Here is a 72089-nt window from a genome sequence, read left to right as displayed (position 1 = left end):
GCGTGTGCTTCTTCCAGTCCAGCATTTCTCATGATGTACTCTGCATAGAAGTTAAATAAGCAGGGTGACAATATACAGCCTTGACGTACTCCTTTTCCTATTTGGAACCAGTCTGTTGTTCCATGTGCAGTTGTAACTGTTGCTTCCTGACCTGCATACAGATTTCTCAAGAGGCAGGTTAGGTGGTCTGGTATTCCCATCTCTTTCAGAATTTTCCACAGTTTATTGTGATCCACACAGTCAAAGGCTTTGGCATAGTCAATAAAGCAGAAATAGATGTTTTTACTTATGCTTAAATGACTACTAATTTAGCAAAATATTGATAATAGTTTTACCTGTTACACCAAACTCTTGAATATAATTAAGCTAATAATTATGAGTGATTCAGTTGATCACAAAGTCATCACTGATTAATATATATTAAATTTAAGAAAGAGTGATGTCAGCATGATAAAAAAAAAAAAGGGAAGTTCCAGCCTTTCTCACTGAAATACCTGTTTAACAATCATCCATGGATAAATATGACTTCATGAAATCTCCACGATTCAGATGAAGCTACAGGGTCCTGGAGCAGTATGAAAATAAGAAAAAGTACATTGAAAGCAGTAAGAAAAGCAGTATTGCTTTGCCCCTCCCTTAAAGCAGCACATCACAGCCCCATGGAGGAAAGAGAAAGTAAAATGAGCATCTGACTTTCCCAGACCTTCAAAGACCACTTCTGTCAAAGCCTCATGGAAGACACTGAGGGAACCAGCATGGCTGGATCACTTGGTGTTAGCTAAGAACAAAAGAAAGGGGCAGAAACTCTCAATGGCTAGAGTAAGGATCTCAACACCTGGCTCATCGCTCCCCAACTGCTGCAGGAAACAGGCTTATCCATTCCGGGAACCTGCTATTGGGTGTGCCCACATGTAGATCCTGGCAGCCAGCCCACTCATACACTACTCTATGGCCAGGTTGACTGATGAGGGGCTTTCCTTACTGAAGCCAGTCTACAAAGAAGAGGTGGATTTTTGTCTTCAAATGTGCAGAGACCAATGCATGGCCACAAGAATTGCAAAGAATTAAGGAAATATGACATGACCAAGGGGCTTCCCTGGTGGCTCATATGGTAAAGTATCTACCTGCAATGCAGGGGACCCAGGTTCAATCCCCTGGAGAAGGAAATGGGAATAAAATAAGGTTCCTAAACTGAACTTAAAGAAATAGAGACCTACAAAGTGCCTGACAAAGAATTCAAGTAGCCATCTTAAAGACGCTCAGTGAACTACAAAAGAACATGAACAACTAAAAAAATCAGGAAAATAATACAATATATAAATATATTACAGAACTACAGTAGTCAAAAGAGTATGGAACTGGCATAAAAACAAACATATAAACCATGGAACAGAATAGAGAGCCCAGAAATAAACCAAACAAATATGATAATCTGATCTTCAACAGGGATGCTAAGAACAGACAATGGGGAAAGATATTCCCTTCAATAAATGGTGTTGGAAAAACTGAATATCCATGTGCAAAATAATAAAATTGAACTAAAGGGCTAATATCTTAAATATATAATGAACTCCTATAACTCCATGCTGCTAAGTCGCTTCAGTCATATCCGACTCTGTGCGACCCCATAGACGGCAGCCCACCAGGCTCCCCCGTCCCCAGGATTCTCCAGGCAAGAACACTGGAATGGGTTATAACTTAATAGCAAAAACCAAATAACCCAGAATAGACAAAGGACTTAACCATTCCTCCAAAGAAGATATACAAGTGGCCAAGAGATTTGTGAAAATGTGTTCAGCATCACTAAACACCAGGGAAATGCAAATTTAAATCACAATGAGCTAATCTTAAGAAATAGTTTCTATCCTCCTGTTGGGCCCTAGTGAAAAAATGGAATGATTAACTACAGGCCCCTTAGTTACTATGTGACTTAAGCTACCCATCAAGAACTAGATATTACATGACCCATCAAGCTATAAAGGTGGATTGCATAGCAGCAAGCCATCATCACATAGAAGTAGGATATAAGTATTTGGTCCTGAACATGTCATGAAGGCTCATGCAAGTTATATGGAAAAGTGGCCTAAATGTCCATTATCCCCACTCCTGCTACACTGCCACACTGGAGTCTCTCTCCCAGCCTGCAAATATTACCTCATGGGTAGCTGCCTATGATCACTAGACCAAGGAAGAGAAGACTCTGGCCTGGTTACAGATCAGTTCAGTTCAGTTCAGTCACTTATTCATGTCTGACTCTTTGCGAGCAAATGGACTGCAGCATGCCAGGCTCCCCTGTCCATCACCAGTTCCCAGGGTTTACTCAAACTCATGTCCTTTGAGTCGGTGATGCCATCCAACCATCTCATCCTCTGTCATCCCCTTCGCCTCCCTTCTTCAATCTTTCCCAGCATTAGGGTCTTTTCAAATGAGTCAGTTATTCACATCAGATGGCTAAAGTATCGGGGTTTCAGCTTCAGCATCAGTCCTTCCAATTGTCCGCAAAGTAATGTCTCTGCTTTTTAATAAGTTGTCTACGTTGGTTATAGCTTTTCTTCCAAGGAGCAAGCATCCTTTAATTTCACAGCTGCAATCACCATCTGCAGCGATTTTGGAGCCCCAAAATATAGTCTGTCACTGTTTTCATTGTTTCCCCATCTATTTGCCACGAAGTGATGGGACCAGATGCCTTGACCATAGTTTTCTGAATGCTGAGTTTTAAGCCAACTTTTTCACTCTTCTCTTTCACTTTCATCAAGAGGCTCAGATGGTTCTACAAAAGAAGCACGCAGCACCAGAATGTGGATCACTATAGCACCCAGTGGGCAGAATTTCAAGCAGAGCACCTGGTTTTTCAATTTGCTTGGGAGAATAAATGACCAGATGTGCAATTATATACTGAATTCATGGCTTGCCTAGATGATCGGGGAACTAAATGGAATATGATTAGAAAATTGATGACAAGAATTTGGGAAAGCAGTATCAGTTCAGTTCATTTCAGTCTCTCAGTCGTGTCCAACTCTTTGTGACCTCATAAATCACAGCACACCAGACCTCCCTGTCCATCACCAACTCCCGGAGTTCATTCAAACACATGTCCATGGAGTTGGTGATGCCATCCAGCCATCTCATCCTCTGTCATCCCTTTTTCCTCCTGCCACCAATCCCTCCCAGCATCAGAGTCTTTTCCAATGAGTCAACTCTTCGTATGAGGTGGCCAAAGTATGGGAATTTCAGCTTTAGCATCATTCCTTCCAAAGAACACCCAGGGCTGATCTCCTTTAGAATGGCTGGTTGGATTTCTTGCAGTCCAAGGGACTCTCAGGAGTCTTCTCCAACACCACAGTTGAAAAACATCAATTCTTTGATGCTCAGCTTTCTTCACAGTCCAACTCTCACATCCATACATGACCACTGGAAGAACCATAGTCTTGACTAGATGGACCTCTGTTGGCAAAGTACTGTCTCTGCTTTTCAACATGCTGTCTAGGTTGGTCATAACTTTCCTTCCAAGGAGTAAGCATCTTTTTTAATTTCATGGCTGCAGTCACCATCTGCAATGATCTTGGAGTCCCAAAAAATAAAGTCTGACACTGTTTCCACTGTTTCCCCATCTATTTCCCATGAAGTGATGGGACCAGATGCCATGATCTTCGTTTTCTGAATGTTGAGCTTTAAGTCAACTTTTTCACTCTCTTCTTTCACTTTCATCAAGAGCCTTTTTAGTTCCTCTTCACTTTCTGCCGTAAGAGTGGTGTCATCTGCGTATATGAGTTTATTGATATTTCTCCCGGCAATCTTGATTCCAGCTTATGCTTCTTCCAGCCCAGCATTTCTCATGAGGTACTCTACATATAAGTTAAATAAGCAGGGTGCCAGTATACAGCCTTGACGTACTCCTTTTCCTATTTGGAACCAGTCCGTTGTTCCATGTCCAGTTCTTACTGTTGCATCCTGACCTGCATACAGGTTTCTCAAGAGGCAGGTCAGGTGGTCTGGTATTCCCATCTCTTTCAGAATTTTCCACAGTTTATTGTGATCCACACAGTCAAAGGCTTTGGTATAGTCAATAAAGCAGAAATAGATGTTTCTCCGGAGCTCTCTTGCTTTTTGATGATCCAGCAGGTGTTGGTAATTTGATGTCTGGTTCCTCTGCCTTTTCTAAAACCAGCTTGAACATCTGGAAGTTTACGGTTCACCTATTGTTGAAGCCTGGCTTGGATAATTTTGAGCATTACTTTACTAGCGTGTTAAATGAGTGCAATTGTGCGGTAGTTTGAGCATTCTTTGGCATTGCCTTTTTCTTTGGGATTGGAATGAAAACTGACCTTTTCCAGTCCTGTGGCCACTGCTGAGTTTTCCAAATTTGCTGGCATATTGAGGGCAGCACTTTCACAGCATCATATTTCAGGATTTGAAATAGCTCAACTGGAATTCCATCACCTACACTAGCTTTGTTCATAGTGATGCTTTCTAAGGCCCACTTGACTTCACATTCCAGGATGTCTGGCTCTAGGTGAATGATCATACCATTGTAATTATCTTGATCATGAAGATCTTTTTTGTACATAAGTGGGTAAAAAAACATGAAGATATTTGTCTTCAATGTAAATACTCACCAAAAGGTAATCTTAGCAGATGATTTTAATTATCAAGTGATTTAATTATCAATCTGTTCTATGAATACCCATCAGCCTTCATCCCAAACCATCCCTGTCATTACCCAATGAGCTCGTTAACAAAATGACAATAGGAGCAGAGATGGAGGCTACACATGAGCTCAGCAATACAGACTTTCACTCACCACAAGCTATCTTGCTATGACTGCTTTCAAGTTCCCAATCAGACATCAATACCAAGTCACCAATATGGTACCATCCCATTGGTTGATTGACCAACTACTTAATTGCAGGTTCAATATATTGAACAACTTCCATCATGGAAGAGGCAGCATGATATTGTTATTGGAGTAGACATTTACTGTGGCTATGTATTTAATCCTTACATATAATGCTTCTGCCAAAATATCATCTGTGGACTTAGAGAATGCCTTATCCACCATCAAGTCATTACACAGAGCATAGTTTCTGACCAAGGAACTCACTTCACAACAAATGGAGTACAATGGGTATATGCCCATGGTCATTCAATATTTCCCACCATCCTAAAGTAGCTAATTTAATGGACTGGCAGAAGAGCATTTTGAAGATCAAGTGTCAGCTAGGTGACAGTGTCTTTCAGGGTTGGGAAAAGGTTCTTATCTGAATAAGTATCCAATATATGATGATCTTTCTACCAAATCCAGAATTCGCATGTCCAGGAATAAAGGTGTAAAACTGGAATGGCAGCACTCCCTACTACCCTAAATGACCTTCCAGTAAGAGTTTTGCTGGCTGTTACTGCAATCTTATGCTCTGTTCACTTAATGGTATTGGTTCCAAAAGGAGGAATCCTTCTATCTAGAGCCATAACAATGATTTGACTGAACTGAAAATTAAGGCTACCCAGATATGTTGGACTCCTGAGTTTCTGAATCAACAAAGTTTATTACTGTGTTAAATGGAGTGCCTGGTTGTGACTACAAATGGGAACTGAACTGCTACTTCACAAAGGAGGAAAGGAAGAGTATGTCTGCAATATTCAGTTCAGTTTCTCGGTCGTGTCCGACTCTTTGTGACCACATGAGTCGCAGCACACCACGCCTCCCTGTTCACCACCAACTCCCTGAGGTTACTCAAACTCAAGTCCATCTAGTCGGTGATGCCATCCAGCGATCTCATCCTCTGTCGTCCCCTTCTCCTCTAGCCCCCAATCCCTCCCAGCATCAGGGTCTTTTACAATGAATACCTGGGACTGATATCCTTTAGAAAGGACTGGTTGGATTTCCTTGCAGTCCAAGGGTCTCTCAAGAGTCTTCTCCAACAACACAGTTCAAAAGCATCAATTCTTTGGCACTCAGCTTCCTTCACAATCCAACTCTCACATCCATACATGACCACTGGAAAAACCATAGCGTTGACTAGATGGACCCTTGCTGGCAAAGTAATGTCACTGCTTTTCAATATGCTATCTAGATTGGTCATAACTTTCCTTCCAAGGAGTAAGCGTCTTTTAATTTCATGGCTGCAATCACCATCTGCAGTGATTTTGGAGCCCCCAGAAATAAAGTCAGCCAGTTTCTCCAACTATTTCCCATGAAGTGATGGGACCAGATGCCATGATCTTCGTTTTCTGAATGTTGAACTTTAAGCCAGCCTTTTCACTATCCCCTTTCACTTTCAACAAGAGGCTTTTTAGTTCCTCTTCACTTTCTGCCATAAGAGTGGTGTCATCTGAATATCTGAGTTTATTGATATTTCTCCCAGCAATCTTGATTCCAGCCTGTGCTTCTTCCAGCCCAGCGTTTCTCATGATGTACTCTGCATATAAGTTAAATAAGCAGGGTGCCAGTATACAACCTTGACGTACTCCTTTTCCTATTTGGAAGCAGTCTGTTGTTCTATGTCCAGTTCTAACTGTTGCCTCCTGACCTGCATAGAGGTTTCTCAAGAGGCAGGTCAGGTGGTCTGGTATTCCTATCTCTTTCAGAATTTTCCGCAGTTTATTGTGATCCATACAGTCAAAGGTTTTGGCATCGTCTGCAATATAGGTGATCCCAAATGCCCTTTGTTTAAGATCAATTTAAAACTATAATAAGCCAATCCAGACAGGATTACTAACATACTAATTAGTTAAGTATTGTTCGCTTTATATCATAGTATTTAATTTATAAGATATCAAGGAGAAAACTAAACATCACTATTACAGGGAAGAGATCAGTGTAGTTTGACAGTACATAGCATAGCCGTATCACATTAGGTAGCATTTTGGTCTTATTTTTTTTTACTTGGAAATTAATTATAGTTGAAGGAGATGCATATAGGTGCCAAGTTGACATGATAGACTTCTGATGGTTAATTTAAATGTCAGATTTACTAGGCCATGGGTTGCCCAGATATTTGCTTAAAACATTATTCTGAGTATTTCTGTGAAGGTGTTTCTAGATGAGATTAGCACTTGATTTAGTAGACTAAGGAAAGCAGGTTGCCCTCCCCAGTGTGAGTATGCCTCATCCAATTCATGGAAGGCTGAATGGTGCAATTATGCTAAGGGAGAATTCATTCTCTGCATGACTGCCTTCAAGCCAGGATATCAGTCTTCTTCTGCCCTCAGACTTGAACTTGGATTGGAATTTACACTGTTGGTTCTCCTGAGTCTCAGGCTTTCAGACTCAGACTAGAGCTGTATCATCATCTTGCCTGAGTCTGCACGTTGTCTTCTACAGATCTTGGAACTGCTCAGCCTCCACAACTGCATGAGCCAATGCCTTATTTTTTTTACATATATATCTCCTATTGTCTCTATTTCCCTGAAAAAAGTATTATAAAAACAGTAGATAGGGACGATGCCCAAATTTCTCTAACTATAGTATCAAGGAAACTTTTTCAAGTAGTTTATATACTGTAAACTATAAGCAGTTTTTATTTAATCTGAGGACTTTTTCAAGAGGTGTGAGCTGAGAAAGAGAAGTAGCTAAAGAAATCATGGAATAAATTAATTGTTATTATAGGAAAACATTAATACTGATGGAAGCCAGAGGATAATCAAATGTATAAGATACAAGAAAAGGATGGCATAATCAACAGATAGGCAAAAAGTAATAATATCCTGTTATTAGGACAGAAGTAGAGGGTAGGGGGAGCTTCCAGTATGATTAGGGTAACATTTCAATAATGTAAGGAGGCACTATTAATAATTATCCTGGGATGACCTGCATAAGAGATTGTTCTGGGAAAACTCTGACATTTCTAATAAAGAGAAAAAAAAAAAAAAAAAAAACAACCATGGGTGCAGAGTCATGTTGTTAATAAAGTGGCAGAAAGTTGAGAGAATTTACTTGACAGTTTCTATACACTCTGTGAAATATATAGTCATCTAGTGAGACTGAGAGCAAGTCCCTTGGTGAAAATAAAGGTGAGTAGCTAGGTTAGAGTTCAGAGAGTAGAAAGCATTGAATTGCCAGCTGTATGAAATGAGAGAAAGCTAACTAGAACAAGAACCGATTAACTGGTGGTATCATTGATGGTTAAGTTACTGAATCATGTCCAACTCTTGCGACTGCATGGACTATATAGCCTGCAGGGCTCCTCTGTCCATCGAATTTCCCAGGCAAAAATACTGGAGTGGGTTGCCATTGCCTTCTCCATTTGGTGGTATTGAGTACTCAGTTAAAATGGAGAGCATGTCTATAACAAACAGCAAGATCTGCATTTGTGGTTCTTACTCTGCAAGAGCTCAATGGTCTAGTGATGGCATTCAGAATCAGAATTTGCTAGATAAGTTTTACGTAAGGAAAATGGGACTAAAAACTAGAGCACTGTTTCCAAAGTAGGAGTTGATTTATTGTGGTGTCACAAGAAAATTTTAAAAGTTGTACTTCTTTATAAACTTTATTTTGTCCATTTTCCAAATATTTAAAAGTGATTTAGATAATTATTTAATATATTTAATAAGTTAAAACTAATATTATGTGCTTTTATATTATTGTATTTTATATATTTACATATAGAGAGAGATGAAGAGAATGAGCATTCAAAAAATAGCTTTCCAAAAGCAGCACAAAACAGGCAAAATATATTTGAACATATATTTATTTAAGTTTATGATATAGTCTTCGAGATGCTAAATCATGAAAACTGACTTCATTAAAGCCTCTAATCCCTGGTGTCCAACCTTTTTCTCACCTCCTTATGACTTATCTTAAATATATATAATAAGCATAGCTGAGTTAAATAATTAGAAATATAGGAGCTTTCATCATTGACAAGTGTTCCATCTCAACTCTGAAAGCTAAATGCTTCCAAATTTGATCAAGAGATGCAAAGAAGAGCTGTGGGAGCATTAATACAAATGAAATGAAGGTAATGATCCAGGGGAAAAGAAGGCTGAGAAATTGAGAGGATAGGGTTTTACACAAGTGTTTCATATAGATATGAAAATCACCCAGGATGGTAGTAAAAGTAAAGAATGATGATGTGATACCAAGTAGTTTGTAAACATTAGTCACAATGAGGGTTAAAGATTTTAAAAAATGATGTAAAACATGAAATCTGGGGGACATAAACTTGGGAAAAAAAGTCGAAAGAACTGGTGAGTGAGTTTTCCACAGAAAAGACACAAGTAGGATGAGGGTAAAGATTGATGGATTAGCCAGGATAGTGAGGTCAAAATAGCCAGGGTGTCAAAATAGCCACTCCGGTATTTTTGCCTGGGAAATGCGATGGACAGAGAAGCCCTGCAGGCTATAGTCCATGTAGTCGCAAAAGATTCAGCAACTAAACAATCAATGATAGCAAAAAAAAAAAGCTTTTTTTTTCACTTTATGAAAAGAGACAAGACAGTTATAGCCTGGGTGGATTTCACTTTTGAGGAATTTGGGGAATCTGATGGATCAGGAGACTCTTTTCTCCCTGGAAGGAGTCCTTTTCTGTCTAAATAGACTGTGTAGCTCTGGCTTTGAGGTTGCTATTCCACCGACTCTCAGGGAGTTGTGAGAGATCTGATCTGTATATAACAAGATTAACAGGCAAATGAATAGGCAAAGGGTCTGGAGTCCAGAGGCCACATTAATCACTGGGGACTGTTCCATCTCAGAACTCACTCACCTCAGAGTCCAGAGGACAGTCATGGGAGTACAGAGACAGGTGAAGAGGAGACAGTGGTTCCAGGGTAGGACATGAGAAGGAGGTCATGTGACTGAGATATTAGGGCAATCTGTAACATAGCAGGCAGATATGTCATTGTGTAGGTGACTAGATGATACAGCTGGGGCTCAGACTCATCAGTGCTGCTGCCTGCATATTTATCTAATTCTGGGAGTAAAAACTTTCAATTATTTGTACAACATTTATATACTATTGTTCCCACACCTAAGATGCTAAAGAATTACAAGACAGAATTCCAGGCTGCCCTGAATTACCTCACATTATGGAATTTTCTTCATTTTGAAGAATGATACAAAAGTGGATGCAAGTGATAATGGCCTGAAATTAGCATCTGATCCCATTTCTTCATGGCAAATAGATGAGGAAACAGTGGAAACAGTGACAGACTTTATTTTCTTGGGCTCCAAAATTACTGCAGATGGTGACTGCAGCCACGAAATTAGAAAATACTTACTCCTTGGAAGAAAAGTCATGACAAACATAGCGTATTCAAAACCAGAGACATTACTTTGCCAACAAAGGTCCATCTAGTCAAAGCTATGCCTTTTCCAGTAGTCATGTATGGATATGAGAGTTGGACTATAAAGAAAGCTGAGGGCTGAAAAACTGATGCTTTTGAACTGTGGTGTTGGAGAAGGCTCTTGAGAGTCCCTTGGACTACAAGGAGAACAAACCAGTCAATCCTAAAGGAAATCAGTCCTGAATATTCATTGGAAGGACTAATGTTGAAGCTAAAACTACAATACCTTGGCTACCTGATGTGAAGAACTAACCCATTTGAAAAGACCCTGATGCCGGGAAAGATTGAAGGCAGGAGGATAAGGAGACAAAAAAAGGATGAGATAGTTGGATGGCATCACTGACTCAATGGACATGAGTTTGAGTAAATTCTGGGATTTGGTGATGGACAGGGAGGCCTGGGATGCTGCAGTCCATGGGGTTGTAAAAAGTCGGACATGACTGAGCGACTGAACTGAACTGGAAAACTGTATCTTTAAACAATTTAGTTAACTTTCCAGTTTCTCCATCTATAAAATAATGTTATAAACATATATATATATGTATATATATATATATGCACGCACATATTGAAAGTGTTAGTCGCTCAGCCATGTCTGACTCTTTGTGACTTCATGGACTATAGTCCACCAGGATTCTCTAACCATGGAATTATATAGACAAGAATACTAGAGTAGATAGCCATTCCCTTCCCCAGGGGAATCTTTCCAATCCAGGGATCAAACCCAGGTCTCCTGAATTGCAGGCAGATTCTTTACAGTCTGAGCCACCAAGGAAGCCCATATACATGTATGTGTGCATGCATGCTAAGTTGCTTCAGTTGTGTTCAATTCTCTGTGACCTTATGGGCTGTAGCCTGCCAGGCTCCTCTGTCCATGAGATTCTCCAGGCAAGAATACTGGAGTGGGTTGCCATGCTTTCCTCCATGGGATCTTCCTGACCCAGGGATCAAACCTGAATCTCTTATGTCTCCTGCATTGGCAGGTGGGTTCTTTACCACTAGGGCCAACTGGGAAGCCATATATAGGCTTTCTGTGTGTGTGTGTGTGTGTGTGTGTGTGTGTGTGTGTGTGTGTGTTTAAACAACCACATTCCCAGGTGACACTAGTCGTAAAAGAATCTGCCTGCCAATGCAGGAGATGCAAGACAGATAGCTTTGATCCCTGAGTAGGGAAGGTCCTATGGAGTAGGAAATGGAACCTGATCCAATATTCTTGCCTGGGAAATCCCATGGACAGACTTGCCTGGCAGGCTACAGCCCATAGGGTCACAAAGAATTGGACACCACTGAGCAACTAAGCATACACTCACATATAATATACTAAAGTGAGTAGAATGTATTTTACATCTCTCTCTTTGAGAGAACTAGGTCACAGTTTAAATGATTTGCCTAATGCCACACAGTACTATACCAGGTTCTTGTTTGTAGAGGTAAATTTGGAGTGCAGGTCTCTGGCAGAGAGTTATATAATTCTACAAACTTGATTTGTGAATGCTAATTGTATTTACCCCTGTTTTACAAAATAGTAATTTCTGTATCGTGAAGAATTCAGGATAAAACTTAATCTGAGAGAAAATCTAGAAACAAAGCAGATTCTCAAGAAGTAATTATAATCAATCCTCATCTCAATATCCTAATGCTAATCCTGTCTTGATAAGTGACACTTTCTTATAAATTTACCATGAGACTCATTCTGTATACAAGGGATACATATAAATGGAAGAAAATGTCAATTTGATGTTAATTATTCTCATGTTTGAGATGTTGAAAGTATGGTAAAGCTCAGTTAGAAAAAAAATGGCCAAGCACAAAGGCCCAAGAGATGTACAAAACTAAACATACAAAACTAAAATTCTGGCATTTTACCAATCTTGGGCTTAACTGCAGGTAGAGGGGAGAAGAGTATTCATGACTGTTCTTCAAACCAGGTGAAAGAAAGAGTGGAGAGCAAGACGGATGAGTTCCAAAAGGATTCTGAATCGGCTCACCACTGTCCGACATAGAAGAGTGGGTGTACACACAGTAAGTTTTTACGCAAAGTGAGCTTGCCCATTTCCTAAATGATTCTGTTAAAGTGTTGCACTCAATGTGCCAGCAAATCTGGAAAACTCAGCAGTGGTCACAGGACTGGAAAAGGTCAATTTTCACTCCAATCCAAAGAAAAGAAATGCCAAAGAATGCTCAAGCTGTAGCAGCACACGCTAGCAAAGCAATGCTCAAAAGGCAGCAAGCCAGGATTCAACAGTTTGTGAACCACATAATTCCAGATGTTCAAGCTGGATTTAGAAAATGCAAAGGAACCAGAGATCAAATTGTCAATATCTGTTGAATCATCAAAAAAGCAAGAGAGTTCCAGAAAAACATCTACTTCTGCTTTATTGACTATGCCAAATCCTTTGACTGTGTGGATCACAACAAATTAGAAAATTCTTCCAGATATGGGTATACCAGGCCACCTGACCTGTTCCTGAGAAATGTGTACTCAGGTCAAGAAGCAACAGTTAGAACTAGACATGGAACAATAGACTGTTTCCAAATCGGGAAAGGAGTATGTCAAGGCTGTATATTGTCACCCTGCTTATTTAACTTACATGCAGAGTATCATGAGAAATGCTAGGCTGGATGAAGCACAAGCTGGAATCAAGATTGGTGAGAGCAATATCAGTAACCTCAGATATGCAGAGGACACCACCCTTATGGCAGAAAGCAAAGAACTAAAGAACCTTTGATGAAAGTGAAAGAGGAGAGTGAAAAAGCTGGCTTAAAATTCTACATTCAAAAAACTAAGATCATGGCATCCAGTCCCATCACTTCATGGCAAATAGATGGGGAAACAATGGAAACAGTGACAGACTTTAGTTTTTTGGGCTCCAAAATCACTGCAGATGGTGACTGAAGCCATGAAATTAAAAAATGTTTGCTCCTTGCAAGAAAAGTTATGACCAACCTAGACAGCATATTAAAAAACAGGCATTACTTTGCCAACAAAGGTATGTCTAGTCAAGGCTATGGTTTATCCAGTAGTCATGTATGGATGTGAGAGTTGGACTATAAAGAAAACTGATTGCCGAAGAATTTATACTTTTGAACTGTAGTGCTGGAGAAGACTCTTCAGAGTCCCTTGAACTGCAAGGAGATCAAACCAGTCCCACCTAAAGGAGATCAGTCCTGAATATTCATTGGAAGGACTGATGTTAAAGCTGAAACTCCGATACTTCGGCCACCTGATGCAAAGACCTGACTCATTTGAAAAGACCTTGAAGGCAAGATAGAAGGGGATGACAGAGGATGAGATAGTTGGATGGCATCACTGACTCCTTGGACATGGATTTGAGTAAGCTCCAGGAGTTGGTGATGGACAGGGAAGCCTGGCGTGCTGCAGCCCATGGGGTCACAAAGAGTCAGACATGACTGAGTGACTGAATTGAACTGAACTGAGCTTACCCGTTAGAGAAAGCGATCAATCAATTTTTTGTGTATATGAAACTTTATCTTATTAATTGCTCCTTTGTGTGCTTGGGGATAAAAAATAAAAGAGAAAAATGGGAGCAAGAGGAAGAGAGTGAGCAGAGATCTTTTTCATGTACAAACTAATAAAAGGCAATGCCAGTTTGTGGAGGGTGAGGGCAGAGATTAAGCTGAGCTTCAAATATTGAATTTTATATCTCTTTGACTAGTGCTACTGAGATGAGTCTCAGGATTTTGTATTTTTCTATTTGTTTTATGTTAGGGGCAGTAGTAGATGAATTCTAGCACTGGGGATAGAAGGAAGTCCCATGTGCACACTTTCGAGGTGACTAACACCCAGACAAGAAGCACCAGCAAAGTTTCATAGTGGAAGGGTTACTGGAGCAGAACATGGAAACATAATATGGTGTGTGTTGTTAACACATACGTGCTCATAATGCAGGACAACTTGTTCTGAGTGCTTTCCATACTTTAACTCATTTAATCTTTGTATTAACACTAAAGGTGCTATCATCATCTCCATTTGACAAGTGAAGAAACTGAGGCACAGCACCAGTAAGGAGCAGAATGAGTTCGAAATCAGCTGTCTGCTCTTAGAGTCCATGGTCTTCCCTAATACTATAGTGCCTTTTAAGAAGAGGTAATAGTGGTTTTCACAGAACATGCAATGGCATGAAAAGAGAATGAGGAACTCGAAAAGCTGAAAAAAATGAGCGTTGTCAAGGCACATGTACTTATGTGTGTACATATACGCATACATTTTTATGTATAAATATTATGTAACTCAAATTATGTAATTAAAAAGTCACGTTTTAATACATAACTAGAAACAAGGAATAGAAGAGAGTCCAGAAATAGATCCGCATATTTATGTGTAACCAATTTTCTACAAAAGTTCCAAGGCAACTCAGTGGGGAAATTTTGCCAAATTTTTTCTAGAACAACTTAATAAAGTATGGGGGGGGGAGATATCTCAAAAGTTTCCTCATACTACGCTCACAAAAATAATCTCAAGTTGGCCATGGACCTAAATATATAAGAAAAATGAGAAATATTCTAGAAGAAAATATGAATTGGTAACGATTTCTCAGAGAGACCAAAAAAACGCAAAATAAAAGGAAGATATTAAAGACTTCATTAAAATGAAAAGCTTTTGTTTATCAGTAGTCATCGTTTAAAAAATTTTTAAAAGCAAGAAACAGAGTAGGAGAAAAATGTGTTTGAGGAGCAGGGGCGTGGGTGGGTGTGTCTCCAAAAGCACGTGTATGCAGAACGTAAAAAGCAGACTCCTACATATCAATATCAAAATGGCAAACAACACAATAAAAATAGACGAAAGTACTGAGAAGTCTCTTCACAAAAACAGACATATGATCCTTAAGATCACAGTCATCAGCAAAATGAAAACAAATCACAACATAATACCATTACACACACACTAGAATCACTGAAACCTGTTTCAGCCTGACAGTATCAAGTACTGGTAATGGTATGGAGTAAATTGAAGTCTCACACACAGGTGAAAATGTAGCATTGATGCTATCACTTTGAAAAGCTTTTCATAGCTTCTTTTGAAAGTGAGCATATACTTGTTATATAAAGCACAATTCCACTTTAAGTATTTGCTCAAGAAATCTTGAGACTTACCTCTATAACTAATACACAAATATTATTCCTAATAGTCCCAAACTGGAAAGGACCTGAATGTATATCAACAGAAGGATCAATAAATGAATTATGTTATAAAACACTATTCAACAATTAAACAAACCAGAAAATGCCACAGAAAACAACTGGCACATATACAGAATGGATGAATGGGAAAAAAACGACATTAGAAAAGTCGCGCTGAGTTAAGAAATTCAGACCAAAAAAAAAAAAAAAGAGTCATATGATATGGTTTCATTTTTACTTACTTATGTAAGTAAGAAGAAAGAAATAAAACCTAATTTATGGTTATAAATATCATGACTTTGATTGCTTGGGTGGCAGTGTGGATTGATTAGAAGGAGGCATGAGGGATCTTTTTAGGGGGTGTTAGAAATATTTGAGATGTTCATTGAAATAATGGTTACACAGGGAGCATTCTGACCAAATCTTATACAACATACAATTTAGATCTGTGCATTCCCTATGAGAAGCAAGCATGAACAACAAGAAAGATCCAGGGCTTCACTTCAGCAGCCAGAGCCTCAGCCTCTGGTAAGAATGTTGAGATACAGTACAGTCCTGGTAATCACTCTCACTAGCAAAGGCAATGACTATTTCCTCCCAAACGAGACCATCTGAGATCTCAAATTTATTTTAAAAAATTTGTGTGTATGTGTGTTTGGTAACCTAACGTACTGGGTACAAGCTGCTATAATAAACTGAGGATGTTCAATGACTTAATAAATATATATTTATTGCCTTAAATGCGATAATCATTTCCATCCAAAGAGAGGCCAAGTAATTTCTTTATAAGTCAAAAATTCTGCCAAATAAGTTTGTCTCTTTTTCTTCTCTACCCATAACTGCAGTCTTTCTAAGAACTTAACTCAATGAGAAATCCAGGCAGTGGCTAGTTAACCAATAAGAGGTTACCTGAAAATGATTACCTTTCCTGATATGTTTCTTTTCACTGTGAGTCACACATACTGGGAAAATTGACGTGGATATAAATTGATTGAGAGGGCTATGATTTTTATAATACTTAACTAACTGTGGTATAGGAGTGAAATAAATATATGACTAAGATATTAAAACTTCTGGTTATATTGCAATAGGAACATAATCACAGCTAGATAACAAATATAGCTCACTTTATCCATGGCTGAATTCAGTTCCTTCTACTATGCCCTCCAGACAGAGGAAATGTGAAAGGCTTTGACTTTTTCTGTTCTCTCATTTTTTTTTTCAAGTTTTCAAAAAGCTCTTCTCTGCACTGTTGCTAAGAGGAAAAAGAAACTGTTGCCAAGTAACAAGAAAATACAGTGTCCAGCACATATGTGTGTCTCCTTAGTTGCATATCAAATGCAAAGCCTTCTGTTGCTCTCAAGGACATGCTGCAGGTGAGGTATCATTCAGAGCACTGCCACAGGAGGTCCAAGCCCATCTAACCTGAAGAACAGAGATATTCAGCTATCTGCATAGCTGAATACAGTCAGCTATTAGTATATGGTCCACTTTGAGGAACAAGTACCTTACTAACGCAATTGCACTTTTCATTTTCTTGAAGCTCTTTGCTTAACCATGAGCAAATAATTTGAAGGAAGATTATCTTGCTTGTTTCATTTCTTCTTCCTGATCAAAAATAAATGTCATATCTGACCTGCTTAACAAAACTTCCTCTTTGTTCATGAGCAATAGGTAGGTGTATGTGTGTGCTCAGTCACTCAGTTGTATCTGATTCTTTGTGGCCCCATAGACTGTAGCCCTCCAGGCTCCTCTGTCCATGGAATTTTCCAGGCAAGAATACTGGAGTGGGTTGCCATTTCCTTCTCCAGGGGATCTTTCCTACCCTGGGATCAAACTCACATTTCTTGTGTCTCCTTCATTGGCAAGCAGATTCTTTACCACAAGAGCTATCCAGGGAGCCCCAATAGGTACATAAATAGGTTTATTATGGTTCACTTTGACATAATACTCTGTGATTTGAGAAAGTTTCCAATACATGTTCAAGACACTGACTCATCCAAAAAGTATCACAATCCACAAAACATTAAGTGAACATTCATTCTAATAATGGCTATTTACTTGCTATGTCCCTTCCTGAGAAAATTTACAATCCTTTTTTTTTTTTTTTGGACCATATGTCCACATCATATCCAAAACTAACTGGGCCAGTAACATACCTAATGAGAATCAGTTTGCTAGATGAGTTAAACAAATTAAATATCTTCTTTTGAAAACACATATTAGAAGACACAGTCAGATGGTGACTTGCACTAGGATCATATAACCTTCGGGCCATGTCAAATTATATTCAGGGACAGCAAACTCATGTAGCAAGAAGATAAAGGTAAAGAAGAAAAGAAAATGAGTCTGCATGATACCTGTGATTGAAAGAGGCAAAAGATAACCCATGCGAGAAGTAAAGGTTGACTTTAAAATATTAGATTTTATTAACATTGGTTGGTTTTATTTTGTAATTATCGCTTTAAAAAATGTGCCCTATTAGATCCGTTTCCCTTGCCTTAGAAAGATACCTTTGTCACTGTCCATCAATAAAATTTAATTCAGTCTAGTGTAATATTCCAGTCACACATCTGATTCAAATAATTTACTCCCCACACTGCTCCACTCCCACTCACTCCTCCTAGTTACTTGTTCTTTCAACAGCTTGTGAGTGGAAAGACATGAGAAAAGGTGCCCAAATTTAAGTCAGAAAGGTTATCTCTGGTGATAAATATCCCTGGACCTTTTGGTTTAGTCTGATCCTATCTGATTCCAGATGTTCCAGAGGAGATACATGTGATTTTTAAGAATGAGCATCACCTTGATCCTAGACCCCTGTAGTGTGGATCATCCTCTAGGACAGAGGCAGCTTTGTCCCTGTGTGATCCTGCTTGAAGTCCTGTGACTGGTCCTTTCTTAAAATGTTGGACATCTCATTGTTTTGCTTGACAGCTGTCTGGTCAGCTCTCTGTCTTCTGTTACTTCATTAATTATCTTTCTCCTTCACTGAAACACCCAGTAACTGCTGAGATTTGCTCTCTTATGAACTGAGAATCAAAGACAGCAAGGATGGAATAGAGGTTGACTGTTCTTCCGAATCTGATTCATCATGCTTTCCCCATATCGTAATAGCAAGGGATTCTCCAGATGACCCCCAGCCTGCCAAAAGCTGTGGACAATGAATGCACAACACCCCAAATTTAAAGGATGCAAGTTAAGGTCTCCAAGAGTTTCCTCATTATTCTCTTCTCTCATGATGACAACAACTGGTCTTCAAGTTCTGCAATTTCCCAACAACACTTCACGGAATGAGATGCCCAATTCTATTTCTTGGATGTATTCTCAATCTCTTCTAAAGATTCTCTTCAACCATCTCTCATGCTTGGCTATTTATCAGTAAATAGCTCTTACTTTCTCTATTCTGTATTTGAGAAGAAGGGGGAGATCCAAGAGGGATACTTAGGACCCTGTTAGCATTTTCAGTGGCACTCTACCCACAGAGGTCCACTCTGACTTAAAACCCAACATACAGAAAATTAGATTATGGCATCCAGTCCCATCACTGCATGTCAAACAGAAGAGGGAAAAGTGGAAACAGTGACAGGTTTTATTTTCTTGGGCTGCAAAATCACCATGGACAATGACTGCAGTCACAAAATTAAAAGACGCTTACTCCTTGGAAGGAAAGCTATGACAAACCTAGACAGTGTATTAAAAAGTGGAGATACCATTTTGCTGACAAAGGTCCATACAGTTAAAGCTATGGTTTTTCCAGTAGTCATGTATGGATGTGAGAATTGGACCATAAAGAAGGCTGAACCAAAGAATTGATGCATTCAAATTGTAGTGATGGAGAAGACTCTTGTGAGCCCCTTGGACAGCAAGCAGATCAAACCAGTCAATCCTAAAGGAAATCAACCCTGAATATTTATTGGAAGGACTGCTGTTGAAGTTGAACCTCCAATACTTTGGCTGCCTGATGTGAAGAGCCAACTCACTGGAAGAGACCCTTGCTGGAAAAGATTGAGGGCAGGAGGAGAAGTGGGCAACAGAGTATGAGATGGTTGGATGGCATCACTGCCTCAATGAACATGAGTTTGAGCAAATGCCAGGAGATAGTGAAGGATAGGAAAGCCTGGGGTGCTGCAGTCCATGGGGTCACAAAGAGTCAGACAGGACTTAGTGACTAAACAACAAATACCTACATGTACTACTAAGACAATAGGACTCTTCTATCTCCCCTCAAGTCTCTCTTTACTCTCCAGGGTGAGAGTGGTGGAATAATCATCGGTAAGCTTTGGGGAAAGACATCTGGCCACCATTATGGGTCGCTCACATAATTATCTTTAGAGTATAAAGCACTAGGAGTCTGTTTTAAGCTTAATTTACAATTAGCTTTAGTTGCAATCTCAGAACATTAGAAAATGTCTCATTCTATATCATTTACACTGACTCTACAGTTTTAAGCTGTTTTTCTCATGAGAACTGTCTGTATTTCCTGTTCTTGCTTTCTGTGAGACACAGTATTAAGACAAACCAGCTACTTTACCAACTTTTCTGAACTTTTGTTCTTATGCTCAAACATTACCCAATGGAGACAATGAGCTAGTTCCAAAAGTCTCTGGTGGGGGATGATGAGAGGATACATTATCAAGAAACTTAGAATCTGCTTGAAAGACAAAACTTACACACATAAAAATTACAGTATACCATATTGTTTCAGGGAATATCAAAGGAATTGTCAGAGAAAATCATCACTCAAAGAAGCTGCTGGTTCATAGCTAGCAATCATGCCATTATCTTACAGAATTGGTAATTGGAAAACATAAGCACATTTTCATTTAGAAAAAAAAAAAAAAAGAAGACAGTTTCCCTCTTCATTTTGAGAGTTTTGAATGAGGTCTTTAGACAAGTGTAAGAAAGAAAGAAGAAATAAGAAAAAGAAATCTACTTTATAAACGTACAAATTATAGTAGGGCCCAGGATAAAATCTTTTAAATGACAGAAGGTAAATTTTAAAATGTTTATATACATGTATGCATGTGAGTATATGTAGTGTGTATATACATTGAATGTACATATATGTATATACTTACAAACATACCTGTGTATATATATATAGTGTCACAAGAATACATGTGTATATATATCAATATGTGTGCATATGTATACATTATATGTACACACATAAATTCTGAACTAAAAGTAAAGTTGGGCTCATAACTATGAAAGTCATTTTACTGAACATTACATTTTAATAAGTGTCAAAAAGCTTATTTTAAAAACTTTGAAACAAATTTAATAATTATTTAAAAAATAAGCTGTAAGGTATACTTATAGTCAAACTTAATTTGGAACTTAACTATCTTAAGTTTTAGAGGCTAGACTCCCAAACTTATTTGGGAGTTGTCTTAGTCTGCTCAGGTTACTATAACAAAAGTATCAGACTGTGTCGTTTAAAGGACAAACATTTCTCATAGTTCTGGAGGTTAAGAAGTCCAAGATCAAGGCACTTGCAAATGCAGAGCCAACTGAGAGCATCATTTCATAAATGGCTATCTTCTCCCTGTGTCCTCACATGGTGGCCAAGACAAGGGTCTGGGTTCTTTTTATATAAATGACAGGCCCTGGTAAGTCCAAAACTTAATGAGGCAAATTCCCTTATGCCCTACCAGGCCCTCTGGAGTAACAACATTATGCCAGAGGCTCAGCAGAACAGCCTCACAACAACTCTGCTTGGGCCCTGCCCTGGGGTGGCTCTCTATAAGCGCTGTGTCTGTGGCTCTTCGGGGTAGGGATCCTGTGCCCCCCTTGGCTCCAGGCACCTCCATTCTTTGAGAGTGAGGTGGAGGCAGCCATGCCCCTGAGCCTGTGCACCCTGTCATTGGCAGAAATTGCCCCACACAGATACTGACAAAGTTGCAACCTGGTTAGGGGCTGTGCTCTGTACCAGGGCTCACCAGAGCCAAACCTGGGGCAGCTGAGGAGTGCAGCACCAAAGGGCAGGGAGAGGAATGGGCTACTTAGGGGTATTCAAGCAGTGCAAGCCTAGGTCCCATAGACGCCCAAAGCCCTCCTATGAAATCACTCTGTCCTCTGCACCCTTGAACTCTAGGCCTGTGACACAAGGGGCAGCTCTGATGACCTCCAAATCACCATTAATGCCATTCTTCCACAGTCTTGGAGAACAGCTCCTGGCTTCTGTTGAGATAGCTGATCCACATCAATCTTATCAAATGATTACCTGGCCACTCTCATTAGCATTCTAATGTTTTATGATATGGATTAGCTGAAAGTTTCTAAATCTTCAAGTTCTGCTTCCTTTTTTGCTTAACAATTCTATCTGTAAGTTTTATCTATAAGTTTTTTCTATCTATAAGTTTGATCATGTTTTACTGTACGCAGTCAGCTAGAGTCAACTCACACCTTCAAAAATTTGCTTTGAAATAGCTTTAGCTAAATATCCCATTTCATCAATTGCAAGGTCTACCTTCTGTTCCTAGGAAAGGAACAGAATTCAGTCAAGTTCTTTGCTACTTTGTAACAAGGATAGACTTTCCTTCAGTTTCCAATAACATGGTCCTCATTTCTAACAGAGATATCACCAAAATGACCTTTAACCATCATATTTCTACAAAACCATGTTCTGGATTACTAAAAAGTTCTCTAAGAAAATTAAGACTTTCTTTCCAACTCTACTCTTTTCTTTCATCAAAATTGCCATTAATGGTTGATTCACAGCAATTTTTTTTTTCTAGTATGTACTTCAAAGCTCTTCCAGCCTTTCCCCAATACCCAGTTCCAGAGCCTCTTCCATGGTGTTTGTTACAATAATATCCCCACTTTTTGTCTTAGTTTCCATCTTAGTTCATTCAGGCTGCTGTAACAAAAAAATAAAACAAATATACAAACAAACAAAAAACATAGACTGACTAAGGGGTGGAGTAGGAATACCCTGAATTCAACTTCTCCCACAGGAGCACCAAAATCACAACTACTCACACAGAAAAAAACGATCTCTGAGTAAAACTTAAAGACTAGCAGAAAAGATTTTTTTTCATAATTAAAGATAAAAAGAAGGAACCACAAGGTATTTGAGAGGGGCAGAGGCATAGTATAGTAAGGATTCACACCCTTGGTCCAGCAACCCACAAATGGGAGGGTAATCCCAATCACAGAGGTCCTCTCAAAAGAAGCAAGGGGTCTGAGCGCCACATCAGGCTACCCATCCTGGCGGTGTTACACCAGGGAGGTGAGTCACTGGAATTAATCTGGCTTGGAAACTAGTAGGGCTGATGTTTGAGAGAGCCAGCCAGACTATAGAAAACAGAAACTCTGCTTCATATGCAAAATCTCACACTTTCCAAGTCTCAGTGTAGAGACAATTAGTTGGAAAGAATCCTGGGTCAGATCCTCTTGCTGATCTTGGAAAGACTCACAGAGAGTTAGGAGGCAACTGGTTATTCTGCTTGGGGACAAGGACATTGGCAGCAGCTGTTTTTAAGAGCCTGTTCAACCATGTGGACACTAGTACTAACAAGCATCATTTGGAATCCAAACTCTAGCCTATTATTGCCAGGGGCTTAACCACCCATCAGCAGACTGGCACTATCCTACGGCCTCTGGCCCACAGAGCCAGCCACAAGGACCTGGTCCCACCATTATAGAGGTGGACTCCAGGCCTGTGGCTCTTTGGCATCCCCCATCTATGCAGTTAGGTTCACAAGCACGTAGCCCCATGACCCAGCAGCCCTGCAGCCACCACACAAGCCACAAGCCTCCACTCATCACAGCTAGAAAAAAGCTTGCACAGCAACAAAGATCCAGTACAGCCAAAAATAAATGAATACATTTATAAATAAAAATTTTTTTTTTAAATTTTTATTTATTTTTTTATTTTTTAAATTTTAAAATCTTTAATTCTTACATGCGTTCCCAAACATGAACCCCCCTCCCACCTCCCTCCCCACAACATCCCTCTGGGTCATCCCCATGCACCAGCTCCAAGCATGCTGTATCCTGCATCAGACATAGACTGGCAATTTAATTCTTACATGATAGTATACATGTTAGAATGTCATTCTCCCAAATCATCCCACCCTCTCCCTCCCTCTGAGTCCAAAAGTCCATTATACACATCTGTGTCTCTTTCCCTGTCTTGCATACAGGGTCATCATTGCCATCTTCCTAAATTCCATATATATGTGTTAGTATACTGTATTGGTGTTTTTCTTTCTGGCTTACTTCACTCTGTATAATAGGCTCCAGTTTCGTCCATCTCATCAGAACTGATTCAAATGAATTCTTTTTTACGGCTGAGTAATACTCCATTGTGTATATGTACCACAGCTTTCTTATCCATTCATCTGCTGATGGACATCTAGGTTGTTTCCATGTCCTAGCTATTATAAACAGTGCTGCGATGAACATTGGGGTACATGTGTCTCTTTCAATTCTGGTTTCCTCGGTGTGTATGCCCAGCAGTGGGATTGCTGGGTCATAAGGTAGTTCTATTTGCAATTTTTTAAGGAATCTCCACACTGTTCTCCATAGTGGCTGTACTAGTTTGCATTCCCACCAACAGTGTAGGAGGGTTCCCTTTTCTCCACACCCTCTCCAGCATTTATTGCTTGCAGATTTTTGGATCGCAGCCATTCTGACTGGTGTGAAGTGGTACCTCATTGTGGTTTTGATTTGCATTTCTCTAATAATGAGTGATGTTGAGCATCTTTTCATGTGTTTGTTAGCCATCCGTATGTCTTCTTTGGAGAAATGTCTATTTAGTTCTTTGGCCCATTTTTGGATTGGGTCGTTTATTTTTCTGGAATTGAGCTGCATAAGTTGCTTGTATATTTTTGAGATTAGTTGTTTGTCAGTTGCTTCATTTGCTATTATTTTCTCCCATTCAGAAGGCTGTCTTTTCACCTTGCTTATAGTTTCCTTTGTTGTGCAGAAGCTTTTAATTTTAATTAGATCCCATTTCTTTATTTTTGCTTTTATTTCCAGAATTCTGGGAGGTGGATCATAGAGGATCCTGCTGTGACTTATGTCGGAGAGTGTTTTGCCTATGTTCTCCTCTAGGAGTTTTATAGTTTCTGGTCTTACATTTAGATCTTTAATCCATTTTGAGTTTATTTTTGTGTATGGTGTTAGAAAGTGATCTAGTTTCATTCTTTTACAAGTGGTTGACCAGTTTTCCCAGCACCACTTGTTAAAGAGATTGTCTTTACTCCATTGTATATTCTTGCCTCCTTTGTCAAAGATAAGGTGTCCATATGTGTGTGGATTTATCTCTGGGCTTTCTATTTTGTTCCATTGATCTATATGTCTGTCTTTGTGCCAGTACCATACTGTCTTGATGACTGTGGCTTTGTAGTAGAGCCTGAAGTCAGGCAAGTTGATTCCTCCAGTTCCATTCTTCTTTTTCAAGATTGTTTTGGCTATTCGAGGTTTTTTGTATTTCCATACAAATCTTGAAATTATTTGTTCTAGTTCTGTGAAAAATGTGGCTGGTAGCTTGATAGGGATTGCAATGAATTTGTAAATTGCTTTGGGTAGTATACTCATTTTCACTATATTGATTCTTCCGATCCATGAACATGGTATATTTCTCCATCTATTAGTGTCCTGTTTGATTTCTTTCATCAGTGTTTTATAGTTTTCTATATATAGGTCTTTAGTTTCTTTAGGTAGATATATTCCTAAGTATTTTATTCTTTTCGTTGCAATGGTGAATGGAATTGTTTCCTTAATTTCTTTTTCTACTTTCTCATTATTCGTGTATAGGAATGCAAGGGATACAAAAGAGACCATAGCAAAAATCAACAAAGCCAAAAGCTGGTTCTTTGAAAGGATAAATAAAATTGACAAACCATTAGCCAGACTCATCAAGAAACAAAGAGAGAAAAATCAAATCAATAAAATTAGAAATGAAAATGGAGAGATCACAACAGACAACACAGAAATACAAAGGATCATAAGAGACTACTATCAGCAGTTGTATGCCAATAAAATGGAGAACGTGGAAGAAATGGACAAATTCTTAGAAAAGTACAATTTTCCAAAACTGAACCAGGAAGAAATAGAAAATCTTAACAGACCCATCACAAGCACGGAAATTGAAACTGTAATCAGAAATCTTCCAGCAAACAAAAGCCCAGGTCCAGACGGCTTCACAGCTGAATTCTACCAAAAATTTCGAGAAGAGCTAACACCTATCCTCCTCAAACTCTTCCAGAAAATTGCAGAGGAAGGTAAACTTCCAAACTCATTCTATGAGGCCACCATCACCCTAATACCAAAACCTGACAAAGATGTCACAAAAAAAGAAAACTACAGGCCAATATCACTGATGAACATAGATGCAAAAATCCTCAACAAAATTCTAGCAATCAGAATCCAACAACACATTAAAAAGATCATACACCATGACCAAGTGGGCTTTATCCCAGGGATGCAAGGATTCTTCAATAGCCGCAAATCAATTAATGTAATTCACCACATTAACAAATTGAAAAATAAAAACCATATGATTATCTCAATAGATGCAGAGAAGGCCTTTGACAAAATTCAACATCCATTTATGATAAAAACTCTCCAGAAAGCAGGAATAGAAGGAACATACCTCAACATAATAAAAGCTATCTATGACAAACCCACAGCAAACATTATCCTCAATGGTGAAAAATTGAAAGCATTTCCGCTAAAGTCAGGAACAAGACAAGGGTGTCCACTTTCACCGCTACTATTCAACATAGTTCTGGAAGTTTTGGCCACAGCAATTAGAGCAGAAAAAGAAATAAAAGGAATCCAAATTGGAAAAGAAGAAGTAAAACTCTCACTGTTTGCAGATGACATGATCCTCTACATGGAAAACCCTAAAGACTCCACCAGAAAATTACTAGAGCTAATCAATGAATATAGTAAAGTTGCAGGATATAAAATCAACACACAGAAATCCCTTGCATTCCTATAAATAAAAATTATTTTAAGAAAAGAATATTCTACCAGTTGGTTGTTGTTCAGTGACTAAGTTGTGTCCAACTCTTTATGACCCCACGGACTCCAGGCTTCCATGTCCTTCACCATCTCCTGGAGTTTGCTCAAATTCATGTCCATTGAATTGGTAATGCTATCAGGTAAGGCTATAATTCAGACTTGAAGGATAAATACAAAGTTTTACAGACAGATTAAAGATAAAAGAGTTTAGCGCCTGTAATGCAGGAGACCCGGGTTTGATCCCTGGGTTGGGAAGGTCCCCTGGAGAAGGAAATGGCAACCCACTCCAGTATTCTTTCCTGGAGAATCCCATGGACAGAGAATCCTGGTGGGCTACAGTCCATGGGGTCGCACAGAGTCGGACACGCCTGAGCGAATTCATTTTCACTTTCACTTTCACCATTAAATCAGCTCTACAAGAAATGTTAAAGGGAGTCTTCTCAGCAGAAAAGAAAAGACCACAATAGAAATATGAAAATTTTGAAGAAAAATTTTCACTGGTAAAGGTGAATATACAGTAAACGTAGATCAACCACTTATTAAGCTAGTAGAAAGGTTAAAAGATACAAAAGTAGTAAAATCATCTATATCCACAATAAGTAATAATGAGATATACAAAATAAAAAGATGTAATATACAATGTCAAAAACATTAAACATGGATAGGGAGAGTAAAAATACAGGGTTGTTAGAATATGTTTGAACTTAAGAGATTACCAGCTTTATCTATTGATATACCTATCTCTCTAGTTTCTTATATATGACACTCTTGGCAACCATAAATCAAAAATCTGTAACAAATAGACAAACAAAGAAAGTGAAAGAAATCCAAATGTAACATGAAAAATAATCAATATATGACAAAGAAAAAGAGCAAAAGAAGAGAGGAACAAAAAGAACTACAAAAACAATGAGACTCAAAATCACTCAACAGAACAGCAATAAGTGCATACCTAGCAATAACTTCTTTAAATGTAAAGGAACTAAATGTTCCATTCAAATATAAAAAATATACTGCTTGCAAGAGACACACTTCAAATCTAAAGACATATGTAGACTAAAAGTGAAGGAATGGGAAAAGATATTTCACAAAAATAAAACCAAAAAATATCGTGAGTAGCAATATTTATATTGGATAAAGTGAACTTTAAAAAAAAAACAAGTGACAAAGAACATTATGTAAGGTTGATGGGGTCAATCCACCATGAAGACATAACAATTGTGCACCCAACACCTAAGAGTATGAAATTCATAAAGTGAATGTTAACAAAATAAAAGAGAAAAACTGACAGTAATAGGATTATAGTAGGGGACTTTAACACCACACTTACAACAATGGGCATATTTTCTAGACAGAAAATCAATAAGTTAAACTGGCCTTAAATGACATGTTAATCAAATGCATTCAATCCAAATAAAACAGAATTCACATCTTTCTTCAAGTTCACACAAAATATTCTCCAGGCAAGAACATTAGGTAAGCCATAGAGAAAATATCAGTAAATTTAGGAAGATTGAAACCACATCAAGCATCTTTTTTGACTACAATGCTATGAGATTATAAATCAACTACAAGAAACAATTACAAAAAAAAACACATGAGATCTAAACAACATGCTAAACAATCAATAAGTCACTCAGTTCAGTTCAGTTGCTCAGTCGTGTCCAACTCTTTGTGACCCCATGAACTGCAGCATGCCAAGCCTCCCTGTCCATCACCAACACCCGGAGTCCACCCAAACCCATGTCCATTGAGTTGTTGATGCCATCCAACCATCTCATCCTCTGTCGTCCCCTTCTCCTCCTGCCGCCAATCCCTCCCAGCATCAGGGTCTTTTCAAATGAGTCAGCTCTTCACATCAGGTGGCCAAAGTACTGGAGTTTCAGCTTCAATATAAGTCCTTCCAATGAACACCCGGGACTGATCTTTAGGATGGACTGGTTGGATCTCCTTGCAGGCCAACAGACTCTCAAGAGTCTTCTCCAACGCCACAGTTCAAAGGCATCAATTCTTCGACCCTCAGCTTTCTTTATAGTCCAACTCTCACATCCAAACATGACCACTGGAAAAACCATAGCCTTGACTAGATGGACCTTTGTTGGCAAAGTAATGTCTCTGCTTTTTAATATGCTATCTAGGTTGGTCATAACTTTCCTTCCAAGGAGTAAGCGTATTTTAATTTTATGGCTGCAATCACCATCTACCGCAGTTTTGGAGCCCAGAAAAATAAATTCAGCCACTGTTTCCACTGTTTCCCCATCTATTTGCCATGAAGTGATGGGACCGGATGCTATGATCTTAGTTTTCTGAATGTTGAGCTTTAAGTCAACTTTTTCACGCTCCTGTTTCACTTTCATCGAGAGACTCTTTAGTTCTTCTTCACTGTCTGCCATAAAAAATACAAAAGGAAATTATAAGCTATCTGGAAACAAATCAAAATGAGTATATAATCATCCAAAATCTATAGGATGCATCAAAGCAATTATAAGAGAAGCAGTTATAAGGCTTGCAGCACAAGCCTACCTTATGAACAAGAAAAAATCTCATGAACAATCTAACTTTACACCTAAAGGAACTAGAAAAAGAAGAACAAACAAAATACAAAGTTATAATAATAATAAATGAAACAAAGAACTGGTTCTTTGAAAAAATAAATAAAATTGACAAAACTCTTAACAAGACTTATCAAGAAAAAAACAGGACTCATATTTTTAAAAACTCAGGTATATAAAAGAAGTTACAATCAACACTATAGAAATGCAGAGGCTTGTAAGAGAGTACTACAATTACATGTTAATAACAACAACAACAACAACAAAAAAAAAAAAAAACTAAAGAAATGGATAAATTCCTAGAAACATGTAATCTCCCAAGACTGAGCCAGGAAGAAATAGAAAATATGAACAGAACAATTACCAATGATAAAATTGAATCATCAATAAAACTCTGAGCAAACAAAAGTCCAGGACCGGATGACTTCACAGGTGAATTATACTAAACATTTAAAAAGTAAATGTGTATCCTTTTCAAACTATTACAAAAAGTTTACTACAATGATACAGTAATGAAAACTGCATGATACTGGAACAAAAACAGTCACAGAGATTGATGAAACAGAATAAAGAGCACCCAAATATACTTACACTTAACTGAACTAGGTGAAAAGGAGGCCAAAACATACAATAGGGAAAGGATAGTCATTTTGGTAAATGGTGTTGGGAAAACTGGGTAGCTACATGACAAAGAATAAAACTGGACAATTTTATCAAACCATATAAAAAATAAACTCAAAATGAATTAAAAACCTAAATGTAAGACCTGAGAGCATAAAACTAGAAGAAAATACAGGCAGTTAAAGCAATACTTTTTTGGATCTGTCTCCTCAAGGGAAACAAAAGCAAATATAAACAAATTGAGCTACATTAAACTAAAAGCTTTTGTGCAGAAAAGAAAGTTATTAACAAAACATAAAGGCCACCTACAGAATGGAAGATACTTACAAATGCTATATCCGATAAAGGGTTAATATCCAAAAAGTAAAAAGAACTCATACAACTCAGCATCAGAAAGCAAACAGCCTGGGACTTCCTGGTGATCCAGTGGTTAAGAATTCACCTCAAATGCAGGGAACATGGGTTCAATTCCTGGTCAAGAAACTAAGACCTCACATGTCACAGGGCATGCACAAGCCACAGCTACTCCGACTATACATTCCAGAGCCTGTGGGCCACCACTAGAGAGAAACTCCTGCATTGCAACAAAAGATCCCGTATACTGCAACGAAGACCCAATAGCATCAAAAATAAATAAGCAAAAGCCTGATTAAAAATTAGGCTGAGAACCTTAATGTACATTGCTCCAAAGAGGACATACAGGTGGCCAACAGGACATGAAAAGATGCTCAGGAATTGAAAATCAAAACTACGACGAGACATCACTTCACACCTATCAGAATGGCGATCATCAAAAAGACAATAAATAACAAGCATTGGCAAGAATTTGAGAACGGGAAACCCTCTTGCACTTGGTGGATTTTAAATTGGTGTAGCCGCTATGGAGACAGTATGGAGTTTCCTCAGAAAAGTAAAAGCAAATCTATCATATAATTACCCAAAGAAAACAGAAAGATTAATTTGAAAAGATATATATTCAGTGCAAAATTATTTGCAATAGGCAAGATATGGAAGCAACCTAAATGTCTACAGATAGCTGAATGTGTAAGAATGCTGTGAATGCTCACATATGTGAGCTTCCTTGGTAGCTCAGTTGGTAAAGAATCTGCCTGCAATGCAGAAGACCCAGGTTTGATGCCTGGATTGGGGAGATCTCGTGGAAAAGAGAATGGCTACCCACTCTAGTTTTCTGGCCTGGAGAATCTCATAGACAGAATCGCCTGGTGGGCTACAGTCCATGGAGTCGCAAAGAGTCAGGCATGACTGAGAAAGCAACATACACACACATACATAAGTATATATACAAATAAATAAACATAGAAATATATGCATATACATACACACGTGTGTGTGTGTGTGTGTGTGTGTGTGTGTGCTCACTTACTAAGTCACTCACTAAGCCTGCTATGAATTTTCCAGGCAAGAGTAGTAGAGTAGGTTGCCATCTTCTGCCCCAGGATATCTCCCCAAACCAGGGATTGAACCTGCCCCAGGTTCAATTTTCTGCATCTCCTGCATTGACAGGCTGATTCTTTACCATTGCACCACCTGTTATGTATATATGTACATACTATATATATGTGTACATATATATATGTACATACTATATATGTGTGTGTGTATAATGTATATATGTACATGTGTATTAACATACTATGAAATATTAATTAACCATTTACAATAACATTGATGGATCTAGAGATCCATGAAATTGATAAATGATAAACAGTATGCCAGATGAATAAAAAGCTAGACAGAAAAAGACAAATATCATATTATCTCAATGTATGTGGAATCTTAAAAATGAAACAAGCAAACAAAACAAAATGAAAATAGCCTTACAGATACAGAGAATAAATGCATGGTTGCCAGAGGGAAGTGGGTATGAAGGTGGATGAAGTGAATTAATAGATATAAGCTTCTAGTTACAAAATAAGTAAGCCATAGTGAGGGGGAAGGTGCTTCTCTGGTGGCTCATGTGGTAAAGAATCCACGTGCCAATGCAGAAGATGCCAGTTCACCTCTAGATTAGGAAGATCCCATGGAGAAGGAAATGGCAACCCACTCCAGTCTTTGTGCCTGGGAAATCCCATGGACAGAGGAGTTTGGTGGGATACATATAGTCCATAAGGGGGTGGGCAAGGGGCAAAAGAATCGACACAACTTAGTGACAAAACAAGAACAAAGCCATGAGAATCTAATATATGGCATAAGGAATATGACCAAGAATAATATGATAACTTTGTATCAGGACAGATGGTTACTAGATTTTGATACTGATAATTTTATAATATATGTATGGGTTAGTCGCTCAGTCATGTCTGATATTTTGTGACTCCATGGATTGTAGCCCGCAATGCTCCTTTATCAGGGAATTTTCTGGGCAAGAATACTGGAGTGGGTTGCCATTCCCTTCTCCAAGGGATCTTCCCTACTCAGAGATCAAACCCAGGTCTCCCATATTTCAGGCAGATTCTTTAATGTCTGAGCCAACAGGGAAGCCCTATTTGTTCAGTCTTATGATATATGTGCATGTCAAAACATTGTATATTATATCTGAAACTAACATAATATTGTACTTCAACTACATTCCTATAATTTTTAAAAATACCTTATACTGGGTGGATGAGGCAATAAAAATTTTTATTCTCACACTCTGCAGCCTGGCAAGACCAAGATCAAAGTGCCAGAAGATTCAGTGTCTGGTGAGCACCCCTTTAATGATTCACCAATGGCCATCTTCCAACTGTAACCATACATAGTGTGGGGAGTAAGGAATCTCGCTGGGGTCTCCTCTATAAGGGCACTAATCTCATTCATGAATTCATGAGGTAACAAGTCACCTCTCAAAGACGTCACCTCCAAATACCACCAGAGTGGGGATTAGGTTTCAACATATGAATTTTGAGGGAACATGAATATTTGGTGTAACTTAAAATTCTCCAAGCCAAGCTTCACCAATACTTGAACAGTGAACTTTCAGATGTTCAAGCTGGTTTTAGAAAAGGCAAAGGAACCAGAGATCAAATTGCCAATATCCGCTGGATCATCGGAAAAGTAAGAGAGTTCCAGAAAAACATCTATTTCTGCTTTATTGACTATGCCAAAGCCTTTGACTGTGTGGATCACAACAAACTGTGGAAAATTCTGAAAGAGATGGGAATACCAAAACACCTGACCCACCTCTTGAGAAACCTGTATATAGGTTAGGAAGCAATAGTTAGAAATGGGCATGGAACAAAAGACTGGTTAAAAATAGGAAAAAGAGTACATCAAGGCTGTATATTGTCACCATGCTTATTGAACATATATGCACAGTACATCATGAGAAACACTAGGCTGGAAGAAGCACAAGCTGGAATCAAGATTGCCGGGAGAAATATCAATAACCTCAGATATGCAGATGACACGAACTTTATGGAAGAATGTGAAGAAGGACTAAGGGGCCTCTTGATGAAAGTGAAAGAAGAGCGGGAAAAAGTTGACTTAAAGCTAACATTCAGAAAACTAAGATCATGGCATCCAGTTCCATCACTTTATGGCACATAGATGGAGAAACAGTAGAAACAGTGGCTGACTTTATTTTTCTGGGCTCCAAAATCACTGCAGATTGTGATTACAGCCATAAAATTAAAAGACGCTTACTCCTTGGAAGGAAAGTTATGACCAACCTAGACAACATAATAAAAAACACACAGAAATCCCTTCCATTCCTATACAACAATAATGAGAAAGTAAAAAAAAGAAATTAAGGAAACAATTCCATCCACCATTGCAACAAAAAGAATAAAACACTTAGGAATATATCTACCTAAAGAAACTAAAGACCTGTATATAGAAAATGTTCAAGCTGGTTTTAGAAAAGGCAGAGGAACCAGAGATCAAATTGCCAACATCCGCTGGATTATGGAAAAAGGAAGAGAATTCCAGAAAAACATCTATTTCTCTTTTATTGACTATGCCAAAGCCTTTGACTGTGTGGATCACAATACACTGTGGAAAATTCTGAAAGAGATGGGAATACCAGACCACCTGACCTGCCTCTTGAGAAATCTGTATGCAGGTCAGGAAGCAACAGTTAGAACTGGACGTGGAACAACAGACTGGTTCCAAATAGGAAAAGGAATACGTCAAGGCTATATATTGTCCTCCTGCTTGTTTAACTTATATGCAGAGTACATCATGAGAAATGCTGGACTGGAAGAAACACAAGCTGGAATCAAGATTGCCGGGAGAAATATCAATAACCTCAGATATGCAGATGACACCACCTTTATGGCAGAAAGTGAAGAGGAACTAAAAAGCCTCTTGATGAAAGTGAAAGAGGAGAGCAAAAAAGTTGGCTTAAAGCTCAACATTCAGAAAACAAAGATCATGGCATCTGGTCCCATCACTTCTGGGAAATAGATGGGGAAACAGTGGAAACAGTGTCAGACTTTATTTTAGGGGGCTCCAAAATCACTGCAGATGGTGACTGCAGCCATGAAATTAAAAGACGCTTACTCCTTGGAAGAAAAGTGATGACCAACCTAGATAGTATATTCAAAAGCAGAGACATTACTTTGACGACTATCGTCCATCTAGTCAAGGCTATGGTTTTTCCTGTGATCATGTATGGATGTGAGAGTTGGACTGTGAAAAAGGCTGAGCACCGAAGAATTGATGCTTTTGAACTGTGTGGTTGGAGAAGACTCTTGAGAGTCCCTTGGACTGCAAGGAAATCCAACCAGTCCATTCTGAAAGAGATCAACCCTGGGATTACTTTGGAAGGAATGATGCTAAAGCTTAAGCTCCGGTACTTTGGCCACCTCATGCAAGGAGTTGACTCATTGGAAAAGATTCTGATGCTGGGAGGGATTGGGGGCAGGAGGAGAAGGGGACGACCGAGGATGAGATGGCTGGATGGCATCACTGACTCGATGGACGTGAGTCTGAGTGAACTCCGGGAGATGGGGATGGACAGGGAGGCCTGGTGCGCTGCGATTCATGGGGTCGCAAAGAGTCGGACACGACTGAGCTATTGGACTATGAACTATAAAACACTGGTGAAAGAAATCAAAGAGGACACTAATAGATGGAGAAATATACCATGTTCATGGATAAGAAGAATCAATATAGTGAAAATGAGTATACTACCCATAGCAATCTACAGATTCAATGCAAGCCCTATCAAGCTACCAGCGGTATTTTCCACAGAGCTAGAACAAATAATTTCACAATTTGTATGGAAATACAAAAAACCTCGAATAGCCAAAACAATCTTGAGAAAGAAGAATGGGATTGGAGGAATCAACCTGCCTGACTTCAGGCTATACTGCAAAGCCACAGTCATTAAGACAGTATGGTACTGGCACAAAGACAGAAATATAGATCAATGGAACAAAATAGAAAGCCCAGAGATAAATCCACACACCTATGGACACCTTATCTTCGACAAAGGAGGCAAGAATATACAATGGATTAAGGACAATATCTTTAACAAGTGGTGCTGGGAAAACTGGTCAACCACTTGTAAACGAATGAAACTAGAACACTTTCTAACACCATACACAAAAATAAACTCAAAAGGAATTAAAGATCTAAATGTAAGACCAGGAACTATAAAACTCCTAGAGGAGAACATAGGCAAAACACTCTCCGACATAAATCACAGCAGGATCCTCTATGACCCACCTCCCAGAATACTGGAAATAAAAGCAAAAATAGATGGGATCTAATTAAAATTAAAAGCTTCTGCACAACAAAGGAAACTATAAGCAAGGTGAAAAGACAGCCTTGGATTGGGAGAAAATAATAGCAAATGAAGCAACTGACAAACAACTAATCTCAAAAATATACAAGCAACTTATGCAGCTCAATTCCAGAAACATAAATGACCCAATCAAAAAATGGGTCAAAGAACTGAATAGACATTTCTCCAAAGAAGACGCACAGATGGCTAACAAACACATGAAAAGATGCTCAACATCACTTCAGCCAGAATGGCTACCATCCAAAAGTCTACAAGCAATAAATGCTGGAGAGAGTGTGGAGAAAAGGGAACCCTCTTACACTGTTGGTGGGAATGCAAACTAGTACAGCCACTATGAAGAACAGTGTGGAGATTCCTTAAAAAACTGGAAATAGAACTGCCTTGAGACCCAGCAATCCCACTGCTGGGCATACACAGTAAGGAAACCAGAATTGAAAGAGACACGTGTACCCCAATGTTCATCGAGACACGTGTACCCCAATGTTCATCGCAGCACTGTTTCTAATAGCCAGGACATGGAAGCAACCTAGATGCCCATCAGCAGATGAATGGATAAGAAAACTGTGGTACATATACACAATGGAGTATTACTCAGCCATTAAAAAGAATACATTTGAATCAGTCCTAATGAGGTAGAGAAGGCAATGGCACCCCACTCTAGTACTCTTGCCTGGAAAATTCCATGGAAGCAGCAGCCTGGTAGGCTGCAGTCCATGAGGTCGCTAAGAGTCAGACACGACTAAACAACTTCACTTTGACTTATCACTTTCATGCATTAGAGAAGGAAATGGCAACCCACTCCAGTGTTCTTGCCTGGAGAATCTCAGGGATGGCGGAGCCTGGTGAGCTGCCATCTATGGGGTCACACAAAGTCGGACACGACTGAAGTGACTTAGCAATGAGGTGGATGAAACTGGAGCCAATTATACAGAGTGAAGTAAGCCAGAGTTGGACTATAAAGAAACCTGAGGGCCGAAGAATTGATGCTTTTGAACTGTGGTTTTGGAGAAGAATCTTGAGAGTCCCTTGGCCTGCAAGGAGATCCAACCAGTCCATCCTAACAGAGATCAGTCCTGGGTGTTCATTGGAAGGATTGATGTTGAAGCTGAAACTCCAATAATTTGGCCACCTGGTGTGAAAAGCTGACTCATTTGAAAAGACCCTGATGCTGGGAAAGATGGAGGGCAGAAGGAGAAGAGGACGGCAAGAGATGTGATGGTTGGATGGCATCACCAACACAATGAACATGGATTTGAGTGGACTCTGGGTGTTGATGATGGACAGGGAGGCCTGGCGTGCTGCTGTTCATGGGGTCGCAAAGAGTCGGACACAACTGAGCGATTGAACTGAACTGAACTGAATACTCAGTCTATAACAGTAGGCTTAAGCAAGATAGACTTTCTTTTTTTTCCCCAATTATTTTAATTTTTTAAATTTTTTAAAATATAAATTTATTTATTTTAATTAAGGGTAAATTACTTTACAATATTGTATTGGTTTTGCCATATCTTCTTGCTTATTGATGATAACTTTATACCCAACTCATAGAAGAGCTTCAAATATTAAATAATATTATATATTTAGTATGATGTGATATGTATAACATACTTAATACAAAATAGTATTGTAACATGTGATATAAAATATATTTATTTGCAAGCAGTAAATGATATAAAGTGTCTGTTATATGGAAATAACTTAGTGATTCATTATGTAATTAGTCATTTTACTAAATATTTTATTAATGAACAATATATTAATTCTTTTCTATTATTATTATTAGCATTTTATTACCATGGATTTTATGACTTTCCCTCTACTCTAACAAACAAGATTAGAAATCCTTAGTCTAGTTTCCTGGTTTTAAAATATGACTACTGAATATGTTTTACAGTACTCAAATTTACATTGTCTATAATGGCAGTACCCAAGTCAGCCAACTATTTCACCTGTCAATTCTTTTGTTTCTGCTTTACAAAGAAAAACATGTGAAACTCTCATACCATCTTGGGTTGGCTGAATCTGAAAGGGATACTTCACCCAATCTGGCCCAATTACATGTCGGTTGTTCAGTCACTCAGTCATATCCAACTCTTTGCAACCCCATGGACTACAGCATGCCAGGCTTCCCTGTCCTTCACAATCTCCAGAGTTTGTTCAAATTCATGTCCACTGAATCAGTGATGCTATCCAACCATATCATCTTCTGTCATCCCCTTCTCCTGTTTTCAATCTCCCAGCATCAGGGTCTTTTCTAATGAGTCAGCTCCTCACATCAGTCCTTCTAATGAATATTCAGAATTAATTTCCTTTAGGATTGACTGGCTTGATCTCCTTACAGTCCAAGGGACTCTCACAAGTCTCCAACATCACAACTCAAAAGCATCAATTCTTTGGCGTTCAGCCTTCTTTGTGGTCCAGCTCTCACATCCATACATGACTACTGGAAAAACCATAGCTTTGACTGTACGGACTTTTGTTGGCAAAATAATGTCTCTGCTTTTTAATATGCTGTCTCAGTTCAGTTCATTTCAGTTAAGTTGCTCAGCTGCATCTGACTCTTTGCGACTCCATGGACTGCAGCACGCCAGGCCTCCCTGTTCATCACCAATTCCTGCAGCTTGCTCAAACTCATGTCGATTGAGTCAGTGACGCCATCCAACCATTTCACCCTCTGTCATCTCCTTCTTCTCCTGACTTCAATCTTTACCAGCATCAAGGTCTTTTCCAATGAGTCAGTTCTTCGCATCAGCTGGCCAAAGTTTTGGAGTTTCAGCTTCAGCATCAGTCCTCCCAATGAATATTTGGGATTTATTTCCTTTAGGATTGACTGGTTCGATATCCTTACAGTTCAAGAGACTCTCAAAAGTCTTCTCCAATACCACAATTCAAAAGCATCATTCTTCGACACTCCTCAGCTTTTCTTTATGGTCCAACTCTCACATCCTTACATGACTACTGGAGAAAGCATAACTTTGACCTTTTTCAGCAAAGTAACGCCTCTGCTTTTTAATACACAGTCTAGGTTGCTCATAACTTTTCTTTCAAGGAGCAAACATCTTTTAATTTCATGGCTGCAGTCACCATTGGCAGTGATTTTGGAACCCAAGAAAATGAAGTCTATCACTGTTCCCATTGTTTCTCCATTTGCCATAGAGTGATGGGGCCGGATGCCAAATTAGCTTTTTGAATTTTGAGTTTTAAACTAGCTTCTTCACTCTTCTCTTTTACTTTCATCAAGAGGCTGTTTAGTTCCTCTTCACTTTCTGCCATAAGGGTGGTGTCATCTGCATATCTGATATTATTGATATTTCTTCTGGCAATCTTGATTCCAGCTTGTGTTTCATCCAGGGTAGGAAGCCCAATATGCTGTCTAGGTTTGTCCAATTACATTTTCTCTTGCATTTGGAATATGTATGACTTAGAGCAACTGAACAAGTCACAGCTGATTGTTTTACACGAGAATCCCCAGAGAGGTGGATGTGAGGTGATACACCCATACTGAAATAAAAAGAAATGATCTGCAAAATAAAGGGGAGAGAGAAAAGGGGAAGGAGGAGAAAACAGAAAGAAGGAAATAGAAGAAAAAGCAGGAAAAGAGAGAGGAGCTATGTGGATAAGAAAGCAAACTGGGTTATGTAGGCATGGAAGCTGTTTCCCTTCTTCTCTTCTAGGCTCTTTAACTGCCCTAATAACTAAATTGACATAAAACAGATTAACAGGAGAAAATCAAATTTAATATCTTCTACTAAGTCACTTCAGTCATGTCCAACATTGCAGCCATATGGACTATAGCCTGCCAGGCTCCTCTGTCCATGGGATTCACAAGGCAACAATACTGGAGTGAGCTGCCATGCCTCTCTTTTTCCATGGGATCTTCCTGACCCAAGGATCTTAAGTCTCCTGCATTGGCAGGTAGGTTTTCTACCACTAGCGCCACCTAGGAAGCCCATCCTGTGTACAGGAACCCCAATAAAAATACAAGATTCAAAGAAGTGACCAAAGCAGGCAACTTTTATACCTTTTAGACAAGGAAACAATCTGTAAAGAAATGACAGGGCAAAGAGGTCTGGGCTTGACGTATTTAAATTAGTGAAAAAGTAACACGGTTTATTTATACAGTTTACTAGGCCCTAAATTCCCTGTCTCTGGTGATAAGAATACCTCCTGCCACCTGATATAGAGAGGGTACTTTTCACATGGGAGGTTTATGTCAAGCTTTCAGTGTCCATTTTACACTGGCTCTTTCTTAAGTAACTTTAATTCAAAACAATTCATATGCCAGTGGTAAGGAACCCACAAGCCAATGCAGGACCCCTAAGAGACATGAATTCAATCTCTGGGTCAGGCATATCCCCTAGAGGAGGACATGGCAACCCACTGCAATATTCTTGCTTGGAGAATCCCATGGACATAGGAGCCTGGTAGGCTAACGTCCATGGGGTCACAAAGAGTCAGACACAGCTGAAGCGACAGCATATACCAAGAAGCATATTTGGCAGCTGGAATACTCTGCTCTCCTTCTGTTGATTCCTGCTTCTTTAGCCCCTGGAATTCACTTCACTCCACTCCATCCACTCCACTTTTACAAAAGGCCTACACTAGTACCTGCTTTTGCTAACTGAAAGAAATATGAAGAGGATTTTTGCTTTTTAAAAAAAGCCAATAAGCAAAAACAACATTCACCATTTGTTCTGCAGTGAGCAGTTACAGAGGCAGTGCACACCCTGAGCAGCAAGAGTCGCACTGCCAAGCTTGTTTCCCATGAACTACACTCACGTCAAGGCTGCCGCAGCTTTGAACTGTGTCTGTGAGCATCTGTGCTTTATCTCACTTTGTTCTGTGCATCATTAACAAGATGTGTTCCTCACATTATGCCATTTCAGTTTATGAAATATTTCATAGGAAAACTCTACTTTGGGATAGCTGGGGAAAATCATTTTAGTCTCATATGGGATTTTGCAGATGTTGGATTTGATTATGAATAATGTGAGGCTTGAGGTGAGCTGGGTTTGCTACTTTGTGGTTCACCAGAACACTCCTTCCCCAATCCTCCTTTACCTTAAGAAAGCACTGAGATGACTGACAGAGGATCTCAAAATTATGGTTCCTCTGGAAGCTAAAACTCATTGTCACTGAAATTTTCTGGAACTTTTTTACAACAATGTTGCATGAAATAGAGGAAGAGATGTATTACGTAGGATGGAATGTGCCTTCTTGAATGTGCCTTCACCTATGCTACAGGTTTCAACTTGACACCATCAACATATCAGATCAAGATAATTTCAATAAGATCTCAGAAAAACTGGTGATCCTCATATGAATGTACAGAAGGCTTATGGGATGGCGACTGGATGTTATACAAGCTGCTTCCCTTATTTATCTACAATAAAATAGCAATATCTTGACTTTAAATAATAGGTTCCTTCCAATCAGTTTATTTGCAATTCTTTGGCTTAGGGCTGATGAACACGACATTTTCTTGCCTTCAAGATGACTTACACTCTGTTTATTTTTACTGGAAATATGCAGCTGGATTATACACTGGATTCTTTATGGTGAAGTGGTTTGACATGGCTTTCTAGTTCTTCCTTGCCAAAGATATGCCTCAGTTCTATTTTTTATCATTTTTTTTCTATATTCCACACTTTCTCAACTAGGGCTCCCTGCCTTAGGATGAGCTATTATTTGAGTTGGGGGCTTTTGTTCAAATTTTCTACCATCCCATGAGTTCACTATCAGACTAACTTTATTGTTTGACTTATACAGAGAACTGTTTTCTGCCAAAAAAAAAAAAAACGGTAAAAGAGCTATGGTACTTAGTAACTTTGGATGATTTTTTCCACTGATTTCATTTGCTCTGTTGTATGTCTAGGTTATGTACATTGTGATACTGAGAGGATAGCGATGTTGGAGTTAAAACCTTTTTCAACAAGATGGTCATTTCCTGATAAGGGTTTCAATTGCATATGGATTTCCCTTTGGGAAGAAACATTTCTGAAGCAACATCTGCTTTGCCTGTAGCAGCACAAGCGTCATTAGCATTTAATTACTTCATAACCAATATCATGGGCTTCCACGTGGCTCAGTGGTATAGAATCTGCCAGCCAGTACAGGAGATGCAGGTTCAATCCCAAAGTCAGGAAGAGTCCCTGGAGAAAGAGATGGCAACCCACTCCAGTATTCTTAACTAGGAAATCCCATGGACAGAGGAACCTGGAAGGCTGTAGTCCATGGGTTCACAAAAGAATCAAACACGGTTTTGTACCTAAACAACAACCACCAATATCATGGGGTCTATTTAAGAAACTGGAAGATAAATAAATTTTTCTTCTCTAAGTTTATGCATTATGGAATTTTCTTATCTTTACCTTGGGATACTGTTTCAGACATATAGTAAAAACTGAATAAATCTTTATGCATTTCAGTTGAATTGTTTAGTTATAAAACACATTTATCCTATGTACCTTTTCAGTCTCTTTATTCCTGCATGCAAACAAAAAAAGAATTGACTGAGAATAATATTCCAAGATTTGACAAAGTTTCTGGTGTGTAGCTCAAAGGCTTTTGTAACAAATAGGGTACCATGAGGTAGTATATTATTTTTGTAGTGGGAACATGTCAACATTAAAATTAAAGTACTGAAAAATGGCAAAAATTTCAAATGCTAAATAATCTTAGTATGTAAGGCTATAGTGACAGAAAGTCAAGAAAGGCAATTGTGATGGCTTCTGATGGGTATTTTGTTGAAAAGCATGGTTTATTGGCAAAAAAAACTCTAAAACTAAATATCTACCTGCCAATGCAGGAGACACAAGAGACATGGGTTTGATCCCTGGATTTGGAAGACCCCCTGGAGAAGGAAATAGAAACCCACTTCAGCAAATCTTGCCTTGAAAATTCCATGGACAAAGGAAAATGGCAGGATACAGTCCTTGGGGGCCACAAAGAGTCAGACATGACAGAGTGGTTGAGCACGCATGTACACAATGATATCATTTATGAATTTGTAATCAGTAAAGTCAATATAATTGCCTTTAAGAAGATTTTACTTTTCACTTAACTGGACATTTCCTCCTAGTTCTTTTCATCTATTATTATTAGTTGACCATAATGTGGTGCAATTATGCTGAACATGTTTTCCAGGCTTTTGAAACTGTGATCTTTTTGAAGGCAACATCCATGACTCATTTTTTTGTACTTAACACTTAGCACAATATGTTCTCAAGGCATATTTTTAAAGATAAAGTAATTTTTCCCTGTTAGAATAAAAAAATTTATGTGATTCAAAATATGTATCATCTTGCTATAAATAATCTCACACAAAATTTTGCCCACTTAATAACAAAAGTATATTCAGAATATATTGTAGTTTATGAATGGAATGGCAACCCACTCCAGCATTCTTGCCTGGGAAATCCCATGGACAGAGAAGCCTGGCAGACTACAGTCATTGGGGTCACAAAGAGTATGACATGACTGAGAGACTAACACTATGCTACTAGGCTATGCATATGAAAGTTTGGAATGCCTTCATTTAACATTTTTCTCAAAATGGTTTTCATACTTCACAGCTCCTGAGCAAGGAAATATCCTTTCTGTGTACCATTAAAGGCTTGTTTCTGAGAATAGCTAAAAAATATTTTTCTTTGTATAGGTTTTGTGTTATCTGTAGTGCTTGTATGTATGTGAGTATGTTCACAGTGAGACAGTTTAGATTTTAAGCAATGATAGTTCCAGTCTCATAGACTTCATTTTTCTTATCTCTAAATTGCTATTTCTTATAACTTCATTTGAGAAGGGGACAACCCAGAATGAGATGGCTGGATGGCATCACAGACTCTATGGACGTGAGTCTGAGTGAACTCCGGGAGATGATGATGGACAGGGAGGCCTGGCGTGCTGCAATTCATGGGGTCACAAAGAGTCGGACACGACTGAGAGACTGAACTGAACTGGTAACTTCATTTTATTATTTTTTCTACTTTCAGGAGAATATTCTACTAGACAGAACAATGATCAGAATACTAGAGATTACTCTAAAAGGTACTTAAACTTAGGAGTAAATTTAACCAAGGAGGTGAAAGAACTATACATTGAAAACTATAAGATACTGTTGCAAGAAATTGGAGAAGTCACAAATAAGTATAAATATATTCTATGTTCACAGATTGGAAGAATTAATATTGTCAAAGTGCCCATATTATCTAAAGCAATCTATAGATTCAAATGCAATCACTATCAAAATTCCAAGGATATTTTTTACAGATATAGAAAAAAAATTCAAAAATTTATATGGAACTGAAAACGACTTCAAATAGCCAAAGCAATCCTGAGGGGGGAAAAAAAAAAAAAAAACCTTGAGGCATCACACTCCCTGATTTCGAACTATATTACAAAGCTATTGTACTCAAGACAGTCTGGTATTGATAGAAAAACAGACACAAGGATCAATGCGACAGAACTGTGATCCCAGAAATAAATCCATGCATATGTGGACAATTAATTTATGACAGAGTATTAAACAGCTTACAATGGAGAAAGGACAGTCTCCTCAGTAAATGGTGCTGAGAAAACTGGATAGTCACATGCAAAAAGAATAAAAGAAGATTACTATCTTACACCATACACCAAGTTTAATTCTAAGTGTACTGAAGATTTGAATGTAAGATCTGAAACTATAACACTCTTGGAAGAAAACATAGGCAGTAAGCTCTTTGACAATGGTCTCAGCATTAACTTTTTAGATATGTCTCCTTGGGCAAGGTAAACAAAATAAAAAATAAACAAATGTCATTACATCAAGCTAAGAAGCTTCTGCACAGCAAAGGAAAGCATCAGTTCAGTTCAGTGGCTCAGTCATGTCCAACTCTTTGCAACCCCATGAATCGCAGCACACCAGGCCTCCCTGTCCATCACCAACTCCCAGAATTCACTCAAACTCACGTCCATCGAGTCAGTGATGCCATCCAGCCATCTCATCCTCGATCGTCCCCTTCTCCTCCTGCCCCCAATCCCTCCCAGCATCAGAGTCTTTTCCAATGAGTCAACTCTTCACATGAGGTGGCCAAAGTACTGGAGTTTCAGCTGTAGTATCATTCCTTCCAAAGAACACCCAGGACTGATCTCTTTCAGAATGGACTGGTTGGATCTCCTTGCAGTCCAAGGGCCTCTCAAGAGTCTTCTCCAACACCACAGTTCAAAGGCATCAATTTTTCAGCGCTCAGCTTTCTTCACAGTCCAACTCTCACATCCATACATGACCACAGGAAAAACCATAGCCTTGACTAGATGGACTTTGTTGGCAAAGTAATGTTTCTGCTTTTGAATATGCTATCTATGTTGGTCATAAATAAAGCAAAAAGACAGTCTACCAAATGGGATAAGATATATGCAAAAGATACAATTTATATCAAATATGTAAAAATAACTTATACAACTCAACAAAAGCTATCTGATTAAAAAGTGGACAAGGAACCTAATGGATATTTTTCCAAAGAAGATATACAGATAGCAAACAGACATATGGAAAGATGCTCAACATCAGTAATCATCAGGAAAATGCAAGTCAAAACCACAATTAGGTATCATGTCACACCTGTCATAATGGCTAATATCAAAAAACAAAAAAACAAGTATTGGTGAAGATTTGAAGAAAGTGAACCTTAGTATACTGTTGATGGAAATGTAAATTGGTATAGTCACTATGGCAGATATAATGGAGATTCCTCAAACAATTAAAACTAAAACTACCATATGATCCAGCTATCCCACTTCCAGGTATTTATTAAATATAAAAACACTGATTTGAAAGAATATATGCACCCCCATGTTCATTGCAGCATTATCTCCAAAAGCCATAATATGGAAAAAACCTAAATGCCCATCAAGAAAAGAATGGATAAAGAAGAAATGGTACACACAAACACACACACACACACACACACACACACACAATGGAACACTACTCAGCCATAAAATAAGGTAAAATCTTGCCACTTGCGACATTCATGAAACTTTAGAGTAACATGCTAAGTGAAATAAATCAGAAAGAAAACGACAAATATCATTATTTCATTCACATGTGGAACATGAAAAACTAATAAACAGGAGCCAAAATAAATTCACAAAACAAACCAAGCAAAATCAAACATGTAGATACAGAGAACAGGCTAGTAGTTACTGAGAGAGAGGAGTTGGGGTGGGGAGTGAAATGGGTAAAGTGGATCTACCATATGATGACAGGTGGAAGCTACATATTTAGTGTGACCATGCTGTAGGTTATACAGAAGCAGAAATATGATGTTGTATACATGAAACTTATATAATTTTATATAAATCTATGTATTTTAGATTAAAACAATTTAAAGAAGAGAAACAAAAGATATTAAAATTGTATAATATGTATTAATAAAACTTTGCTATGGTTTCCAGAAAGAATAATGTAATATAATGTACATATATGAATTTAGCATATAATAAAAGAGCTATCAAAAACCAATAAGAAAATAATGGATTTTTCAATAATTTTTAAATTATCATTTACTTGTGAAAAAACCAATTTAGATTCCCATCTCATATCATTTATATAATATAGTTCAGAATTTCTTTAAAAAGAAAACTTTAAGACTTGCAAAAAAACATTTATTTTTGAAACTGAGGCATTACTTTGCAGTCTTTGAAGCAAAGAAAGAATTAAATTAATAATCTGAACACATACATACTGATAATTTCTTCACATTAAAAGCCTTATGAATAAAATGGAAAAGTAAATAACAAACTTGGCAAACTGTGTGCAAAAAAAATAATCCATTACTAAAAAAATTATTGATCAGTATAATATACAAACAGAATATACTAGCTATGCATCTTTGATAAATCTCCTTGCCTCACCTCTCTTCATTTTGTTAACACATTAAATGGAGTTGATGGTGATAATGATAAAAGTCACTCAGTCGTGTCTGACTCTTTGCAACCCCATGGATTGTATAGTCCATGGAATTCTCCAGGCTGGAATACTGGAGTGGGTAGCCTTTCCTTTCTCCAAGGGATCTTCCCAACCCAGGAATTAAACCAGGGTCTCCTGCATTGCAGGCAGATTCTTTACCCACTGAACTATGAGGGAAGCCCTACATGGAGATACTGACTGTTTATTTACTGGACTGCTGTTGGGAGCATATTAGGTAACTTATGTAAAACTTTTAAATGGTGTTTTTCTTTCTGGCTTACTTCACTCTGTATAATCGGCTCCAAAACCTTTAAATGATGTCTGCCATATAGCAAGTTCTTCATAGCATGTAAACTATTGCTGCTGTTATTTATTATTAGATGAAAATTCTGGAGAAAAACAAAGATTATAAACATACTATTAGAGAAAATATAAAAAATTGGTATAAAAATTATAATATCAAGATATCACTATTATGTTAGTAAAGATAAACGGTACAGTTCAGTGTGGGAATGAAATAATTAAAGTCACTTCACATACTGCTGGTTATAAGATTCTATGTCTTGGGCTTCCCTGGTGGCTCAGTAGTGGAGAGTCCACCTGCCAGTGCAAAGGACAATAGTTTTGGTCCCTGGTGTGGGACAATCCCAAACGACACGGAGCAGCTGGGCCCGTTCACCCCGGCTATTGAGCCTTGCTCTAGAGACAGGGAACTGCAACTTCTGAACCCACTTGCTTCAACTACTGAAGCCCTTGCACCTTGGAGCCTGTGCTCTGCAACGGGAGGCGCAGCTGCGGTGAGGGGCACACGCACTGCAACTGGAGAGTGGCATCTGCTCACTGCAGCTGGAGAGGAGCCCAAAAGTGGTGAAGACCCAGTGAAGCCAATAAATAAATAAATAAATATTTTTTTTTAATTATGTCTTTCTAGAAAGGAACTGAAACCATGTATTTAGACTTTTTAAATCATTTGCTTTCTTAATAAAATAACTGTTTTAGGAATGTATCTTGAAGAAATAGATATTTGGATACATACAGGTACTTATATGTGTGTGTACACGTACACATGTGTGTGTATGTTTATCACAGTATTTAGTATTTAAAATGTCATTGAGGTTTTCAATGCTATTTATAATAGCAAATATGTTAGAAGCAATTAATAAGTGAGTCCAAAATAAGTGAATGGTTTAATAAAGCTAATGGAATATCAGGCATTGAGAGTAAAATTTTAATAGATATTGTGATACAGGGTTGCTAGAAATAGCTTTTTTAAAATAGAACATATTCCTGTATGTATACATCAAATATAAAGGTTACACATAGCACATTAAAATGCACAAAGAAATGTAAGAGTAATTGAGTTATTAACAGTAGCAACCTGCATAATGGGCACATATTTTCATCTTTTACTTTACCTTCCTTTTGCTTCCAATCTCATTCTGTAACTGTAACTACTAACTTAAAACATTGAGGTTATAATATATTAATATAATAGTTAAGAATGAGGAATTGACTTTTGCATGTCTGACTGCGAATCTTGGCACTATCACTTATCTCTGCATGAGTTTTGTCATATTACTCAATCTCTAAAGCCTCTGTTTTTCTCATTTCAAACATAATAATATCACAGTTGCCCCTTTATAGATTACAAACTTGCTGTGGTGAATAGGCTTGTATAACTCAATGGACTTATGAGCCATGCCTTTGCAGGGCCACCCAAGATGGATGGGTCACAGTGGAAAGTTCTGAAAAAATATTGTCCACTGGAGGAAGGAATGGCAGACTACTCCAGTATCCTTGCCTTGAAATCCCCACGAATGGCATGAGAAGACAAAAATGATATAACAGCAGAGGGTAAACCCCCAGGTTAGAAGGTGTCCAATATGCTACTGAGGAAGAACAGAGAAACAGCTCCAGCTAGAGAGTTGGGCCAAAGCAGAAATGATGCTCAGTTGTGGATGTGTCTGATGGTGAAAGTAAAGTTCAGTGCTGTAAAGAACAATACTGCATAGGAGCCAGGAATGCTAGGACAATGAATTAAGGTAAATTCAATATGGTCAAGGAGGAGATGGCAAGAGTGAACATTGACATCTTAGGAATCAGTCAACTAAAACAGACAGGAATGGGTGAATTTAATTCAGATGATGGTGACTGCAGCCATGAAATTAAAAGACACTTACTCCTTGGAAGGAAAGTTATGACCAACCTAGACAGCATAGTAAAAAGCAGAGACGTTACTTTGCCAGCAAAGGTCCATTTCATCAAGGCTATGGTTTTTCCAGGAGTCATGTATGGATGTGAGAGTTGGACTATAAAGAAAGCTGAGCATCGAAGAATTGATGCTTTTGAACTGTGGTGTTGGAGAAGACTCTTGAGAGTCCCTTGGACTGCAAGGAAATCCAACCAGTCCATCCTAAGGGAGATCAGTCCCAGGTGTTCATTGGAAGGACTGATGTTGAAGCTGAAACTCCAATAATTTGGCCACCAGATGTGAATAGTTGACTCACTTGAAAAGATCCTGATGCTGGGAAAGATTGAAGGAAGGGGGAGAAGGGGATGAGAGAGGATGAGATGGTTGGATGGCATCACTGACTCAATGGAGATGAGTTTGAGTAGATTCCAGGGGTTGGTGATGGACAGGGAGGCCTGGCTTGCTGTGGTCCATAGTGTCATGAAGAGCCATACACGACTGGCCAACTGAACTGAACTGAATTCAGATGACCACTATATCTACTATTTTGGGCAAGAATCCCTTAGAAGAAATGGAGTAGCCCACATAGTCAACAAAAGAGTCTGAAATGCAGTACTCGGGTGCCATCTCAAAAACAACAAAATAACCTTTGTCTATTTTCAAGACAAACCATTCAACATCAGAGTAATCCAAAGCTATACCCCAACCACTAATGCCAAAGAAGTTGAAGTTAAACAGTTCTATGAAGACGTACAAAATCTTTTAGAACTACCACAAACAAAAATACCCTTTTCATCATAGGGGACTGGATTGCAAAATTAGGAGGTCAAGAGATACGCAGTGTAACAGGTAAACTTGGCCTTGGAGTACAAAATGAAGCAGGGCAAAGGCTAACAGAGTTTTGTCAAAAGAACACACTGATCATAACAAACACTCTCTTCCAAAAACACAAAAGACAACTCTATACATGGACATCACTAGGTGGCCAATACCAAAATCAGATTGCTTATGATGTTTGTAGCTGAAGATAAAGAAGCTCTATACTGTTAGTAGAAACAAGACCTGGAGTTGACTGTGGCTCAGATCATGAGCTTTTTAATGCAAAATTCAGGCTTAAATTGAAGAAAGTAGGGAAAACCATTAGGCCATTCAGGTATGATCTAAATCAAATTCCTTATGATTATAGAGTGGAAGGGATGAATAGATTCAAGGGATTCATTCTGGTAGAGAGAGTGCCTGAAAAGCTATGGATGGAGATTCACAACACTGTACAGGAGGCAGTGACCAAACCACCTCAAAGAAAATGAAATGCAAGAAGGCAAAGTAGTTGTCTAAGGGGATTTACAAATAGCTGAGAAAAACAGAGAAGCCAAAGGCTAGGGGGAAAGGGAAAGATATATTTGACTGAATGCAGAATTTCAGAGAACAGATGGAAAGATAAGAAAGCCTTCTTAAGTGAACAATACAAAGAAATACAGTAAAACAGTAAAATGGGAAAGACTAGAGATCTCTTCAAGATAATGGGACATACCAAGGGAATATTTCATGGAAAGATGAGCATGATACAGGACAGAAGTGGTAAGGACCAAACAAAAGCAGAAGAGATTGAGAAGAAGAGGCAAGAATACACAAAAGAACGATACAAAAAAGGTCTTAATGACATGCATAACTACGACGGTGTGATCACTCACCTAGAGCCAGACATCTTGGAGTGTGAAGTCAAGTGGGCCTTAGGAATCATTGCTAGGAACAAAGATAGTGGAGGTGATAGATTTCTGGCTGAGATATTTAAAATCCTAAAAAAATGATGCCATTAAAGTGCTGCACTCATTATGTCAGCAATTTGGAAACTCAGCAGTGGTGACAGGACTGGAAAAGATCAGTCTTCATTCCAATCCAAGACAAGGCAATGCCAGAGAATATTCAAACTGCTTAACAATGTGCTCATTTCACATACTAGCAAAGGGGTTCTCAAAATCCTTCAAGCTAGACTTCAACAGTAAGTGAACCGATAGCTTCCAGATGTACAAGTGGAATTTAGAAAAGGCAGAGGAACCAGAGATCCAATTGCCAACATCTGTTGGATCATAGAAAAAGAAGGGGAATAAAAATAAAAAATCTATTTCTGTTTCATTGACTATGGTAAACCATTCACTGTGTGGACCAAACAAACTATGGAAAATTTTTAAAGAGGTAGGAATACCAGACCACCTTACGTGTCTCCTGAGAAACCTGTACCCAAGTCAAGAAACAAAAGTGAGAACTAGAGATGAAACAATGGACTGGTTCAAAACTTGGGAAAGAAATACATCAAGTCTGTATAAAATCACTCTGCTTAGTTAATTTCTGTGAAGACTACATCATGCAAAATGCCAGGCTGGATGATACACAAGTTATAGTCAAGAGTGAAGGAAGAAATATCAATAATCTCAGACATGTAGATCAGTACAGCTCAGTCACTCAGTGGTGTCTAAAACCTTGCCACTCCATGGACTGCAGCATGCCAGGCTTCCCTGTCCATCACCAACTCTCTCAGCTTGTTTAAACTCACATCCATTGAGTCGGTGACGTCATCCAACCATTTCATTCTCTGCTGTCCCCTTCTTCTCCTGCCTTCAATCGTTCCCAGCATCAGTATTTTCCAATGAGTCAGTTCTTCGCATCATGTGGCCAAAGTATTGGAGCTTCAGCTTCAGCATCAGTCCTTCCAAGGAATATTCAGGATTGATTTCCATTAGGATTGACTAGATTGATCTCCTTGCAGTCCAAGGGACTCTCAAGAGTCTTCTCCAACACCACAGTTCAAAAGCTTCAATTCTTCGGTGCTTAGTTTTCTTTACAGTCCAATTCTCACATCTATACACGACTACTGGAAAAACCATAGCTTAGACAAGGTGGACCTTTGTCAGTAATGTCTCTGCTTTTCAATATGCTGTCTAGGTTGGTCATAGCTTTCTTTCCAAGGAGCAAGCCTCTTTTAATTCATGGTTACAGTAATCATATGCAGTGATTTTGAAGCCCAAGTAAATAAAGTCAGTCACAGTTTCCATTGTTTCCCCATCAATATGCCATGAAGTGATGGGACCGGGTGCCACGATCTTTATTTTTTGAATGTTGAGTTTTAAGCCAACTTTTTATTCTCCTCTTTCACTTTCCTCAAGAGGCTCTTGCGTTCCTCTTCACTTTTGGTCATAAGGGTGGTATCATCTATATATCTGTGGTTATTGATATTTCTCCCAGCAATCTTGATTCCAGCTTGTGCATCATCCAGCCAGTCATTTCACATGATATACTCTGTATATAAGTTAAATACGCAGGGTGACAGAATACAGACTTAACGTACTCTTTTCCCAATTTGGAACCAGTCTGTTGTTCCATGTCCAGTTCTAACTGTTGCTTCTTGACTTGCATACAGATTTTTCAGGAGGGAGGTAAGATGGTCTGGAATTCACATTTCTTGAACAATTTTTCACAATTTATTGTGATCTACATAGTCAAATGCTTTGGTGTAATCAATAAAGTAGAATTAGATGTTTTTCTAGAATTCTCTTGCTTTTTCAATGATCCAAGGGAGGTTGGCAATTTGATCTGTGGTTCCTCTGCCTTTTCTAAATTCATCTTGAACCTCTGGAAATTCATAGTTTATGTACTGTTGAAGCCTAGCCTGGAGACTTTTGAGCATTACTTTGCTAGCATGTGAGATGAGTGCAATTATACAGTAGTCTGAACATTCTTTGGCATTGCCCTTCTTTGGGACTGAAATGAAAACTGAACTTTCCCAGTCCTGTGGCCACTGCTATGTTTATGATTATATAGTGGAAGTGACAAATAGATTCAATAGATTGGATCTGATAGATAGAGTGTCTGAAGATATACAGATGATACCACTCTAATGGCAGAAAGTGAAGAGGTATTAAAGAGTCTCTTGATAAGGGTGAAAGAGGAAAATGAAAAAAAACTGGCTTAAAACTCAACATTCAAAGAACTAAAATCCAGGCATTTGGTCCCAACACTTCATGGTAAATAGATGGGGAAAATGACATTTTATTTTCTTGAGCTCCAAAATCACTGAAGACTGTGAATGCAACCAATGAAATTAAAAGACATTTGCTCCTTGGGAGAAAAGCTATGACAAACCTAGACAGCATATTACAAGCAGAGACATCACTTTGCTGACAAAGGTCCACATAATCAAAGTTATGGTTTTTCCAGTAGTCAGGTACAGATGTGAGAGTTGGACCATAAAGAAGCCTGAGCACAGAAGAATTGACACTTTCAACTGTGGTGCTGGAGAAAACTCTTGAGGATGAATTGGACAGCAAGAAGTTCAAACTAGTCAATCTTAAAGGAAGTCAACCCTGAATATTCATCAGAAGGACTGATGGTGAAGCTGAAGCTTCAATAACTTGGCCACCTGATGAGAAGAGCTGACTTATTGGAAGAGATTCTTATGCTGGGAAAGATTGAGGACAAGAGGAGAAGGGTGAGACAGAGGATAAGATAGTTGATGACAACACTGCCTCAATGGACATGAGTTTGAGCAAACTCTGAGAGATAATGAAGGACTGGGAGGCCTGGTGTGCTGCAGTCAATGAGGTTGAAAACAGTTGAGCATGACTTAGTGGCTAAACAACAAAAACAAGGTGTTCTGCTTAAAACCTGTATGTCTAAGATAGATAAATAGTGGAATATTCACACAGCAGTATACAATGCAGTTGTAATAAAGAAAAAAAAATTCTGTAACTATGTTATATAAGGTTCAAGAGACATTACTAAGTTGAAAACAGAAATATTAAGGAAGGAATGTATGGTATACTGTCACTTATTAGACAAATGGATATTTATTTATCTACTTTTTTAACATATTAAAAAGCAATGGATGGGTAAGCTACAAAGTTTTAAAGACATATTCAGGAGAGAGGTGATTCAACATAGTAGGCACATACAGGAATAAGTTTCTTGGAATATGCATTATATTAGAGATTTGATCCTTGGAAATTCTAAGTATTTACATAATCACAAAATAAAACTATTATTTAAAAGATTTAAAAAAGAAATCTCTGAAAGGAGAAGTAAAACAAATGAAATCTAGTTGATGGCATATCAGTATAGAGGATCTATTCCAAGTGATTTAAGAAAACATGGTAATCTGACTACACACTGTCAGTGGATTATAGCATCAGTCAGTTAAGTCACTCAGTCATGACCAACTGTTTGTGACCCCATGAACTGCAGCACACCAGGCTTCCCTGTCAAGCATCAACTCCCTCAGCTTCTTCAAACTCATGTCCATCAAGTCAGTGATACCATACTACATTCTCATCCTCTGTCATCCCCTTCTCCTCCTGCTTTCAATCTTTCCCAGCACCAGGGTCTTTTCAAATGAGTCAGTTCTTCACATCAGGTAGTCAAAGTACTGGATCTTCAACTTCAGCACCAGTCCTTCCAAGGAATATTCAGGACTAATTTCCTTTAGAATTGGCTGGTTGGATCTCCTTTCAGTCCAAGGGACTCTCAAGAGTCTTCTACAACACCACAGCTCAAAAGCATCAATTCTTCAGTGTTCAGCTTTCTTTATGGCCCAACACTCACATCCATAAATGACTACAGGAAAAACTCAGAGCATGGACTAGATGGACCTTTGCCAGTAAAGTAATGTCTCTGCTTTTTGATGTGCTGTCTAGTTTGGTCAAAGCTACTGGAAAAAAAACATAGTTTTGACTAGACAGGTCTTTGTCTGAATTACGGTATAAAGACAGAAAAAAATAAAAAATTTAAAAAAACTGTAGTAATCATGTTGTTGTTAGTGATGTAATTAATGGTATCATTATTTGAGCTTTTGCCTGTAATGGAGAATGAAATGAATGAATAATTATACAATATATTGCACAGGAACTTGAAATGCTAGGTCCATGAATCAAGCCAAATTGGAAGTGGTCAAACAGAAGATGGCAAGAGTGAACATCGACATTCAGCAAACTAAAATGGACTGGAATGGGTGAATTTAACTCAGATGACCATTATATCTACTACTGTGGGCAGGAATCCCTTAGAAGAAATGCAGTAGCCATCATAGTCAACAAAAGAGTCTGAAATGCAGTAGTTGGATGCAATCTCAAAAACGACAGAATATCTTTGTTCATTTCCAAGGCAAACCATTCAATATCATGGTGATCCAAGTCTATGCCCTAACTAGTAACGCTGAAGAGGTTGAAGCTGAACGTTTCTATGAAGACCTACAAGACCTTTTAGAACTAACACCAAAAAAAGATGTCATTTTCATTATAGGGAACTGTAATGCAAAAGTAGGAAGTCAAGAAACACCTGGAATAACAGGCAAATTTAGCCTTGGAGTAAGGAATGAAGCAGGGCAAAGGCTAATAGAGTTTTGCCAAGAGAACGCATTGGACATAGCAAACACCCTTTTCTAACAACACAAGAGAAGACTCTACACATGGATATCAACAGATGGTCAACACTGAAATCAGATTGATTATATTATTTGCAGCCAAAGATGGAGAAGCTCTATACAGTCAGCAAAAACAAGACTAGGAGCTGACTGTGGCTCGGATCTTGAACTCCTTATTGTCAAATTCAGACTGAAATTGAAGAACGTGGAGAGAACCACTAGACCATTCACGTATGATCTAAATCAAATCCCTTATGATAATACAGTGGAAGTGAGAAATAGATTTAAGGGACTAGATCTGATAGACAGAGTGCCTGATGAACTATGGACAGAGGTTTGTGACATTGTAGAGAAGACAGGGAGCAAGAAAATCCCCACAAAAAAGAAATGCAAAAAAGAAAAATGGCTATCTGAGGAGGCCTTACAAATAGCTGTGAAAGAAGATAAGTGAAAAGCAAAGGAGAAAAGGAAAGATATACTCAATTGAATGCAGAGTTCCAAAGAATAACAAGGAGAGATAAGAAAGCCTTCCTCAGTGATCAGTGCAAAGAAATAGAGGAAAACAATAGAAAGGGAAAGACTAGAGATCTCTTTAAGAAAATTAGAGATACCAATGGAACATTTCATGCAGAGATGGGCTCAATAAAGGACAGAAATGGTATGGACCTAATGGAAGCAGAAGATATTAAGAAGAGGTGGCAACAATACACAAAAGAACTGTACAAAAAAGATCTTCATGACCCAGATAATCACAATGGTGTGATCACTCACCTAGTGCCAGCCATCCTGGAATGTGAAGTCAAGTGGGCCTTAGGAAGCATCACTACAAACAAAGCTAGTGGAGGTGATGGAATTCCAGTTGAGCTATTTCAAATCCTGAAAGATGATACTGTGAAAGTGCTGCACTCAATATGCCAGCACATTTGGAAAACTCATCAGTGGTCACTGGACTGGAAAAGATCAGTTTTCATTGCAATCCCAAAGAAAGGCAATGCCAAAGAATGCTCAAACTACCGCACAATTGCACTCATCTCACATGTTAGTAAAGTAATGCTCAAAATTCTCCAAGCCAGGCTTCAGCAATACATGAACTATAAAATTCCAGATACTCAAGCTTGCTTTAGAAAAAGCAGAGGAACCAGAGATCAAATCACCAACATCTGCTGGATCATCAAAAAAGCAAGAGAGTTTCAGAAAAACATCTATTTATGATTTATTGACTATGCCAAAGCCTTTGACTGTGGATCACAAGAAACTGGAAAATTCTGAAAGAGACAGGAATACCAAACCACCTGACCCGCTTTTTGAGAAACCTGTAGGCAGGTTATGAATCAACAGTTAGAACTGGACAACAGACTGGAACAACAGACTGATTCCAAATAGGGAAAGGAGTACGTCAAGGCTGTATATTGTCACCCTGCTTATTTAACTTATATGTAGAGTACATTATGAGAAAGGCTAGGCTGGAAGAAGCACAAACTGATATCAAGATTGCCGGGACCGGGAGAAATATCAATAACCTCAGATATGCAGATGACACAACCCTTATGGCAGAAAGTGAAGAAGAACTAAAGAACCTCTTGATGAAAATGAAAGAGGAGAGGGAAAAAGTTGGCTTAAAGCTCAACATTTAGAAGACTAAAACCATGGCATCCAGTCCCATCACTTCATGGCAAATAGGGAAATAGTGGAAACTGTCTGACTTTATATTTGGGGGCTCCAAAATGACAGTAGATGGTGACTGCAGCCATGAAATTAAAAGACGCTTACTCCTTGGAAGGAAAATTATGACCAACCTAGACAGCATATTAAAAAGCAGAGACATTACTTTGCCAACGAAGATCCGTTTAGTCAAGGCTATGATTTTCCTGTAGTCATGTATGGATGTGAGAGTTGGGAGTGGGGTTCAGGATGGGGAACATGTGCACACCCATGGCAGATTCATGTTGACGTATGGCAAAACCAATACAATATTGTAAAGTAATTAACCTCCAATTTAAAAAATATTAATTTATATTAAAAAAAAAGAAAGCTCAGTGCTGTAAAGTTGATGGTTTGTGTTGTTGGAGAAGAATTGATGCTCTGTGGTGTTGGAGAAGATTCTTGAGAATCCCTTGGACTACAGGGAGATCCAGCCAGTCCATCCTAAAAGAGATCAGTCCTGGGTGTTCACTGGAAGGACTGTTGTTGAAGCTGAGACTCCAATACTTTGGCCTCTGCCGGGGTCCAACCCCGGTGGATCCAGGGTAATTCATAGGTGGGGACAGAATCAGCGTCCTGGAAAAAACTTATTTAATTACAGGTATAGAGGGATATTAGAAACAGATAATGTAGTAGGAGAATTAATGGAGAAAAGAGGCTGAATAACTGGTTTACATGGAATACTAATCACCACCTAGGTAGGCCACAGGCGTCTTTCCATTCTCCCAAAGGAGAGGAGGCGCTGAGGCCTCCCCGGTCTGGTCTCAGAAGCCCAGGCAGAATTAGCAGGCTTGGTGAGTGCCCACATTTCAGATGGGAATTCAGCCAGGAAAGCGGGGAGCAAGAAAGAAACGACACGGAGGAATCAGTCTTTCCAGAAACTGATCCGATTTCTTTATTTTTCAGATTTGTTTATATACCTTTTTGTTATACATAAGGATGAATACAGAGTCACGCGGGGGTCAGCAGACCTGACCCTTGTCACAATCAGGTGCTTCATATAAAATTATACAAAGGTCTTATGAGTTTCATCATCCTCTGGCCATGAGGTCTGCTGACATTTTATGGCCCTTTCTGATATTGGTCAGTTAACCAGAAAACTTATTTTTCCAGGGGTGATTTTTTCTTAAATCAGGCTCCACCCTCCAAATAAAGTTGCATTCCTATAGGGTGAGGGTGTAGTGAGTTACAATCAAGAAAGGAATTTACTTAACCTAAGGTTTAACATGATTAATCTTAAAGGTTAATACTTATTTCTCCTATATGCTAGTTATATTCATTATAAGGGCAGGAATATGGAAATTTAGCAGTAAATAATGGCTCAACAAATGTAAACCCTTCACTAATGTTCCCCTTAAGATCTATTTTGTCTTAAGATAGTAATAAAGTTATATTTTTACATAGCATAGTGATTTATAACAAAGTACAGTGATTTATAACAAAAGAGAAAATTCATTAACTCAAAAAGTCTAGTATTGCCAACATCAAAACTACTATATTTCCTTTTCTATATTTCAAATACATTGATTAATATATTCCCAGGTGCCTAAGCATATGGAGGCCTGATGGCAATCATTGACTCATCAATGAAAAAAGCCCTACACTAATACTCCAAACTCTCTGTGCTGTTTATGGTTGAGAGTTTGTCACACAAGCTAGTCTGTCAGCAGAGAGGTTTGACCTGAGACATCCTTGTCACACCCAGGGCAAGGAATTAGCAGTAATTATTGGCACGACAAATGAAAAAAAAAAAAACCCTTTACCAATATAATTCCTAATCAACCCACTAATACTATACTAATGATCTTCTAACTTCTCAAAAGAGTCTGTATTTAGAAAGTTTTAAAACATCCTGTGCCTCTCACAGTTAGGAGGCTGTAAACAATCACATGCGGCTGGACGAGCCTGATCAGGCAGGCCAGAGAACCTTGAGTTCATAAGTTGAAACACTCTTGTCACGCCCAGGAATTTTTATTAACTGGAGCTGCAAGTTAACTCCTTCTCTGAGAGAAATGGTTATGGGGGAGAGCTCCCCGTAAAGTACTCTGGTTTGGGGGGTAGATGCTTGGGAACAGGGGGTTTCCTGAGGCTTGATCACGCCTTTGCGTATGTCAAGCTTCCTTCCTCATGACCTTTGCCATGGGCGGAGTTCCTCAGGCTGGCTCCCAACAGGCCTCCTGATGCAAAGAGCTGACTCATTTGAAAAGACCCTGATGCTGGGAAAGATTGAAGGCAACAGAAGAAGGAGACGGTAGAGGATGAGGTCGTTGGATGGCATCACTGACTCAGTGGACATGAGTTTGGGTAAACTCCAGGAGTTAGTGATGGACAGGGAGGCCTGGCATGCTGCCGTTCATTCGGTGGCAAACAGTCGGACACAACTCAGCAACTGAACTGAACTGAATCCTGTTTTTTGGTAAAGAGGCTCTCACTGGTGTTGGTATTAATAGTAACTACAATAGTTGCAACACATCATACATTATTAAATCCATGAGTTAGTAAAATATTACATTGTATATCTAATTGGTTCCCATTGAAAAATGCTAGGGAAAAAATACATTATTTTGCAAACCGCTAAGGGAAAACTTTAACTTTATCTTGCTTTCCTATACATATTCTGTCACTGGAGAGGAGCAAAGTTGTGCTTTATAGAACCATCTCAGCTAGTAAGGTAAGAATTAATGTTAGACTTAGAACATGACCATTTTACAATTCCTATTAAATGAATGAATCTAGTCATTGAGCATGAACAGCTGTTAACATTACAGAAATAGAGACAACCAGACATTATATGTCTCCAGATGGAAGAACATTACATTACATATAAAGCATTCTTGTCAAAAAATTGAACTCAAATCAGATCAAGGCTGTGGATCCAATTTAACAGGAAATAGAGACGTCAGAGCAATAAGTTAAACATTGTATGAAACTACACAGCACAAATGACCCAGTTTCTATTTTCTTTAAAAAACTACACTTTTATTAAAATATAACAAATATGAAAAATACATGTTTTATTTCTATGCTTTAAATATGTATATTTTAAATATATGTTTTTATATCTATAAATTATAAAGAACTGAATATTTGATGATATTGAGATATCATTAATAATTAAAGGCAATTAAATTATTGATGATTTTAAGAAATACAAAAAAATAATTTTGGATGAAATAATTTCCATTGTGGAATTGTTCAAAATATTATATGTGCTGGATACAAACTAAATAATATTGCTGTGACTAAATGATGAGTGTACAGATACTCATCTGTATTTTGCTTATTTTTAAGGTTTCAAACATTAGACACTCTGTGCTTTAAAATGTTTAAATAGCTTTTTCATATACATCCAGCACATTTATTTTAATTTTATTCCTAGATATTTTAAGGCTTCCCAGGTGGCATAGTAGTAAAGAATCCACCTGTCAATGCAGGAGATTCAAGTGATGTGGGTTCGATCCCTGGTTCAAGAAGACCCCTGGAGGAGGGAATGGTAACCCACCCCAGTATTCTTGCCTGGGAATATCCCATGGACAGAGGAGCCTGGCAGGCTACCGTCCATGGCATCACAAAGAGTCAGACACGACTGAGCACACACGTTGATGCCTAGGTATTTTAATTTTATGATGCGATCATAAAACCTTTTTTTCCATTATATTTGCAAACTATCTCTTTTATTTGTAAAGATGAAGAATAGTGTTTTTAATAATAATCTTATAATACCAACACATTTTAATTTCTCAATACTTGTAATTACACTCTAATTAACTCCATGGGTTTTTCTAGGTCAGCAAACACATCATGGACAAACCATATTTTGTCTTATTCTTACCTGTATGCTTCTATTTCTTTCTTCTACCTAATCATGTCATTTGGATTCATTTGAGCAATGGTAAATAATAGTGTGACAAAGGTGATTCCCATCTTATTTTTGCCTTTGTTGAGAAAGCTTCTACTTATTCATTCACTTCTGTCTCATCATGTTTTAAATAGTTGATAGTGTTATTTTTGGCTGTGCCATGTGGTTGTGGGATCTCAGTTTCCCAATCAGGTGTCGAACCCCACGCCTTAGCAGTGGCAGCACCTAGTCCTAACCAATGGACCTCTAGGGAATTTCCATGCCCCAGCATTAAGCATGATGCTTGGTGTGTATGTGTGTGGGTGTGAGTTACACATGCACATTCAAACTGGATTCCTATTATTGTGAGCTTTAATTAAGAATAGATATTAAATTTTAATAAACAGATTTCCAAAGTCTGTGGAAATAATACAACCAATCATTAAATGAATAACCAATATGCTCATACGGTTTGTACCTTTTCACTGAATAATATTCTTCCATTTCTTTCTTCAGCTTCATAAACACCCTAATCTAGGTCACATATTATGATACAACAAAGTTCTTCTTTTCCTCCTGATCCTCTACTTTTTCCTTTTTCTTCTAATTTTTAAATCCATATTTAAGTTTGCTGTATTGAAAAGTTTAGGTTTTAAACTCTAGCTACAATTGCCCCAACAATAACTCATAAATTCAGCTTCTCTCTCCAGGTTATTCTACCTGAGTTTGGCCCTCATTTTTTTGTTTGGTATCTTCAATGTTCTACCAGCTGGTTCTCCTACCATTACACTGCTTGCTCCTCCCATCCCCTATCCACACTGCTACCATATTCCAAAGTGTGTAAAAAACACTGTGGATTGCTATCACCATGCTTCAGAACCAATGCTAGTTTCTTAAGAACAGTGGAATAAAATATAAAGTCTCTCACAACTTGTTCACAATCAACCCTCTCAGAGTTCTTGATCTTATTCTACTGCTCTCTTTTTTCCTCTTTTTTTTTTTTTTAATAAAGTCTCCTTTCTACAAAGCAGACTCAGTTAATCTTTGTTCTAAATTCCTAAAACATAATTTCTAAATCTGTGTAGTATCAATTGTCATATTGTATTTTACTTTGTTCATATTCATATGTCTCTCACACCAGAGTAGGAATTATATAAAAACTGAATATGATTCTTAGGCTTCTTTTTATCCCCAAAACATTGCAAAGTCAGTCAAATAGCAGACAGTCAGTAAAAATATGATTAGTTAACTGTCACATAAGAGACACTCAGCAAATACTTGTTGATTTAATGCACAAATGGCACCTAAAGGTTTATGTACCTTAAACATTTCTTGTAATAGCAAAAGATCCATTAGCTTGATTATCCATTATAAGCCCAGAGTGTAGCACAGTGCTTAGTAGGTAAGTATACCTTCAATGAATGAACCAATAACTTATTTATGATGGTCTTCTAACTCTTAGATTTCTGACTATGCTTTAATGTCTCCCTATTGTATAATTTAGATCTTTTGTTCTGAAACTTCTGCATACTCCTGGAGTCTCTCATCCTGTATATTCTCTCCATAGCTTTTAACTGCCATCCTTGTTGAGACAATCCAGATTTTCTGGGTCAAACTCTGATCTTCCTTGTTTACACTTCATCACTAACAAAGGTTTCTTTTGTTTAGTTGTTTTTCTTTTCTTCTTCTTTGAAAGAAGTTCTGTTTGTCAATGTAATGAAAATACATCTTTGCCCTTGTGATTTAAACTTATTTTTATACTCTCCCCAAATTTCCACCATCCATAATATTCTCCTCCCTCATCTAGTCTTGTGCATGGCTCTAACTTATGCTCTGTGCCCGCTCAATCACTAAGTCGTGTATGACTCTTTGGCACCATAGGCTGCAGCCCTCCAGATTCTTCTGGTTAAGGGATTTCCCAGGCAAGAATACTGGAGTGGCTTGCCATTTATTCCTCCAGGGGATCTTTCTGACCTAATGATTGAACCTACATCTCCTGCATTGGCTGGCAGGTTCTTTAGCACTGTCACCAGGGAAGCCCACTAACTTATACTACTGTACTCTGAAATGGTGGTAATCACTCAACTGCACCTGACTCTTTGGGGTCCCATAGACTGCAGCTTGCCAGAAGTTCAAGAATTCTCCCAGTAAGAATAATGAAGTGGGTAGCCATTCCCTTCTCCAGAGGATCTTCCTGACCCAGGAACCAAACCCAGATCTCCTCTTAAATATTGTGAATTCTCTGCCTCCATTAAAGTCAAATAATTTCTTCCCTCAAGTCAAGGACTTCACAGAGGAAAAATGGTCCCTGAGACTTTGGAAAGAGGTATCTAAGTGAATGTGTCTCATATTCTTAAACCCCACATTAGCTACAACCTTGTAGACAAAAAGAAGCATCTTTTTCTCCCTTGCTCAGTTGTTTAACCTCCTGAAAGACAGACTTTACATCAGGTAGCTGCCTTACAATGTGGTGCTCAGCTCCCCCAAGATCCTCCCCTGCCTTTCCTCTTTACCTCCAGTCCAGTAACATTGACCACTGTTTAGCATTTCTTCAGAGGCAAAACTTGGTCTCTGCTTTTCCTACTGTAAGAACCATTCAACCTGGCTAAAATATACTAGCAGAACACATGGGAAGGTGTAGTTGAGTATGCTCGACCAGGATGGGGTGTGGGCAGGATAGGGGAGAATTTCCTGACATGCAAACACTCTCTTAATAGTCAGGACTTAGTACCCTAGCCCACACACTTGGAACTTGTCATGATACACTCCTGGTATGGACTTGCTAAAACTTGGAAATGACAATGACCCTCATAAATAATGTGACAATTCTGGACTGCTTTGCAAAGTATTTTAAAGGGGTCAGAAGACTCAGGAATTAAGCATGTTCAAATAAAATTACACAGTATGGAGAAATATTACTTGATTATGTTTCTTGAGAGGAGCAGAGGAAACACCTTTCATTAAGGCCTTGAGGAATTCCTTGGTGAAGTAGGTCACTGGCATCCCTGAAAATCTTCATAAAAATCATCTAAAGGTCAAGTTTGACTGTAACAAATGCCACCATGGAACTGAATATGCTAGTGTCTATAAGGATGACAAGATTATAGAACAGCAGAACCAAAGAGGATGTCATTAACATACCAGGCACCAGGTAACCAGGATTTGCCATAGGGGTCAGTACACAAGGACAAATAGGCCATGATGTTATTAGGGCAAGAAAAAACGGACAGCAACTTGTGCGTACTTTAGCTTGCTGCTGCTGCTGCTGCTAAGTCGCTTCAGTCGTGTCTGACTCTGTGCAACCCCGTAGACGGCAGCCCACCAGCTCCCCCGTCCCTGGGATTCTCCAGGCAAGAATACTGGAGTGGGTTGCCATTTCCTTCTCCAATACTGTAGCTTATGTAACTAGAAAAAAAAAAGTCAAGTTATGGAAAGCAAAACACTGTTGTCAGCTGCTTGTGAAAAGCTGTTCCTTTCTGAAACTTCACTTAAAAAAGAAAAAAAAAAGATATTGATTCTTCTTTAGTTATAGCCCTATCTATGAACACATTATTGTTATAGGCAGTTAAAACCCATTCCAGTGGATAAGTGACAGCTTTGCCTCAGTACTTATGCCTCTGAATTCAGTCAATCTGTAGCAGCCTACAGTTCTTAAAGCCAGACAATCAACAAAGGCTGTTCCAGGAGCTGTGCTTCCTTGACTGAAAAATAACCATTCCCTGAATGTTTCCTTGATGGAAATTCAGCTGATTCCTGAACTCTATGCTTCTCAAAATCCTACACAGAATCATTGTTTGGAGACAATGCTTTACAAAACCAGCCATCCCTTGGTCAGTAAATGAGAAATTCAGCTTTTACGCTTGTTTCAAATTCTTTGGGGCCAGGGGTTGAGGAAGGAACTTGCTTTCACACACTGCAATGAGAAAATTGTATCCCTCACCCTGTTCCCTGATTTGAGCCAGTGGTCACACACAAAACTCACCAGTTCAGGAGATGCCAGGTCTCCTTGAGATAGGATAGGACCTGGTAATGCCATGGTTTCTTTATATGATGAATACTCTCCCAATACTTCCCCCAATGAAACCTGAAGCCACTTATCAGAGTAGGTATATACTACAATAAGGAAGATGTGAGAGACCACAAAGGGCCCCCCCAGTAAGAGCAGGGTTTATGAAAACCACTATAAATGAAATCTTGGTCCAGGTTTCTTTCATAGGAGGCCAAATAAGTTCAGGGACTCAATATGTATCCATTTCCTCAAAAAAAGTCTTCTCTGACTTTTGTAGTAAGAATAATTAATGTAGGAAGGGCTGAGTAGAACACTGTCCCTGTCTAAATAGTAAATTACAGTCAATATTTCATCATAGGTAAATTCCACAGGTTAGCACCTCCTCAAATAATTGAAGTGTTCAAAGGTTAAGCCTCCCAACATCTGCCATGTTTCTCTGTGTGACTAATTTAAAAACCAAAACAGGTAGATCATAGAAGATAATGGCAGAAAAAAATCAATAAGTGTAGCCCCAATAACCCTAAATATTGATTGGAAGGACAGTTGCTGGAGCTGAAACTCCAATACATTGGCCACCTGATGCAAAGAGTCAACACATTGGAAAAACCCTGATGCTGAGAAAGATTGAAAGCAGGAGGAGAAGGGCATCAGAGGATGAGATGGTAGGATGGCATCACTGACTCAGTGGACATGATTTTGAGCAAACTCCAGGAGATAGTGAAGGACAGGGAAGCCTGGTATGCATTAGTCCATGGGGTTGCAAACAGTCAGACATGACCTGATGACTGAACAACAACAATAAGCCTCAATAACAGTTGTTATGAAGATGTGAGATCTTTACTGGAGCAGATCAACATAGCTCAGGAACCCTATGTGTAGCTTCTATGGCATGTGCATTCTTTCCTATCTTTATATGTAAAAAGGAGTAAAGGAGCTTGTTTTTATAAGGAGGTTGCAGTTCACTGTCATGTTCCAGGGACATAATAACTTTCTTATTCTCTGTGACATATAATCTTCAAGGACTTCAATGTCCTAAAAGTCTGTAGAAAGTCACATTTGTCTACTCTACCAATGATATCTTGTTAATTAGACTTGGGGAGCAATGAGAAGCAAGTATTCTGGGTACCCTAGAAAGACATACTGCATGTCAGATAATGAGAGACAAATCTTACAAATATTCTGAGCCTCCCATATCAGTGACATTTCAAATGCTCTAGAGATATCATCTCCATGAAAAGGATATGTTATTTATTATATTCAGTGACATTTCAAATGCTCTAGGGATGTCATCTCCATGAAAAGCATATGTTATTTATTATACCTTGTATCTCCTACCATGAATACAGTAGGGTGATATCCCCTGGGTTTTTAGAGATAGCACATACCGCACTTAGGACTAGTCCTCTAACACCTTTACAATGTGACTTGGAAGTGGGTAACACAGTGAAAGGGTGAGACTCAGCAAGACAGGGCTAGCATCAGGCTGTAGTGCATACTGTTCTACCACTCAGGCCACATAACCCAGTAGATCCAGCTGACCTGGAGGTTCTTACTGTAGAAAAAGATGCTTCTCTGGCAAATACCAATAGATTTGCAACATCAGTTCAGTTCAGTTCAGTCGCTCAGTCGTGTCCGACTCTTTGCGAACCCATGAATCGCAGCATGCCAGGCCTCCCTGTCCATCACTATTTCCCGGAGTTCACTCAGCCTCACGTCCATCGAGTCCGTGATGCCATCCAGCCATCTCATCCTGGGTTGTCCCCTTCTCCTCCTGCCCCCAATCTCTCCCAGTATCAGAGTCTTTTCCAATGAGTCAACTTTTCGCATGAGGTGTCCAAAGTACTGGAGTTTCAGCTTTAGCATCATTCCTCCCAAAGAAATCCCAGGGTTGATCTCCTTCAGAATGGACTGGTTGGATCTCCTTGCAGTCCAAGGGACCCTCAAGAGTCTTCTCCAACACTACAGTTCAAACGAATCAATTCTTCAGCGCTCAGCCTTCTTCACAGTCCCACTCTCACATCCTCTTAAAAAGTTTTGGTATAATTTTGTTTCCTTTATTGGAGCTTGAGAAGCAATTCTTGGTATGCTCCTGGGGCCAAGTAGATCCAAAGCACAGGACTGAGACACTGAATGACCGTAACTGAAAGCTGTCCACAGTATGCTGGTACTGTCAGATCTTCCAACTCACATTTTTGAGCAGGAGCAGCACCGATCTGCTGTATGCTAGAAACAATACATTTGGCATAGAGTCTATGCAGTCCAGAAGCCAAGAGTAAATTACATAGTTGGTCCAAACAAATCAATTGTCCACTGGTATTGCATATAACATCCCTTTCAGCATATACCTACGGCCTCATGGAATGTGAATGATGAAGGTGGTAGGGAGGTATCCTCAAACAATGGATGGAGAAGAATAAAACTCTTGTCTGGCTCACAAGTGAGTCATCTCTATATGATGGGGTGAATAAAAGTATACTGCTGCTTCATTCAGCTTCACTTGTAGGTAGATATATACGTACTCAAAGGACAACAGTTGAGAACAGTCCTCTCATAAAGTAGAAAAATGTACTTGTTCATTATTTTTATGTATGTGGAGAAGCAGAAGTAAAACTGTCTTCAGTATATAAATATATGATAAATATAGGTTTTATAATATATATTAATAATATTAATATTAATATATAATGCTTCTGTTACAAAATTGAGGAATAGAAGAATATCTCTGGAAATCAGTAGATTCAGTAATGTAATTGTCCTATTTTCAGTGATAAAAGTAAACGGGTAATTGTGTCAACACACATTCTTACTATCCGCCTGATTTCAGCAAAATACACAGCCAGCACTGCACATCAAATGGGTAACACAATCTCTCTCTTTTTAAATTTCAGTCTCACATCATTCTCTAGCTATTCAAGAGGATAAAATCCTTATCTAGAAGTCCAGGGGAGTTAACACTCATGAGACAATCCTCAACAGTGCTATTATTTATGTATTTTCCAAATAGCATTTTCTGTGACTTATAGCCTTAAGAAAGTGAGCTATTAATATCAAAATTTCTTACTTTTATCTTCTTAAACTTTTCCTGTATTTTATAGAGCACCATAGTAATACTTGAATTCTAAGCTACTCAAATAGTAAAACGCCATTGTTTTCCTCTATAAGAAAAAATATATAAAAATCTAAGGCCTTAGATATGTAATTCTTGTAGAAGAAGAATGAATGGAATATATAATTAGGAAATATAATACGGAAAAAAGTGTGATGTAACCAAAACTTACTTTACACAGCAAAATTATTTTTATTTCAGAATATAGTTGAGTTTCACAATGTGATTCTTTTCTTTTTAGACAACCTAGTATGTTTTCTTGGGTATAGTTCTTACATATGGAATTATGCAAGGTTTTCCATTAAAATGGAAAACAAAGATTTAGAAGATTTAGAAGCCAAGCACTATTACCCAAAGTAAGTCTTCTTTTTTGTTTCATTGAGCCTTTTCATGGTCACATTCAATGCCCTTTGTGTTAAAGCATCTAGAGTAATGGCAGTGTTGCAAGTGATGGAATCATCCAGATGTGTCACTGAAAGCTAGTCTCTAAGTGTCACCAAGTTTTACTTCTTATAAAATGTGAGTTTTAATATTTTGCAGTGTTGAGCCTAGTTTCCTAAACCTTATATTTAGTCTTTACAAAGAAGCAATAGCCAGACATTGTCATATTGTGATAAGTATGTGAAAAACACCACAGTAGCATAACATATTGTCTGTAATATGACATAAACATGTTATAAATATTCAGTACTACTTACTGAATTTACAATTATAATTTACAAGTATAGATAACTTCTCTCACTATACCTGACATAGGCTATAGATGAACCACTGTGCATGTCTAGGTGGGTTGCTCAACTGAATTACTTCAGGAAGTAATTGTTTAAGACTAATCATTAACTAACAAACACTTCAGATACATTTGTAATGATATGCGAGGGAGATCAGAGCTAACACATTTGTTTGTTACTCTAAGGGCTTCCTAGGTGACACAGTGGTAAAGAATCTGCCTGCCAGTGCAGGAGACACAAGAGACTTGGGTTCGATCCTTGGGTTGGGAAGATCCTCTGAAGGAGGGTATTGCAACCCACTCCAGTATCCTTGCTTGGAAGATTCCACAGACAGAGAAGCCTGATGGGCTATTGTCTACAGGGTCTCAAAGAATCAGACATGACTGACACATGAACAAAGGAAGGTGTTGGCATAAATATCCCAAAAGAAACAAGAAATAAATCATTTTAATTTGTTATTTTACATATGGTGTCCAATTTTTAATTCGTGAATAAAATTCAGTACTACTGCTAGAAGTAGTACTGAAGAATTTTTTAAAAATATTTCTCATAATGTTAAAATATACATTTGAAAATTATTTTCTGCCAAATAATAAGTGAGACACTCACTAATTGCTATACAAGTGACCATGTACCAGGTAACTAATTATAGTAACTGTAAGATAATTTTAGTCATTAAAAAGTTATTATAATCTTTATAAGGTTCCAAAACAGTGCAATTAAACGCTGATATTATAATGCAGTCTGTAAATAATCATTGTTATTTACAAACATTTATTGGTATGAAATGAGATTTCAGAAATTTCATGTAGCCAAAATGTAGAAATGATTTTACATCAAGGCTTAAAATCTTTACTTTAAGTGGCAGCATGGGAGGACTAAACCAGTGCCACTCAGCAACTGATCCACAGACCACACTTTGAACAGAACACGTTTTAAAAGGTAGTTGAAAGTACCTAGATAAAGTTAAAACTTAAGTTTGTTTATGATAGACTTGGACATATTTTTATTTAATAATTATAAAGTGTAAAAGACCTAAAGAAGACAGTGACAAGTCTACAGCCACTATTGAGAGTAGTGTGGAGACTCTTTAAAAAACTGGAAACAGAACTGCCTTATGACCCAGAAATCCCACTGCTAAGCATACACACCAAGGAAACTAGAAATGAAAGAGACACATGTACCCCAATGTTCATTGCAGCACTGTTTACAATAGTTAAGATATGGAAGGAACCTAGATGTCCATCAGCAGATGAATAGATAAGGACATTTTGGTACACATACACAATGGAATATCACTCAGCTATAAAAAAAGAACACATCTGAGTCAGTTCTAATGAAGTAGATGAAACTGGAGTCCATTATACAGAGTGAGATAAGTCAGAAAGAGAAACACCAATATATTAATGCATACATATGGAATTTAGAAAGATGGTAACAACGACCCTACATGCAAGACAGCAAAGAGACACAGATGTAGAGAACAGACTTTTGGACCATGTGGGAGAAGGAAAGGGTGGGATGATTTGAGAAAATACCACTAAAACATGTATATTACCATATATGAAATAGATGACCAGTGCAAGTTCAATGCATGAATGGGAGCACTCAAAGCCAGTGCAGGACAACCCAGAGGGCTGGGGTGGGGAGAGAGGTGGGAAGTGGTTCAGGATGTGGGGACACATGTACACCTGCGGCTGATTCATGTCAATGTATGACAAAAACCACCACAATATTGTAAAGTAATTAGCCTTCAATTAAAATAAATTAATTAATTAAAAAATAAACACTACTGATAGAGGCAGTGACAAGTCAGTGAATTTTTCATAAAGCAAAACTGAATTATGTAAATAGATATATAGAGACATATATACACACTTATATAATTATGATGCATAACATTACCAATAACATAGTCCAGAGAAAGGAAAGGAGAGAAATTCTGAAGGACCATCTTCCAGACAAAGAAAGGTAAACATTGGAAGATCTCAGTGGATACATTTCTGTTGTGATGGTTAACTTTATGTCAATTTGGTTGAACCACGTTGTCCAGATATTTGGTCAAACATTATTTTGTTTCAGTGAGAATGCTTTTGGATGAGATTAACATTAAAATCAGTTGACCTTGACTGAAGTAGTTGGAGAAAACTCTTGAGAGTCCCTTGGACTGCAAGGAGATCCAAGCAGTCCATTCTGAAGGAGATCAGCCCTGGGATTTCTTTGGAAGGAATGATGCTAAAGCTGAAACTCCAGTCCTTTGGCCACCTCATGTGAAGAGTTGACTCACTGGAAAAGACTCTGATGCTGGGAGGGATTGGGGGCAGGAGGAGAAGGGGACGACAGAGGATGAGATGGCTGGATGGCATCACTGACTCTATGGACGTCAGTCTGAGTGAACTCCAGGAGCTGGTGATGGACAGGGAGGCCTGGCTGCTGCGATTCATGGGATTGCAGAGTCGGACATGACTGAGTGACTGAACTGAACTGAACTGAACTGAAAGTAGATTGCTCTCCATAATGTGGGTGTAAGTAGGTAAAGTCACTCAGTTGTGTCCGGCTCTTGGCGATCCCGTGGACTGTAGCCCACAAGGCTCCTCCATCCATGGAATTCTCCAGGCAAGAATACTGGAGTGGGTTGCCATTTCCTTCTTCAAGGGATCTTCCCAACCCTGAGATGGAACTGGGTCTCCCACATTGCAGGCAGATGCTTTAACCTCTAAGCCACCAGGGATGCATTGTGTTATATATGTATTTATTCTAATAGTAGTTTCCTTGCATTAAATATCTGTTTCTTTCAGTAGGTTGAGAGTTCTTAGAGGCCAGAAATTGTATCTTACTATTTTCTGTAATCTCAACTATCATTACTACTATAGCACCTGATTCATATTACAGACTCAGATCAGTTCAGTTCAATCACTCAGTTGTGCCCAACTCTTTGTGACCCCATGGACTGCAGCACATCAGGCCTCCCTGTCCAACACCAACTCCCAGAGTTACAGACTCAGTAAATATTTTTAATGGAATTAAGTGAATGAATAACAGATAAAAATTAAACAGATTTTGTGGAATGTGTGGTAGCAAAAGGACTAGAACGTGGTTCTAGTAAACTGTTGATCAAACAGGATAATTTTCCTAATGCTTCTCTAATGCTTATGGGAAGTCTGCCAGAGAGTAGAAAAGGAAGTCTGTGGGCTTGGAAGTGACTGGTGGAAACTTGAAGGTGAGTTTGTCCTATTTCTGAAATATCTTTGTGGAGCGCTTACAAAATTAAGTAACTTTCAAATAAAGTGTCAACAAATAAAGTTGTTGACACTTTATTTATTATGCACTTCTGTGCTTCGTTCTGACTTCCCATATCTTTTCCTGACACATCAGCACAATCTCCATTTTCTATATATGGTGTATTTTGCTTCCTCTTCTTGTCCCCGCTTAAATCTGTTCTACTCACCCATGTGTATAATTCATTATGCATAGAATCCCACTTGCCAGAGGCTGGTTATTTCTCCAAGGTTAGCAAGCAGTTATATTCTATGGACCCTCGGGCAGATGAAGAATATAAAATAACTCAAATGTTCTGATGGGTTAGAGGAAAGAAGGAGGACAAATCACAGAGAAAGAACAGAAAGACAGATACATGATAAATAGCTACAGATGAGGAAATAATACATGAAGAGAATCAAAAAGGAAAACAGAGGTAAAAAGAAGCTAGAAATGTTGTCTAATCCAAGAATAGACTACTTTCCTTGCCTGGTTGTCACTGCTTCCTTAACAGACCCATTTTTACATTTATTCATACTGCTTTTTCCCCACTGACAGAGGAAAGTATTT

Source organism: Capra hircus, chromosome 1, assembly GCF_001704415.2.
Source record: "Capra hircus breed San Clemente chromosome 1, ASM170441v1, whole genome shotgun sequence".
NCBI lineage: Eukaryota > Metazoa > Chordata > Mammalia > Artiodactyla > Bovidae > Capra > Capra hircus.
This window is presented reverse-complemented; position numbering follows the sequence as displayed.